The sequence below is a fragment of the Zingiber officinale genome, chromosome 8B, assembly GCF_018446385.1.
Source record: "Zingiber officinale cultivar Zhangliang chromosome 8B, Zo_v1.1, whole genome shotgun sequence".
In the NCBI taxonomy this organism is placed as follows: Eukaryota; Viridiplantae; Streptophyta; class Magnoliopsida; order Zingiberales; family Zingiberaceae; genus Zingiber; species Zingiber officinale.
Genome location: NC_056001.1, coordinates 12,151,894 through 12,214,657, shown reverse-complemented (window position 1 = coordinate 12,214,657; position 62,764 = coordinate 12,151,894). Strand labels below are relative to the sequence as shown.

General features: G+C 42.4%; 3 protein-coding genes across 5 annotated transcripts; 2 read left to right on the top strand and 1 right to left on the bottom strand.

The window, feature by feature from the left end:
• Positions 1 to 31,054: 31,054 nt before the first annotated feature.
• Positions 31,055 to 32,699, bottom strand: LOC122014528 (uncharacterized acetyltransferase At3g50280-like). 2 transcript variants are annotated; one of them, XM_042570768.1, is made up of 3 exons: positions 32,179 to 32,699; positions 31,885 to 32,094; positions 31,055 to 31,778 (listed from the first exon to the last, which is right to left on the bottom strand). In XM_042570768.1, the coding sequence occupies exons 1-3, from the start codon at positions 32,571 to 32,573 to the stop codon at positions 31,109 to 31,111; spliced, it is 1,275 nt and encodes a 424-aa protein (XP_042426702.1). In that variant the 5' UTR covers positions 32,574 to 32,699; the 3' UTR covers positions 31,055 to 31,108. The 2 variants fall into 2 exon arrangements, with proteins under 2 accessions (XP_042426702.1, XP_042426701.1); XM_042570767.1 differs by having other exon boundaries at positions 31,885 to 32,698.
• A 9,688-nt stretch (positions 32,700 to 42,387) lies between these two features.
• LOC122014456 (gibberellin 2-beta-dioxygenase-like) lies at positions 42,388 to 44,619 on the top strand. Of its 2 annotated transcripts, XM_042570688.1 has the most exons (4): positions 42,388 to 42,711; positions 43,219 to 43,624; positions 43,706 to 44,054; positions 44,204 to 44,619. In XM_042570688.1, exons 2-4 carry the CDS (start codon positions 43,221 to 43,223, stop codon positions 44,441 to 44,443), a joined length of 993 nt encoding a protein of 330 aa, XP_042426622.1. In that variant the 5' UTR covers positions 42,388 to 42,711; positions 43,219 to 43,220; the 3' UTR covers positions 44,444 to 44,619. The 2 variants fall into 2 exon arrangements, with proteins under 2 accessions (XP_042426622.1, XP_042426621.1); XM_042570687.1 differs by lacking the exon at positions 42,388 to 42,711 and having other exon boundaries at positions 42,746 to 43,624.
• A 7,902-nt stretch (positions 44,620 to 52,521) lies between these two features.
• On the top strand, positions 52,522 to 58,577 carry LOC122015113 (mitogen-activated protein kinase 1-like). The gene is made up of 6 exons (XM_042571803.1): positions 52,522 to 52,944; positions 53,115 to 53,244; positions 55,697 to 55,834; positions 56,003 to 56,335; positions 57,552 to 57,732; positions 58,090 to 58,577. The coding sequence occupies exons 1-6, from the start codon at positions 52,718 to 52,720 to the stop codon at positions 58,260 to 58,262; spliced, it is 1,182 nt and encodes a 393-aa protein (XP_042427737.1). The 5' UTR covers positions 52,522 to 52,717; the 3' UTR covers positions 58,263 to 58,577.
• The last annotated feature ends 4,187 nt before the right edge of the window (positions 58,578 to 62,764 follow it).

Sequence of the window (62,764 nt, the reverse complement as noted above, 5' to 3'; positions counted from 1 at the left end):
CAGCTGGTCTCCGATCAGGGTATACATATGAACTCTTTTCCTGATCAACTTGGCCTCTTCCGGATCAGCAGGCAGGACACCTTGCTGAAGATAAATGATCATCGGGGCCCTCCAGTCGATCGACTCCTTCATATTGTTTTGCAGATCTATCTGAGCTATTAGGTAGGTTTGGGCTATTGACTTGTACAACACCCAAGTGGTCAAAGAGCTAGCCATTTTAGCTAATTCATTAGCTCTTTGATTATCTGCCTGGGGAATCTTAGTCATCGTGACCTCCTTGGAATCCTTTTCCATCCTCTCATATGCCTCCCGGTATACATGTAGCTTATCACTGTTAACTTCAAAGTTCTGCTACTTGCTGAGCTACAAGTTGAGAGTCTGAATAAACAACCACCTGAGTGGCTCCAACATGCCGAGTTACTTGCAGTCCTGCCAATAATGCTTCGTACTCTGCCTCATTATTCGTGGCTCTGAAATTTAACCTGACAGTCAGCTGCAGGATGTCTTCTTGAGGAGATATTAGAAGGATCTCAACTCCGCTTCCTTGCTGAGTAGATGACCTATCTACATAGATCTTCCAAGTTTTTTCGGAGTCAGGTTAATGAACCTCCGTGAGGAAATCTGCTAGAGCATGTGTTTTAATTGAGGTTCGGGGCTGGTATTGTATTTCATATTCCCCCAACTCAGTAGCTCATTTGATGAGGTGGCCTGCTACTTCCACATTAGTGAGAGCCTTACCCATGGTACTGTTAGTCAAGATTATGATGGGGTGTGCCAGAAAATAGGGTCTTAAGCGGCGAACCATGAGTACCAATTCGTAGACCAATTTTCTAAGGTCGTGTATCGGGACTCTGTTGGGTGCTACTCAGAATTCCGTTCTGTTTCCCCTGTACAAAAATTTGTACAAGTACAGAACTTTTCCTAGCAGCCCATGTGCTCTACAGAAGTTAAACTTGGATTGCAAACGAAACTTAACATTTTTACTCCAAGTTCAATCCATGTGTTCTTCAGAAGTTAAACCATATTACAGAAGTTGATTAAATATATATTTCAAAGATTGACTTCGAGGTTAAACATGGCGAGGCACTGGCCTTTTTGGGTATGGGATCATCCACCACTTCCTAGACAAAGCCTTTCAAAGAAATTGAATATTTAAACTTCTTACAGTAACCTTAGGTTTAACTATAGAGACCACAATAGAAACACAAAATTGAAACACAAAATCGATAGCCTCTTGTGTTGGTATTTCACGATTCATACAAAGAACATAAACTAATTATGTAGCGGAAACAAATAATTAGTTATACCTTTTTTGCAGCTAAAGACCTCTTGATCTTCTGTTGTATTCCTCTCCTCCTCTTGGACATCATGTGGACGATGATCTACCAAGATGAAATTCACCCGAACCTTCTTCTTTGCCTACAAGTTTCAGCCAACCAAGGAATGCCAAAATAGGAAACTTCCTTCTCTTCTTCTTCCCCTCCAAGCAAACCGGCCACAAGAAGATGGAGCTTGATATGCCGCCGGCCTTAAGAGAAGAAAACAAAGGGAGAAGAGAAAGAGAGAAGGGTCGGCCACCAAGGAAAAGAGAAGAGGGAAAGCTTAGGTTTCGGCCCTAAGGGAACAAGAGAAATATGGAGATGTGTTGTTCCCATAAGGCACCCTCTACCTCTCTTTTATAATCTTTGGTCATGACATAAAAGGAAATTTTAATAATAATTAAAATCTTTCTCTTTTTAATTTCCTATTGTGATAGCTACAAAAGGAAAGTTTGAAAAATTAAAATCTCTTCTTTTAAACATTGTAGATGTCTACAAAAAGGAAAGATTTTAAAATTAAATTTCTATTCTAAATCATGTTTACAAAAAAGAAAAGTTTTATCAAAACTAAAATCTCTTTTTTTAAACTATTATAGATGACAACAAAAAAGGAAATATTTTAAAATTTAAAACTCTCTTTTAAAACCATGCAGATGGTTTCAAAAAAGGAAAGATTTTAAAATTAAAATCTCTCTTTTAATCCTTTGTAGATTGCTATAAAAGGAAAGATTTTAAAAAATTAAAATCTCTCTTTTTATTTCTTTAGTGGTCGACCCCTTGCTTGGTCACCAAGCAAGGCTTGGCCGGCCACATCTTGGACACCAAGATGGGCTTGGCGGACCCCTTGCTTGGGCACTAAGCAAGGATATGGTCAGCCCCTAGCTTGGGTAAGAAACTGGACTTTGGGTGGATAAAAAGGCTTTTAATAAGAGACTATAACAGGGACCTAGAGGAGGAATTGGTTTTGGCCTCTTGATGGACTTGAGCTTCCTGTGTTCGACCCAAACACCCAACTCAAGTTCATCAATAATAACTCATACTACTAAAGAGTCATTATTGAACTACCGCACAAATCCCATATTACATTATGTGCTCCTTCTTATCATAAGTGCATTAGTCTCCCTGTATTTAAGATATCGAATGTTCATTAATTAAATGAGTTACTGACAACCCACTTAATAAATATCTAGCTCCAAGAGTAGTACCACTCAACTTCATTATCATGTCGGACTAAGTCCACCTGCAGGGTTTACATGATAATTCTTATGAGCTCCTCAAGGGGACATCATCAACCTAGATAACTAGGACACAGTTTCCTTCTATAATCAACAACACACCATATAAATAATATTATTTCCCAACTTATCGGGTCTATTGATTTAACGAATAAATTTCACCCATTGATAAATTAAAAAAATAAAAACTAAGTATATGTGCTTGTTATTATATCGGGATTAAGAGTACGAACATCCATAATAAAAGAGGTTCTGTTCTTTTATGCAGTCAGTATAAAAAAATAACTTCAAATGGTCCTGCTCAATACACACATAGTGTAATTTTATAGTCAAGATAAACTAATATAAAATTGCACTACAACCATTCCAATGGTTTGCCCTAATCCATCCTGGTTGTAAGCTATAATTTATAATTTATAAGGAACTGATAATATGATCTTCTGTGTGGCACTACACACAATGTTATCTACAATATAAATTAAATGGGCAACTGCATTTAACTAAATGTAGATATTTGACCAATGTGATTCTCATTTCAAAATAAATGTTCATACAAAAAGCTAGGCTTTTAGTATTGATCCTGTCGGGAAGCTGAGAAGACGGACCTGCCGGGGTGACGTGTCTGGAAGGTTGACCGCATCCCCATGACCCGGTGGTGAGCTGTCTTCTGCGTTTGACCAGGTCGTCAGAAGTTTTCTGGTCAATCGTACCTATAGTCAGCGACCAGGTTATCCCGGTCTCTGGTACTTCGATGCTCGAGGCAGATCCCACGAATATACGAGTAGCCGCATAAAATAGAGCAATAAAATAAGTACGATATGAGCACAATGACGTACCCTGTCCCCGGGGGGGGGGGGGGCGCCCTCGGATGGATGGGTGAGTCGATCATGCTGCTAATCGAATCGTCGTAGCCTTGACGAGTGGATGGGTGTGAACTAGCTGAGGAACCAGATCTAGAGGTGATAGCACGGAATCTGGTGTAGCCTAGATCCGGAAAGCGGCATGTAGGCCGGGACATGACAACAGTTCGCAGGCCAATACGCGGCACGCAGGCCGGATAGTACAGATAACTCACACTCATAATAACGATGCGCAAAGTAAAACCTAACGGCTCGATGGCCAGAACCACATCGGCTTACAGGCCGAACATCATCTTGACTCGAAGGTCGGAGTAAACAAACCTGGGCTCGCCAGATGGCGGCTGTCCAGAGAGTAAACAAACCTGGGCTTGCTGGAGGCGACACCCGCTGTAGGCGTCGGCGGCATCGGCGGGAGGCACCGACAGCCGCTGGAAGAAACGTCGATGCCCACTGGGGGCGTTGGCCGTGACATCCGTGGCCACCGGAGGCGGCATGGGGCGACGGCGATGGCCGCCGGAGGCAGTGGCAACGGCTGGCGACTGTTGGAGGCGGCAGCGGTTACGCCCGCTAGAGACACCGGCTCCCCCGTGGCGTCAGCGTCGGCGAAGGGCTAGCATGGCCGATGACGAAGGCGGCACAAGTAGCGTCCTCCTCTACTGGACACGCTCATTTGCTCGTCGTCGCTGCCGTGTGTCCAGAGAAGAAGCAAGAAAAGGGATGGCGAGAGGGGCTGGAGGCCGACGACGCGAGGAGGAGGAGGAGAGGAGAGGCGGTGGTGGCTGACGATGGCGTCGGCGAACAACATGAGATGAAGAGGAAGAAGACCTTCTTTGGCGGCGGCTACAAGAAACGAACCCAGCCCCTGTGTTGGGTGGAGCCGGAGACCCATGACACCCTGGTGTCGGCGGCGGAAAAGCCAGAGCACCCCCCACCTCTTCGAAGACGAACAGTGGCCCCTTTAATGCCTCAAACCCTCAACATGTGCAATGACGGAAATGCCCCTTTCCTTTCTCCTATTTCCTTTTGAGCCCCTCAACATATCCGTATCACAACCCTCCCCTTCAAGTCTAGTCGAAGGAGGCGCAAGTCCGACTGACTGGACCAAGCCCTAAACAGAATCGTTACCGAACGCGAAATCACTGGGCTCATCTTATCATGTTGAACGAGTAGCTATGGCGATGTCGAGCAAATGACTCAAGTAGCATCGAGCGAGCGACGAAAAATAATGTGATCCCCGCAACAGAGATAATGCAGATCAGGTAGAAAGACAGGTGATCGGGCCGAGCGCGCGATCAAAAAGATGCTGATCAAGCGATCGAAAAAATGTGAACAGAGTAATCGAGAGGGCGTCACGCGGGAGATGACAGCGATGTTGAGCGAACTACGAGAAATAATGCCAAGTCGACAGCCTGAACGATGCCGAGAGAGCGATAGAACGTGATGCCGAACTGGCGACAGAATGTCAAGCGAGCGGCGAGTGAAATGATAATCGACCGAGCGACACGCGAGATGACAAACAGATAGATCGGGCGAGCGATGCCGAGCGTGCGACCGCAAAGATGTCGACCGGGCGATCGGAATGTCGATCGGGCGTATAGGCGTCGGGCAGACGATGCCAAGCGCGCGACCGCGAAGATGCCGACCAAGCACTCAGAAGAATGGAAATCAAACCTCGCAAAATATCGCCCAGATGACTATAAAATGTGACGGCGTCCTAAAGAGCGCTGATCATGCGACCTAGTTCAAGTGTGTGTCGAACGGATGGTCAAGTGATAACGGTCGAACGACTATGAGAGTGCTGATTGAGCAGCACCAAGGATAGTCAACGGGCGATCGTAAAATGTTGGCCCGACAATCGAGTAAAGCAGAGTGGCCGATGTCGAACGGGTGTATCGCGCGTGAACCGCACTGGAGTGTAGCCTGTCAGTCGGAGGCGCATGGAAACGAAAATCGCGAGCCGAACAGGCGCAGAGCCTATGAGATATCCTGGTCCGCAACCAGTGGGGACTCTTGTCCGTGACCGTCGGCAATAGTTCGACCCCGAGCAGGGGAGATAAGATGCTCCGATATGTTCCGCAACCCGTGAAAACTGCTCAACCCCGAATAGGAGAAACAGATGCTCTTATAAGCTGGTCCGTGACCAGTGAGAAGCGCTCGACCCCGAATGGGGGAGATGAGATATTTGATAAGCTGGTCCGAGACTAGTGACGACCGCTCGACCCCGAACGGGGGAGATGAAATAACTGATAAGCTGGTCCGAGACCAGTAATAATCACTCGACCCTGAATGAGTGAGATAAAATATCTGATAAGCTCGACCCCAAACGGGGGAGAAAGAATATCCGAAGAACTGGTTCGAGACCAGTGATGATCTCTCGACCCCGAATCGGAGGAGATAGAAGATCCGATAAGCTCGACCCCGAACGGGGGAGATAGCTGCTCTAATAAGCTCGACCCCGAACGGGGGAGAAAGAATACCCGATGAACTGGTCCGTGAAGACCAGGGTTTTTATATTCGCCGGTTTGACTCTAGAGTTTAACGTCGCCGCTCGACGGTCTTCAAGCCGGGGTTTTTATAGTCGCCGGTTCGACTCTGGGATTTAACGTCGTCGCTCGACGGTCTTCAACCCGGGGTTTTTATAGTCGCCGGTTCGACTCTGGAATTTAACGTCGCCGCTCGACGGTCTTCAAATATAACTCAAACCCGGTCGATCGGCGCGAGGTCTTCGTCAACGAGCTCGGGGCTCGGATAATATACACCCGGCCGATCGGCGCAGGGTCTTCGTCAACGAGCTCGGATAATACACGCCCGGTCGGTCTACGCGGGGTCTTCGTCAACGAGCTCGGGGCTCGGATAATATACACCCGGCCGATTGGCGCGGGGGTCTTCGTCAACGCGCTCGGAGCTTGGATAATACACGCCCGGCCGATCGGCACGGGGTCTTCGTCAACGAGCTCGGGGCTTGGATAATATACACCCGGCCGATCGGCGAGGGGTCTTCGTCAACGAGCTCAGAGCTCGGATAATACACACCCGGCCGATCAACACGGGGTCTTCGTCAACGAGCTCGGGGCTCGGATAATATACACTCGGTCGATCGGCATGGGGTCTTCGTCAACGAGCTCGGGGCTCGGATAATATACACCCGGCCGATCGGCGCGGGGTCTTTGTCAACGAACTCGGAGCTCGGATAATACACGCCCGGTCGATCGGCACAGGGTCTTTGTCAACGAGCTCGGGGCTCGGATAATATACACCCGGCCGATCGGCGTGGGGTCTTCGTCAACGAGCTCGGAGCTCGGATAATACACGCCCGGCCGGTCGGCGCAGGGTCTTCGTCAACGAGCTCAGGACTCAGATAATATACACCCGGTCGATCAGTGCGGGGTCTTCGTCAACGAGCTCGGAGCTTGGATAATACACGCTCGGCCGATCGGCACGAGGTCTTCGTCAACGAGCTCGGGGCTCGGATAATATACACTCGGCCGATCGGCGAGGGGTCTTCGTCAACGAGCTCGGAGCTCGAATAATACACGCCCAGCCGATCAGCACGGGGTCTTCATCAATGAGCTCGAGGCTCGGATAATATACACTCGGCCGATCGGCATGGGGTCTTCGTCAACGAGCTCGGGGCTCGGATAATATACACCCGGTCGATCGGCGCGGGGTCTTCGTCAACGAGCTCGGAGCTCGGATAATACACGCCCGGCCGATCGGCACGGGGTCTTTGTCAATGAGCTCGGGGCTCGGATAATATACACCCGGCCGATCGGCGCGGGGTCTTCGTCAACGAGCTCGGAGCTCGGATAATACACAGTCGGCCGATTAACACGGGGTCTTTGTCAACGAGCTCAGGGCTCGGATAATATACACCCGGTCGATCAGCACGGGGTCTTCATCAACGAGCTCGGGGCTCGGATAATATACATCCAGTCGATCGGCGCGGGGTCTTCGTCAACAAGCTCGGAGCTCGAATAATACACGCTCGGTCGATCGGCACGGGGTCTTTGTCAACGAGTTCGGGGCTCAGATAATATACACCCGGCCGATCGACGCGGGGTCTTCGTCAACGAGCTCGGAGCTCGGAGCTCGGATAATACACGCCCGGTCGATCGGCACGGGGTCTATGTCAACGAGCTCGGGGCTCGGATAATATACACCCGGTCGATCAGCGCGGGAGTCCCCGCTCAGGAAACTATGATAAATTCTAGACTGAAATAGAATATAACTGCAAAACTGACCGAGGTCATGAGGATGACAGACTATTCCAGCGTCGTCCATCTTCGCGTTCCAGACCAGGTATGTTCCCACAGACGGTGCCAATTTGATCCTGTCGGGAAGCTGAGAAGACAGACCTGCCGGGGTGACGTGTCTGGAAGGTTGACCGCATCCCCATGACCCGGTGGTGAGCTGTCCTCTGCGTTTGACCAGGTCGTCAGAAGTCCTCTGGTCAATCGTACCTGTAGCCAGTGACCAGGTTACCCCTGTCTCCGGTACCCCGATGCTCGAGGTGGATTCCACGAATATATGAGTAGCCGCATAAAATAGAGCAATAAAATAAGTACAAGATGAGCACAATGACGTACCCTGGCCCCGGGGGGGGGGGGGCGCCCTCGGATGGATGGGTGAGTCGATCATGCTGCTAATCGAATCGTTGCAGCCTTGACGAGTAGATGGGTGTGAACCAGCTGAGGAACCGGATCTGGAGGTGATAGCACGGAATCTGGTGCAGCCTGGATCCGGAAAGCGGCATGTAGGCCAGGACATGACAACGGCTCGCAGGCCGGATAGTACAGATAACTCACACTCATAATAACGATGCGCAAAGTAAAATCCAACGGCTCGATGGTCGGAACTGTTAGGACCAAAAGTAGCTAGAGGGGGGGGTGAATAGCTCGTCGCGTTCGCTCGTTGCTCGACGTTGCTTGGCGTTGTTTGTTTCTTCAAGAATATGCAGCGGAAAATACAGAAACAAAACACTCAACGCTAACACTAGGAGTTTACTTGGTATCCACCTCCAACGGAGATGACTAATCCAAGGATCCACACCACGCACGCACCCTCCACTATGAAAACACTCCTTTTCGGTAACTACCGAGGGCGGAGAAGCCCTACAAGACTCTCAGTACAAGAAGAAGAAAGGGTAGTAAAGAATAAGCAAAAGCTTACAAGAAATGCAGTAAAAACCCTAGCTTCTTCTTCTTCTCGTTGCAACTCGCCTCTTGACTTGGATGAACCTCCAAGAACCTTCAAGAACTGGCGGTGAGGAGCTTAGAGAGTGCTGGGGAGGAGCTGTGTTGAATCTGGAATGAATCGGTGAAGTTCTGCTGAAGAAATCGCACGCCAACAGCTATAAACGACGCCAACGGTCGAATCCCAATCGATTGGATTGCTCCCAATCGATTGGGGAGGCTTTGGATCGATCCACGGATCGATCCAGAGCGCCTCTGTGCTCTGGAATAACGCTGGATCGATCCACGGATCGATCCAGCAGCGACCCAATCGATCCACTGATCGATTGGGACCTCTGGATCGATCCACGGATTGATCCAGAGGGGTTCTGTTCGCGGGGACTCACCGGATCGATCGGCTGATCGATCCAGATCTTCTGGATCGATCCACGGATCGATCCAGATCTGCTGGATCGATCCACGGATCAATCCAAACCTGCTGGATCAATCCACGGATCAATCCAAACCTGCTGGATCAATCCACGGATCAATCCAAACCTTGGTTTTTGCCCAAAACCAAGCCCAAAGCCCCCTAAACCAACATCTAGTCAACCATGACTTGTTGGTACATAAGACCTAGCATCCGGTCACCCTTGGCCAGCTAGGACTCTCTCACCAAGTGTCTGGTCAATCCCTTTGACCCACTTGGACTTTTCTCTTCTTGCCAAGTATCCGGTCACTCCCTAAGACCTACTTGGACTTTTCTTCCTCGTGCCAAGTATCCGGTCAATCCCTTTGACCTACTTGGACTCTCACCAGATGTCTGGTCAACCTTGACCCATCTGGATTTCTCTTGCCTGGCTTCACTCACCAGGACTTTCCCAATTGCCTAGATTCACTCACTAGGTCTTTCACCTGGCTTCACTCACCAGGATTTTTCTCCTGCCTAGCTTCACTCACTAGGACTTCCCAATTGCCTAGCTTCACTCACTAGGTCTTTCACCTGGCTTCACTCACCAGGATTTCCCTCCTGCCTAACATCCCAGTTAGGACTTCCCAGTCAAGTATCCGGTCATCCTTGACCTACTTGACTCTTCTTCAATCAATATCTTATTGTCAAACATCTAAACCCAAACCAAGACTCAGCTTGGTCAACCAGGTCAACCTTGTTGGTGCAACCTTAGGTCAAGGTTGACCTGGTTGACCCGACTCGAGTTGACTTGACTCGAGTTGTATTTTGATGTTTGACTTGGGAAGATTGTTGATGCAACCTTAGGTCAAGGTTGACCTAGTTGAGTTGCATGTTGATGTTTGACACTCGTGAGAGAGTTCTATTCTTGATGTGGGACAAGAATAGATGTTTGGGAGATTATTGGTGCAACCGTAGGTCAAGGTTGACCTGGTTGACCTGATTCGGGAAAAGTCCAAGTATGGAGACTTGGCACGGAAAAGTCCAAGCAGGGAGCTTGGCACTGGAAAAGTCCAAGTATGGGGACTTGGCACGGAAAAGTCCAAGCAGGGAGCTTGGCACGCGAAAAGTCCAAGTATGGAGACTTGGCACGGGGAAAGTCCAAACAGGGAGTTTGGCACGGGGAAAAATCCTAGTGAGTGAAGCTAGGTGAAGGTGAAAGTCCTGGTGAGTGAAGCCGGGCATTGGGAAATCACGGTGAGTGAAGCCAGGTGAAAATCTAGTGAGTGAAGCTAGGTGAGTGAGAAAGTCCTAAGCGGGATGTTAGGCGGTGTGGAAAGTCCCGTGAGTGAAGCCGAGCGGTGGAAAGTCCTAACCGGGATGTTAGGCGGTTGGAAAGTCTGTGAGTGAAACCAGGCAAGGGAAAATCCAGATGGATCGGGGATGATCGGACTTGGTGTTGGAAAGTCCAAGTAGGTCAAGGGAGTGATCGGATACTTGCACGAAGAGGAAAATCCAGATGGATCGGGGATGATCGGACATCCGGTGTGGAAAAATCTAAGTGGGTCAAAGGTTGACGGAACACTTAGGGGGAGTGCTAGCAGTCAAGGGAGTGACCAGATGCTAGGGATGAAGTACCAAGAGGTCAAGGTTGACCGGATATTGGTTTGAAGTCTTGGGACTTGGTTTGGGCAAAATTGCTCGGATCGGTCACCGACCGATCGGATGTCTTGTTTTCTCGATCGGTCGGTGACCGATCGATATCAAGCTCTGTTGATTCTTGTCGATCGGGCCGTGACCGATCGAAGAAAACAGAGGCGAAAGAAGCGGTGATCGGTCCACGCATCGATCAAATATGATCGATGCGTGGACCGATCGGTGACAACGCGAGAAGGAAGGAAGGGGATCGGCGTGGACCGTCTTCCCTCTTCCCCGATCGGTCCATGGACCGATCGGGGAAGCAAAGTTAGGAAATGGATCGGTCCGTGGACCGATCCACATGGAGCCCGATCGGTCCACGCATCGATCAGTACTAACCGCGCCGCAACCGCCAGATTTCTTCGTGTTTTCTTCGCTTTCGCAGGTTATAAAGGAGGCTGCTGCGAGCCTCCTTCTTCCTCTCCTTGATTCTTGCCTCTGATTCTTGCCGCACTTGAGCTTTGCTGAGCTCTCTGATTCGTGAAGCTTCGTGTGAGCTTCCCCGGCTGGTCACCTGCTGCTGTTCTTCCGTGAAGTTGCTGCTTCGTCAACGGAAACCAGTTGAAGGCAAGCAAGGTGTTTTACATTCATATTGTTTGTATTTCTTGCTGTTTTTCTATCTTGTTGTTGCAAGAAATTGTGGAGGTTTCTCCACCCGAAGGAGTATATATATTAGCCGGTTCTCCGGGGACTCATCCACCGACGGATTGGTAGGCTTCGTCCACCTTACGGACACGCCGAGGAGTAGGAGTTCATCTCCGAACCTCGTTACATCGGTTTGTTTTCTTCTCCTTAGTTTCTTCCTTGTATTTCCGCTGCGACTAACCCTAGCTTGTAGAAACGCGAGAATTTGGGGTCGGCTATTCACACCCCTCTCTAGCCTCATAAAGGAGTGGTATCAGAGCAAGGCCGCTCTTCGACGGATCAACACCCGTGGGAGCAAAGCTAGAGAATGGATCTCTATGGAGAAGACATTACCATTCCACCTTTCTACGAATGCGGCGACTTCGCGTATTGGAAGGTAAGGATGAAGTATTTTCTTATGACTAACATAATGAATTGGTTTTGTGTACAAGAAGGTTTTACTCCTCCGGTGGATGAGGAAGGAAAACCACTTGAGAAGAAGGAGTGGACAAGAGAACAAATTCACAAATCCGAAATCAACGAAGAGGTAACGAGAATAATTGAATTTTCATTGCCTACTAACATCTTGTGTAAGATAGGTTACAACAATGCCAAGGAATTATGGGATAACTTGGCCAAGTACCATGAGGAGAGCTCCACTTCAAGCCATGAAGAGGAGCCTAGTGAGCCAAGTAGCTCACATCATGGAGGGAGCGAATTAGAAGTTGAGGGTTACTCAACATCTAAGGACGAAGAGGAGGAAAGTTCTTCTTCAAGTTCGGAGCAAGAAGAAGAAGCTTCTACCTCCGAAAGGGATGAAGAAGAGAGCTCGCATCCACCCTCAACCCTAGGTAACTCAAGCAATTTAAGTTCAATTAAATTACACATTATGTGCTTTGAGTGTAGGGAACATGGACATTACAAGAGTAAGTGTCCAAAGAGGGTAAGAAAGACTCCACCGGCGCCAAAGGTCAAGGAAGCCGGAGTCCCGAAACGCAAGGGCAAGGAGCACATCGTGTGCTTCCAATGCAAGCAAAGGGGACACTATAGGAGCCATTGTCCGAGGGGGAGGCAACCTCACAAGGGCAAGAGACCGGGCACATCGATAGGGGGAGCTAAGGCAAACCCTAAGGTAACCTCTAAGGTTCATTTTTGCAACTCTAATAAAATGCATGCTAGGAATTTTATTGCACTTGTCGATAATAACAAGCATGATAACCTTAGGAATCAATACATGTGCTTAGGTGCAAAACATGTGAGCCTAGATAAGGATAACACTAGGAAAGCCAACCCTAGAATTACCTCATCTAAGGTTAAGGAGAACCTAGGTAGGAATCCCAAATCAACTAGACACATGCCTAGGAATGCCTCAAAGAAAAATGACAAATCAAAAATTGAGGTATTAGAGAAGGAGAATCAAGTCTTGAGGTCAAGACTTGATACTTTGGAAAAGGCTCTTAAAAACATGGAGAAGTCATCTCTAGGGTTTAAGAGTCAAAAACCCAAGTCCAAGGACAAGAAAGGTTTGAGTCACAAACCTAAGTCCCAAATGGTCAAGCCCACTTACCACAATGTTCCATTTGATTATGGAACAAAGCCTAGGGCTAGGAAGACCATTACCAAGGTCACAAGGAGTCACCCTATAGTTGACCTTGATGAGACCCAAATGACCAAGGCTTTAAAGCCTAAGAGGGTCATTAGGAGGGTTGCTAGGGAAGTTATCCCTAGTGAATATTTAGTGAACCCAATGAGCTCAAATAGGTATTGGGTTCCTAGGAGCATCTTCTCTACCCCATAAATGGGTTAGAGAGTGTCAACTCCAATAAGAAGGGTAGTTAACCCAACTTTGAGGAAATTGACACTCAAGGAGCATTTTCAAGGTTTTGAGAACTTTTGAAAATGAAATGGAATTATCATTTACTCCTTGAAGAGCTAAATGTGCCTAATGGTGGAAATATCATTTTTAATCTTAAGTGGCACAATTTGAGGAAAACCTAGAGAAATACCATAATTGGGATTTTGGTTTTCTCTTAGGGATATATGGGCAATCTAGGGTTAGATTTTAAGTTAGCTAAGGCTAAGGATACTTAGATAGAGATTTAGGTATTTTATTTGTGCTAACTTGCCATGATTGGTTGCCATATGCCATGTCATGACATCATATTTAAGTTATGATCACTTGAAATGTCATGATAATGCTTAGGTTATTATATGTCATGCTTTATTTAAGTTTTCAAGCTTTATGCCATGACATCATGACATTGGCACATGTTTTCATATCATTATATGCCATGTCATCATCTCTTGCATTATAATCAATGAAATTGATTTAAGGACAAACATATAATTTGATATTGAGATCAAATTGGTGTTTAGAGAATGCATGAGACCTTAGTCTAAGATACCTAAACCCATATCTCACATCAAAATTGACATGGATGTGTTTGATACACTTTAGATGTGTGTGAGATATTAGGATCATGAGTTAGGATCAAGGTGCATAGTTCTTGTACCTAGATGAGCCTAATTCAAGAAATTGAGGATCATAGGGAAAGCTTGTGTACAAGTCATGTACATCTAGCCCTAAGATTATGGTCCTAAATTCAAATGGTTTTAAAAGCATTTTAAAATTGATTTGAAAAACCTTGATGAAGCTTTCCTAGTGATAGCATTCATCATTGAACTTTGTGATACAAAGTTGAGTTAAAACTTGAACTATTTCAAAGTTTTTGAACTTTGTATCAAGATTTGAAAATGGAAACTATTTTCATAGAAAATTATTTTTCCATGATAGTGTATGATATGAGGAATGTATCCTCAAAATTTCACAATTTTTCGAATTTTCTGAAATTTATTAGGGGTTTCTGAATTTCGGGAGAGGAAAAATCAGAAATCCCTGTGATCAGTGTGTGGATCGGTCGCTGGACCGATCCAGGGAGGGCTGGATCGGTCACTGGACCGATCCAGAGTGCTGTGGATCGGTCTGGTGACCGATCCAGTGAGGTCTGATAGCGTGCCAATGTGCTGAAATTCGACTGCATGTCTGAAATTTCGGCTGACAGTTGGTTTTTAGATTTATAAAGGTTTGAAACTCTCCAAGACATTGTTGGTGCAATGGTCAAGGGGGAGTTGGCCTTTAGGGGGAGTTTTAACTATTAGTCAAGGGGAGTTGACTTTTAGGGGGAGTTTTTACTCCTTAAGGATTAGTGATATGGGATTATCATTAAGTGGATTGTTGAGCTTAGTATCAAAGGGAAAATAAGAGTTTCAATGAAAGGTATGGGACTTTCATTAGGAAGAAACTCTTGACCTTGATACCCTCCTTTTTCTTTTTGATGTGTGTCAAAAAGGGGAGAGTGTTCATTGGAGAATTATTAGAGAACCCAAGTTAGGTTATCGGTTTAACCTAAGCTAGGGAAAGAATGTCAAGGAATGTTCGAGGAAGAACATTGGAATACCTTTTGATGTGTGTCAAAAAGGGGGAGAATTATTGGAGAACCCAAGTTAGGTTATCGGGTTAACCTAAGGGGAGAATGTCCAGAGAATGTTCAAGGAAAGAACATTGGACATTGGAAGATGGTTGGAAAACCTAAGTTAGGTTATCGGGTTAACCTAACTTGATTATAGTTTTGTCAAACATCAAAAAGGGGGAGATTGTTGGTGCAACCTTAGGTCAAGGTTGACCTGGTTGACCCGACTCGAGTTGACTTGACTCGAGTTGTATTTTGATGTTTGACTTGGGAAGATTGTTGATGCAACCTTAGGTCAAGGTTGACCTAGTTGAGTTGCATGTTGATGTTTGACACTCGTGAGAGAGTTCTATTCTTGATGTGGGACAAGAATAGATGTTTGGGAGATTATTGGTGCAACCGTAGGTCAAGGTTGACCTGGTTGACCTGATTCGGGAAAAGTCCAAGTATGGAGACTTGGCACGGAAAAGTCCAAGCATGGAGACTTGGCACTGGAAAAGTCCAAGTATGGGGACTTGGCACGGAAAAGTCCAAGCAGGGAGCTTGGCACGCGAAAAGTCCAAGTATGGAGACTTGGCACGGGGAAAGTCCAAACAGGGAGTTTGGCACGGGGAAAAATCCTAGTGAGTGAAGCTAGGTGAAGGTGAAAGTCCTGGTGAGTGAAGCCAGGCATTCGGGAAATCACGGTGAGTGAAGCCAGGTGAAAATCCTAGTGAGTGAAGCTAGGTGAGTGAGAAAGTCCTAACTGGGATGTTAGGCAGTGTGGAAAGTCCTGGTGAGTGAAGCCAGGCAGTGGGAAAGTCCTAACTGGGATGTTAGGCAGTTGGAAAGTCCTGGTGAGTGAAACCAGGCAAGGGAAAATCCAGATGGATCAGGGATGATCGGACTTCTGGTGTTGGAAAGTCCAAGTAGGTCAAGGGAGTGATCGGATACTTGGCACGAAGAGGAAAATCCAGATGGATCAGGGATGATCGGACATCTGGTGTGGAAAAGTCTAAGTGGGTCAAAGGGATTGACCGGACACTTAGCGGGGAGTGCTAGCAGGTCAAGGGAGTGACCAGATGCTAGGGATGAAGTACCAAGAGGTCAAGGTTGACCGGATATTGGTTTGAAGTCTTGGGACTTGGTTTGGGCAAAATCCACTGGATCGGTCACCGACCGATCCAATGTCTTTTCTCGATCGGTCCGGTGACCGATCGATACAACAAGCTCTGTTATCGATCGTGACCGATCGAAGAAGACAGAGGCGAAAGAAGGCAGTGATCGGTCCACGATCGATGTCCGATCGGTCCGTGGACCGATCGTGACGAGCAACGCGAGAAGGAAAGGAAGGGATCGGTTGGACGATCCACCTTCTGATCGGTCCATGGACCGATCGGGGAGAAGCAAAGTTAGGAAATGGATCGGTCCGTGGACCGATCCATGGAGCCCGATCGGTCCACGCATCGATCAGTACTAGCCGCGCCGCAGCCAGATTTCTTCCGTGTTTTCTTCGCTTTCGCAGTTATAAAAGGAGGGCCGCGAGCCTCCTTCTTCCTCTCCTTGATTCTTGCCTCGATTCTTGCCGCACTTGAGCTTTGCTGAGCTCTCCGATTCGTGAAGCTTCGTGTGAGCTTCCTGCTGCTGTTCTTCCGTGAAGTTGCTGCTTCGTCAACGGAAACCAGTTGAAGGCAAGCAAGGTGTTTTACATTCATATTGTTTGTATTTCTTGCTGTTTTTCTGTACTCCATTCTTGCTGTTGCAAGAAAGATTGTGGCGAGGTTTCTCCACCCAGAAGGAGTATATATATTAGCCGGTTCTCCGGGGACTCATCCACCGACGGATTGGTAGGCTTCGTCCACCTTACGGACACGCCGAGGAGTAGGAGTTCATCTCCGAACCTCGTTACATCGGTTTGTTTTTCTTCTCCTTAGTTTCTTCCTTGTATTTCCGCTGCGACTAACCCTAACTGTAGGAAGAACGCGAGAATTTGGGGTCGGCTATTCACACCCCCCCTCTCTAGCCGTACAAAGGATCCTAACAAACCTTGACCTGAGGGATGTTGCACCAACAATCTCCCCCTTTTTGATGTTTGACAATACCACAATAACACTTACAATGCCACATGTAAGTTAGGCTAATCCCATAGCCTCATTCTTCATGCCACTAGGTAATGAAAGCATAAGTTAAGCTTTTCATTCTCCCCCTAAGAGGGAAAACTCCCTCTTAGATAATGAAAGCCTAACTTACTCCCTTTCACACGTCCTTTCATTCTCCCCCTATTGGCACACATCAACCTATGCCCCCTCTTTGGGCACACTTCAACAAATCCATTTGTTGAAAACTCTCCCCCTGAAGAGTTGCTCATCATTGGTTACAACTTCACTCGTTGAACCAACATGATAATGAAGGTCTCATACCCTTCATTTATCCTTAACTTCTTCCTCAATGTAGACAAATACCCAACCTTGAGCATTTTCTAACATCTTGAGTTCCCACTTGAAATAATGAGGATATCCACTCCCCATTTCAAGTTCAAAAGCTCGTCCATGAGCATTTTCTTTAAAGAAGGTTAACCACCTTCCAAGGTTCATGAAAAATAATTTTCATGCCTTTAAAGAGTCCCTCCCCCTAAAGACATGGTGGTAACTTCTGTCATTGCACCAACAATGACTTGGAATCCCTAAACCTTTAGGATACCCAGATTTAGAAGTTTTGAGGTTCAAATGTTCACAATTTGAAACAAACCTCAACCTAAACTTCAATGAAGTCTTCCTTAACCATTCCATCCTTGTTTTCAACACGAAAACACCCTTTTTATATATACAAATGTATTTTAAGGGTTTGGAATGGTTACATAGACTAACCATGGTTCAAAGATGCTGAAGTCAGGCCTTCCCAGCCAAAATCAGCAACTTGGATCGATTGGAGTTGGGATCCAATCGATTGAACCAACCGAATCGATCCACTGATCGATTTAGTATGTGTGGATCGATCCACTGATCGATCCAGCGAGCTTCTGCTCGCGAGATTTACCTTCTGATCCACGGATCGATTCAGAACTCCAATCGATCCATGGATCGATCGAGTTCGATAGTTGCTGAAATTCCATTTCACTCAACGAAACCCTAGAAAATTCTACAAAATCCAAAAATCATGAAATTTCGTGTAGACATTATTTAGGCATACTTAATCATGGAAAAATAGCTTTCTATGAAAATACTTTATATTTTCAAAGATTGACACAAACTTGAAAACTGGCAAAAACTTTAGCGTTTTCTTCAAGTTTGTGTCTAACTATTCAATGGGGATTACTATCAAAATATAGCCTTCACCAAAGGTTTCCAAAAATATTTGTAAAACATGTTCAAAACCAATATCCCATCATGTTCCTTGGGCATAATGCACATGACTTGTACATTAGCTTTCCCAATGATGGAAAAACACATAACTATGTGTTTTGATGAACTTAAAACTCAAAAGAATGCACTAAATCAACATCTTGAGTTTTGTTCATCATCCTAACATCTCACTTGTATCTAATGTGCCTAAAACACATACAAGTCATCTTATAGGTCTTTGTGAGATGTAAGATTTTGGTTTTGCCCTATTCTAGGGATCATGCATATCTATCTAGGCATTTTGAGAGGTAGACATCCACAAAGGATGTTACTTGTTGATTTACTTGTTAAACAAATGTCACTTGTTTATTCCACTTGTTGTAAACAAATGCCACTTGTTTAACTAATGCCATATGTCCTTAATTTTTAAGGAAATAAACATAATGCATGATAATGTTATGTCATACATCAAAATAAAATAGCTTTCAAAAGAAAGATTCCTATAACTACATGATGTATGTATGGCATGACATGGTATTTTTATATTTTTCATGATAAGTCATGAATGCAAAATACAAATAAGATAAAATATGATGTCATGGCATATTATGAGCAAACAATCATGGCAAGGTTTAGCATAAATAAAATATACCTAGATTACCTATCTAAGTATCGTTAATCTTAGCTAATCCTAAAACTTAAACCCTAGATTGCCCAAAGTGCTTCAAGAGAGTGCCAAAACCTAAATGGGCATTTCTAATTCTCTTGATTAATTTATGCCAATTGAAATTAAGCTTATCCTCAAATGTTGGCATATTCCATTTTTCCTCAAGAGTAATTACATAAATCAAGGCCCGGATTGCCTTAAATTTCCAAGAGAATACCAAAATCCCAACTTGGTATTTCTCAAGGTTTTCCCAATTTGTGTCATTTTAAGATAAAATCAATTTTTCACCATTAGACACATTTTACTCTTTCAATGAGTAATCAATAGGTCCATTTCATTTTCAAAGGTTAACTAAAACCTTGAAAATGCTCCTTGAGTGTCAATTTCCTCAAAGTTGGGTTAACTACCCTTCTAATCGGAGTTGACACTCTCTAACCCATCTATGGGGTAGAGAAGATGCTCCTAGGGACCCAACACCTATTGGTGCTCCTTGGATGCTCTAGGTACTCACTAGGGATAACTTCCCTAGATACCTTCCTAGTGACCTTGTTGGGCTTCTTAGAAGCCTTGGTCACATTTTCTAGGTCAACTCTAGGGATAGCCTCCCTTGTGACCTTGTTAGTGACTTTCTTAGACTTCTTACAAGTCTTAGTCACTTTGGTTGCAAAGATACTTCTAGGGATATCTTCCCTTGTATCTTTGACTTGACCTCTAGACTTAGGGTTTGTTCCATAGCTATATGGAACCCTATGATGACTAGGCACATCCTTTTTAGCTTTGGGTTTGTATCCCAAACCTCTATAGCCATTGGATGACCTTTGTGCTCCTAGCCCTAGATATTGCTCATTTTGCCCTTTAAGGATATTCTCCATCCTTTTTAGGGTCTTTTCTAGTTTGTCAAGTCTTGACCTCAAGACTTGATTTTCTATCATTAAATCCTTAGGTTTTGGTCCATGAGCATTTTTGATCTTGGGCATGTGTCTATTTTCCTTAGTGTTTCCGCCCAAGTGTCTATCTACCTTCCTAACCTTAGGTTGGGTAGTTTTGGCATGTAGGGCCACATGCTTTTCCTTAAAGCCCTCATGCTTCCTATTCTTATGGTAAATCGCATTAAAATGATAAAAATTAGAACTATCATGCTTTTTACCATAATGTAAAGGAGTAGGCTCAATAAATGTTACCTTCTTCTTTACCTTGGAGGCTCCCCCTTGACTAATGCCTCCTTGAGCCTTGACCATCTTCTTCCCCTTGAGGCATTGACTCCGGTAATGCCCCTTTTGATCGCAAGAGAAGCATATGATATGCTCCTTGCTCTTCTTTGTTCCGGGAATGGTCTCCTTGGGCTTCACCTTGCCCTTTTGTGCCACTTGGCCCTTCTTCTTAGCCAAGTTGGGACACTTGCTCTTGTAGTGTCCATTTTCCTTACACTCAAAACATATTATATGATTTTTATTTTTAATTGAAATATTTATACCTTTGTGTGTAGGGGTGACATCTTTTCCTTTGGATCCGGAGGTAGAAGCTTCCTCTTGATCGGACCTTGATTCTCCTCCATTTGATTTTTCTTGACTTGTGGAGGTAGTTGCTTCTTCCTCCTCTTCTTCGGAGGTTGAGCATCTCTCAACCTCGGAGTTCTCCTCTTGGTCTTGCTCCAAAGAGTCACCCTCTCTGGATTCTTCATGATCTTGTACAGTGGAGGGGATCTCTTCATGAAGCTTGGCCAATTTGCTCCATAGCTCCTTTGCATCTTCAAACTCTCCAATTTTGCAAAGGATGGTGCTTGGCAATAAATTGACCAAAAGCTTGGTCACTTTGTCATTTGCCTCGCACCTTTGGACTTGCTCCGGGCTCCATTTGCTTTTCTTTAGAACTTTGCCCTTTGAATTTCTTGGAGCCTTGAAGCCTTCCATTAGAGCAAACCATTGCTCTATCTCCATCATAAGAAAATTTTCGATTCTTGATTTCCAAGAATCGAAACTCGTAGAAGTGTATGGTGGAGCCACCCTTGTGTCAAATCCAAGCCCATCTTGGAATTGCATCTTGAAGTTGAGCTTGATAAAGTCTTGAACTTGAAGAATTTGCTCCAACTTCTTCACCCTCTAGCTTTTCTTGATATGCTTGACCCTTCCGGCGATGATTCCGGTGAAGAGCGGCCTCGCTCTGATACCACTTGTTAGGACCAAAAGTAGCTAGAGGGGGGGGGGGGTGAATAGCTCGTCGCGTTCGCTCGTTGCTCGACGTTGCTTGGCGTTGTTTGTTTCTTCAAGAATATGCAGCGGAAAATACAGAAACAAAACACTCAACGCTAACACTAGGAGTTTACTTGGTATCCACCTCCAACGGAGATGACTAATCCAAGGATCCACACCACGCACGCACCCTCCACTATGAAAACACTCCTTTTCGGTAACTACCGAGGGCGGAGAAGTCCTACAAGACTCTCAGTACAAGAAGAAGAAAGGGTAGTAAAGAATAAGCAAAAGCTTACAAGAAATGCAGTAAAAACCCTAGCTTCTTCTTCTTCTCGTTGCAACTCGCCTCTTGACTTGGATGAACCTCCAAGAACCTTCAAGAACTGGCGGTGAGGAGCTTAGAGAGTGCTGGGGAGGAGCTGTGTTGAATCTGGAATGAATCGGTGAAGTTCTACCGAAGACGCCAACAGCTATAAACGACGCTAACGGTCGAATCCCAATCGATTGGATTGCTCCCAATCGATTGGGAGGCTGGATCGATCCACGGATCAATCCGAGCCTGCTGGTCATATATCGGATCGATCCACGGATCGATCCAAGCTTATCGCGAAGCAGCGGCGTCCCAATCGATCCACCGATCGATTGGGACCTCGGATCGATCCACGGATCGATCCAGAGGTTCTCTGAGGACTCACCGGATCGATCCACGGATCGATCCAGATCTTCCGGATCGATCCACCGATCGATCCAAACTGGATCAATCCACGGATCAATCCAAACCTGCTGGATCAATCCACGGATCAATCCAAACCTGCTGGATCAATCCACGGATCAATCCAAACCTTGGTTTTGCCCCAAAACCAAGCCCAAAGCCCCCTAAACCAACATCTAGTCAACCATGACTTGTTGGTACATAAGACCTAGCATCCGGTCACCCTTGGCCAGCTAGGACTCTCTCACCAAGTGTCTGGTCAATCCCTTTGACCCACTTGGACTTTTCTCTTCTTGCCAAGTATCCGGTCACTCCCTAAGACCTACTTGGACTTTTCTTCCTCGTGCCAAGTATCCGGTCAATCCCTTTGACCTACTTGGACTCTCACCAGATGTCTGGTCAACCTTGACCCATCTGGATTTCTCTTGCCTGGCTTCACTCACCAGGACTTTCCCAATTGCCTAGATTCACTCACTAGGTCTTTCACCTGGCTTCACTCACCAGGATTTTTCTCCTGCCTAGCTTCACTCACTAGGACTTCCCAATTGCCTAGCTTCACTCACTAGGTCTTTCACCTGGCTTCACTCACCAGGATTTCCCTCCTGCCTAACATCCCAGTTAGGACTTCCCAGTCAAGTATCCGGTCATCCTTGACCTACTTGACTCTTCTTCAATCAATATCTTATTGTCAAACATCTAAACCCAAACCAAGACTCAGCTTGGTCAACCAGGTCAACCTTGACCTGAGGGATGTTGCACCAACAGGAACCACATCGGCTTGCAGGTCGAACATCATCTTAACCCGAAGGCCGGAGTAAACAAACCTGGGCTCGCCAGATGGCGGCTGTCCAGAGAGTAAACAAACCTGGGCTCGCTGGAGGCGACACCCGCTGTAGGCGTCGGCAGCAGCGGCGGGAGACTCCGGCAGCCGCTGGAAGAAACGTCGATGCCCACTGGGGGCGTCGGTCGTGACATCCGTGGCCACCGGAGGCGGCATGGGGCGGCGACGATGGCCGCCGGAGGCAGTGGCAATGGTTGGCGGCCGCTGGAGGCAGCAGCGGTTACGCCCGCTGGAGACGCCGGCTCCCCCGTGGCGTCAGCGTCGGCGAAGGGCTAGCATGGCCGGCGACGAAGGCGGCACAAGTAGCGTCCTCCTCTACTGGACACGCTCATTTGCTCGTCGTCATTGTCGTGTGTCCAGAGAAGAAGGAAGAAGAGGGATGGCGAGAGGGGTCGGAGGTCGGCGACGCGAGGAAGAGGAGGACAGGAGAAGCGGTGGTGGCAGACGATGGCGTCGGCGAACATCATGAGATGAACAGGAAGAAGACCTTCTTTGGCGGCGACTACAAGAAACGAACCCAGCCCCTGTGCTGGGTGGCGGCGGAGACCCATGACACCCTGGTGTCGACGGCGTAAAAGCCAGAGCACCCCCACCTCTTCGAAGACGAACATTAGCCCCTTTAATGCCTCAAACCCTCAACATGTGCAATGACGAAAATGCCCCTTTCCTTTCTCCTATTTCCTTTTGAGCCCCTCAACATATCCATATCAAGTATACATCCTAACAATCTTCCACTTATACTAAAAGACTATGCTGCCGTATATGCTGCCATACATCTGATTCTCATCCCCTCAACATGCCCATCAAAAGCTATCGCCGGAAGGGCCTTAGTAAAAAGATCTGCCAGGTTATCTTCTGATGCAATCTTGGGGACAACAACTTCTCCTCGTTTTACGATGTCTCGTATTAGATGGTACTTGCGCTCAATGTGTTTACTTGCCTTATGGGCTCATGGTTCTTTCGAGTTTGCTACTGCACCACTATTATCACAATAAATGATAATTTTGGATAAACCAAGAATCATATCTAAGTCCATCAAGAAGTTTCTGAGCCATACAACTTCTTTGGCTGCCTCAGAGGCTGCCACATACTCAGCTTCCATAGTGGAGTCCGAAATGCATTTCTGCTTAACACTCCTCCATGTTATACCTCCACCTCCCAAAGTAAACACATATCTCGCTCTATTTGATTGGAAGTCAGAATCCATGTAATCCACAGGGAGTAAATCATCTACCTGGTAAATCAGCATATAATCTCTAGTCCTTTCAGGTACTTTAATATATGCTTTACGACAGTCCAATGTCCATGTCCTGGATTACTTTGATATATGTTAACCATGCCCATGGTAAAACAGATATCTGGTCACGTACATAGCATTGCATACATTAGGCTTCCTACAACCGAAGCATAAGGAACTGTCTTCATGTCTTCTATCTCTTTTGATGTTTTAGGACACATCTCTTTAGATAAAGGTACTCCATGCCAAAAAGGTATAAAACCTTTCTTGGAGTTTTGTATGATAAAATGAGCTAGGATAGTATCGATGTATGAAGCTTGGGATAATCACAACATTCTTTTCTTGCGATCCCTTATTACTTTGATCCTAAGAATATGTCCACATTCTCCCAAATCCTTCATATCAAACTGCTTGGACAACCATACCCTTACGTCTGACAACACTTTGATATTGTTATCAATGAGCAAAACATCATCTACGTATAGTACAAGAAATACCATCATATTTTCGTCACTCTTTTTGTATACACAAGATTCATCCGGACACTAAATAAATCCATAAGATTAAACTGGATGTTTCAAGATCTCAAAGCTTGCTTCAGTTTATAGATAGAGCGATGCTGCATCTTTATTTTGGAGTGTTTCATCATATGTCCAAGGATCAGGTTCATGTTCACCAGGGATCAAGTTTGAAGATTCTCCCAAAAACATGAATCTATCAGGTTGTCTAACAACCCTCCCACTATGACGAGACATTGTGCATCATTTGTGACACGTGTTGCAGTTTCTTATGGTATCTCATCTTGTACCATTGGTACTAGAGTAGACGTGTCTTCTCTTATTTCTTCAAGAATAATTTTACTCATGGGCTTGTGGTGCATTACATAGTCCTCTTCTAAAAATCGAGCATTGATGCTAACAATGACCTTCTGATCTTTAGGACTATAAAATAAACCATCTTTCATTCCTTTAGGATAACCCACAAACAAGCGAACTTTTGAACGTGATTCCAACTTATCAGTGTCTCCCTTCAGCACATGTGCTGGACTACCCCAAATCTGAATATGCTTCAGACTAGGCTTACGTTCATTCCACAATTCTGTGGGAGTAGAGGGTACTGACTTAGAAGGTACCAAGTTCAGAATGTACACTGCCGTTTCCAGAGCATATCCCTAAAACGAATTTGGTAATTCTGAATAACACATCATTGATCTAACCATTTCCATAAGAGTCATATTCCTTCATTCTGTCACACTATTTTGTTGGGGTGTACCAGGTGCAGACAGTTGGGATTGAATCTCGACCTCTGATATGTAACTCGTAAACTCTCCTAAGAGGTACTCGCCACCACGATCAGACCGTAGAGTCTTGATACTTTTACCATGACGTTTCTCCACATCACATTGGTCAAATGTCTACATTTTTGCTAAGTGTAGTTGTCCATTTAATTTATATTGAAGATAACATGGTGTGAGGAGACACACAGAAGATCATATTATCTGTTGTTTATAAATTATAAATAGTAGCTCACAACCAAGATGGAATGAGACAAACCATTGGAGTGGTTGTAGTGTAATTTGATATTAGTTTGTCTTGACTATAAAATTACACTATGAGTGTATTAAGTAGGACCATTTGAAGTAGTTTCTTTTATATTGACTATATAAAAAAACAAAAATCTCTGTTATTATGGAAGTGTGTACTCTTAATCATGATATAATAACAAGCACGTATACTTAATATTTATTTCTTTAATTTATCAAAGGGTGCGATTTAACTCGTTAAATCAATATGTCCGATAAGTTGGGAAATGATATTGTTTATATGATGTGTTGTTGATTATAGAATGAAAATGTGTCCTAGTTATCTAGGTTGATGATGTCCCCTTGAGGAGCTCATAAGGATTATCATGTAAACCCTGCAGGTGGACCTAGTCCGGCATGACAATGAAGTTAAGTGGTACTACTCTTAGAGCTAAATATTAATTAAGTGAGTTGTCAGTGACTCATTTAATTAGTGGACATTCAATATCTTAAACATAGGGAGATTAATACACTCATAATAAGAAGGAGCTCATAATGTAATTTGTGATTGGTGCGGTAGTTCAATAATAACTCTTTAGTGGTATGAGTTATTGTTGATGAATTTGAGTAGGGTGTTCGGGGCGATTACAGGAAGCTCATGCTCATCAGGAGACCAAAACCAATTTCTCCTCTCGGTCCCTGTTGTAGCCTCTATAAAATCTTGTATCCACTAAGTCCACTTCTTATCCAAGTAATGGGCCGGACACAACCTTGCTTGGAGCAAAGGGGCCGACCAAGTATAGGCTTGGAGCCCAAAAAGTGGCCGGCCAAATCATGCTTGGTATCCAAGCATGGGGCCAACCACATAGGATTAAAGGAGATTTTAATTTTTGTTAAAATTTTTCCTTTTATAGCCATTCATGAAAGGGATTTAAAAGAGAAATTTTATTTTTAAAAATTTTCTTTTATAGTCATCCTCATGGTTTTAAAAAAGAGATTTTTAGATTTTAAAATCTTTCCTTTTATAGCTAACTACAAAAGATTAAAGAGAGATTTTAATTTTGTTAAAATCTTTCCTTATTTGTAGTTATCTATAATGTTTAAAAGAAATATTTTAATTTTTGATAAAACTTTCCTTTTATGTAACCATGATTTAAAAAGGAGAAGTTTTAATTATTCTTTCCTTTCTTTGTAGTTGTCTACATGTTTTAAAAGAGAGATTAATTTTTAAAACTTTCCTTTATTGCCATGTATAATAGGAAATTTAAAAAGAGAGATTTTAATTGTTATTAAAATTTCCTCTTTTAGAGGGAGGCCACGAATAAGGAAGTTATAATTATGTTTAAAACCTTTTCTTTTGTAAATATCATGGTTTAAAAGGAAGCTTTAATTTTTTGTTGTAATTTTTTTTTTCCTTTTTGGTATACCATGATGTAACCGACCATAAGAAGATTAAAAGGAAGTTTTAATTAAACTTTCCTTTTTTATCAAGACTAAGGATTATAAAAGAGGGGGAGAGGGTGCCTCATGAACTAGACAACCTATTCTTATTCCCTCTCTATTTCCTTGGTGGTCGGCCATGCTCCCTTCCTTTCTTCTTTCTTGTAGCCGACGGCACCGCCTTCATCTTGTCACCTCTTTTGCTTCCTTAGGGCCGGTGACATCGAGAGTTGCTATATCCTTGTGGCTGGTTGCTTGGAGAGGAAGAAGAAGAAGAGGAGAAGCACTTGGTGGCCGGTTGCTTGAAGGAGAAGAAGAAGAAGGAAATTTCCTATTTTGGCATCCTTTGATGGCTCAAGAGTCTTGGAGAAGAAGAAGTGGTCCCGGTGGAATTCATCTTGGTAGATCGTCGCCCACACGACGTCCAAGAGAAGATGAGGAATACAATAGAAGATCAAGAGGTCTTTAGCTACAAAGAAAGGTATAACTAGTTGTCTTATTCCACATCATACTAGTTTTCTTTGTATATATTTTGAAATACCAAATACAAGAGGCTATCAGTTTTAGGCAATCGATTTTATATTTCGATTTTGTGTTTCTTTTATTTTTCGATCTTGTGATTCGATTGTTCTTAGTGGTTAAACTTAGGGTTACTATAAGGAGATTAAATATTATATTTCGTTGAAAGGCTTTGTCTAGGAAGTGGTGGATGATCTCATACCCAAGAAGGCCTAGTGTCTCGCCATGTTTAACCTGGAAGCCGATCTTTGAAATAAATATTTAATCAACTTTGTAACATGGGTGGATTTGGATTAATAATGTTAAGCATCATTTGTGATCCAAGTTTAAACCTCTAAGAACAGATAAGTTGAACTTGGAATCAATAATGTTAAGTTCTGTTTGTGATTTCAAGTTTAATTTCTAAAGAACACAATAGGTTGTTAGGAAAGGTTCAGCACTTGTACAAATTTTTTGTACAATGGAACTAGTACGATATTCTGAGTAGCAACCAACATCGGTGGTGGCAGTATGAAGGCCATGGACGATGTAGCCACAATACCTGGTGGCAGCTCGGCCAAGGAAGGCGTCCGGTCGGATGAGGAAGCCTCCACAATTTCAACGAGCGTGGCCGGAGTCGAGGTTTCGACCCTCTCGATCAGTTGCACCCCCGTGGCAGCAGAACACGGAGATGGCTCCGCTCGGCACCTCTTGCGCCTGGTCAAAGGAACGTCGGAGGAGGCCGACCCCAAAGGTTCTTCAACAGGGATTATGGGTCGTCGAATGTGGCATTTCTGGTCGGCCAACATGGAAGCTGCATGAAGATAGTTCGAGCGGCTCTTATATCACTTCAGGTCGGGCTGAGGCGCCACTTCAAGCTACCAACGGGTCGCAAACTCTGGCTGCTCAGGAAGACACAGGAAAAAGAAATATTCTTTCTAGTGTTTATTAGATGTCGGCATTTTGTCAAAGAAAACTAGGCCGACCCGAGAATGAAAAAGGAAGGTCCCCGACTCAGATTGCTTGAGGTAATAGAAGTAATGGAAGGCCCAAAGAGTAAGGGGGATGTCGTGCAGCCAGAACAAGACAGTGACACCATACAGCAGACGGAAAGAGTTTGGTACGAATTGAGGGAGAGAAATGTAGAAGTATTTACAAATAGAGATGATAAAAGGATGGATGGGGAATCGCAGACCGACGACAAAGTGGTCTCTGAACAGACAAATGGTGTCGGTCGGAGGATTATTGGGTCGATTGGACAGAGAGGGTAAAATAATTTCGTACTCGAGAGGGAATTCAAAGGTGTTTCTCAGAGCCTCCGCATCACCCGCATCGAACCGGGACTCCATGGTGTGTACCAGAGTCCGAGAATAGCGGCCGATGGTTGCGAGGAGCTCGCTATCTCGATAGAAAGCAAAAACAGCGAGGGAAATGCAAACGAAGGAGTGAAGAGATCACAGGGAGGACACCAGGAACAAGGAGGGGCCAGAAACTGAGAGCGAATAAGAGAACGAAGCTTACGGGACGAGGATCGTCGGAGCAGAAAAGGAGAAATGGTCGACAACACGCAGAAGGTCGCCAGAGAACATGCGCAGAAGGCCGACGGAGAACCGCACAGAATCGCCGGAGAGCACGAGTGCAGGAGCACGAAGGTGGAGAAGGCGATGATGCGGCGAGCTCATATACCCCGGGCTCGGCCGACCGGAGCCGTCCGATCCGTTTCGTGAAACCCTATGCGAAGATCCGACCATTGAATTTAAATCGTCAAACATCACCATCAATACCTATCACGCCAGGCGTGCAGCGGCTGCAGGCGTGACACGTGGCATGCCACCACAGGTCGACAATTAAGGTCGGCATGGGAACCTGTTCCACCTTAATGAAAAATGATTTGTGCGCTTCTCGAGAAATCAGAGTGACGTCAGGCTAGTTGGCGTTCACCCGGGACAGACGGACGAAAAAGTCTCCCAAGTGTAGCCCTTTGATTGTCTGAATCAAAGGAGCATATTCATGGCTGAGCGACCACCTTTAAAAGGCCGATCGGCAAGGGTCAGGCCTGACTTGACCAAGCCGTGCAGAAAGGAAGACCAATCAGGACGGAACCTGAGCGCTGCAATCCAGTCAGTCGGACCACTGCCTCCTTCGACTAGACTTTAAGGGGGGCATGTGATGCGGTGATGAGAGGCCCACCTTGGGAAAGGTCTTCGCCACAATGGAGGTCCAACTCAAGGCGGTCAACGCTCCCTATCACAGGTCGGGCAGGCGAGTGGTTCACTCGGCCAAGATGTGAAAGGCCCAATCCGACATCATCACTAGCTCGACTATCGGTTGAGCTGAGACGACCAAGACAGGAATAAACGCCGAAGTGTCTGCGGGAGCATGCCAAGCGGCCACCCCGCTTGGCTCTACATCAATGACTAGATCAGCAACGTAGGGTCATGGCCGAGCGGAGATACATGCGGACAACGCTGCTACAGCTGAACGACTATCCCGCTCGATCCAGACACGTACAGCAATCACAGTGGAAGTATCGGCCAAGCGACTAACCTGCTCGACCAAGTAGCAGATTCATCAACCAAACAACGAAGACTCCAACGGAACAACCGTCCCGTTCGGCAGAGCAACAGCCACCAAGGGATATCTTTCAATATTCTTTTGGGAGTTAGTGTCACCGACTAGAGCTGTCAGACGGGTCAACCCGTGGCGGGGCGGGTCGGCCCATGGCAGACTAACTATTTGGCTGGGCGGGGCGGGCCAACCCGCCAACTTGACGGGTTGGGAAATTTCCAACCCAACCCATTCTAAGGCGGGTTGCGGGTTTGACGGGCCAACCCGCGGGCCCATCAAAAAATTTTAAAAAAATTAAAAAATATTTCATTTCTTCAACATTTTACTTCGAAAAAGTTTTCTACAATTAAATGTATACATAAACATGTATTTTAAATATAAATGAACACAAACAGTACTTATGTTGGATGAAAAGTACTATTTTTATTTCAAAATTATAATAAAGAAAGATAATAAATTGACCTAAAACTTAACTTACATGTATTTTTCAACCCGCGGGCCAACCCAAGCCCGAGCGGGCCGACCCGCGCGGGTCGCGGCCTAGGCGGGTCGGCCCACGGTGGACTTGGGTTGATAAAATTCCAACCCAACCCGCTTAAATTGTTTGGCGAGGTAGGCCAACCCGACGGACTCAACCCAAATTGACGGCTCTATCGCCGACGGGCAGCATGGTTAGACAGAAGATCATACGGCGAAAGCTTCCACTATCACTTCAAAGATATTGTCGGCTCGTTAAGGTATTGTGTCAGGGACACTTTACTGACATGACTATTCACGGAAAGCTTGGGATGACATGTCCGCTTTAAGAAGTGTGCATACACGCTATAGGAGCCCTATATAAAGGGGGGTACAGGTATCGGCGGAGGTATGCTTTTCTCGTGATCTATACAGTCGCGTTACAGTTTTCGTTGCTTCTTACTTCGCCGAAGATTGACTTGAACGTCGAAGGGCCATCACCATATATCTCTGACTCGGCATTGACGCTGTTTGTATTACAGACAGGAGCAAAATCCCTCGAAAATTAACATGAACGTCTCTTCTCCAATATCCATTTCCTTGATTTTCGGAAAAGATCATATATTAAGCGATCATGCCTCTTCCATTTTTGTTTTGTTTGTTATGTGTTGTGTAGTTTTGTAATGTCGTCGCAATCTTTAGAGGAGTATTTATTAGAACAGAGCCACTTTGCATTGGGTAGGAATTTAATTAAGCGCATGAGGAACTGTTATTTGTTCTTAATTGTGATATTATCTGATTTTTGGATATGATGCTGATAGTCGAATTGAATAGCTGAATAATAGTTTGAAAAGCTGCAGGGATTGTGATCAGGCTGGGAAATTTACGACACTCATGAACTCTTCGTCATGCAGCAATGCCTCCATGGTTTCCGGCTTCAAGCAGATCTCCAAATCCATGCTGCCTCCGCCCTCCCTCCCCGGGTGGAACGTCACCTTCCCGTCGTGCTTGTTCGCCGCGCCGCTCCTCACTGCTACCGGCTGCCCCCACCCGAAGTCGCACCCGTACACGTTGAACCTCGCGGAGCTTCCCATCTTCACGCCGTATCGGTCGTACAAGCTCAGCGGATACATGAACGGTTCCTCCGCCCACCCTTTTACTGATCGCCGCACGGCGCCGTCCGTGCGCCCCGTCACAGCCTCATGAACTAGCATGGCGCCACACCCGAGCCCGCGTTCCAGCAGCTCCCCCACCTCTGCCGTGGCCCGGACGACCCACACAACACCGCCGAAGTACTCGGTCGGCAGAGGGGGCTGGAGCCGTGTGCGGTCGTTGATGACCGCGGCGCAGCCTGTTGTTCGCTCTGCCGGCAGGCCGCGGGCGCGCGTGACGGACCGCCACACGAGGGCGGCGACAGATTGGAAGGAGGAGATGGTGACGGTGGAGTTGGATTCTTGGTTGGCTTTGGCTTTCAGGTGCGCGATGGATTCGGAAGAGAAGTGGAAGACCCGCTCGCGCGGCGGCCCTGGCGGCGCAAATCTTTCGGTCGAATTGAGGCGATAGAGCGAAAATCATGGGGGGAAAAAAAATCAATTTTTCCTCAAATCGAACAAGACGACATCGATGAAACTGATGCGTCACGTACCTTTCGATGAATTGGTTGGGGTGGGTGAAAGGAAGCTGCAGATGACGGCCACTACCACCCTCGAAGGACCAGCGATCGAGCACCGGAGGCTGCGAGATGAGGCTTCCGTCTCCGCCGCCATTTCTTGTTATTTCCGCCCACACATTAAAGAAATGCCAGTAGGCAGTGCCGTCGCCGACAGAGTGATTAAAGGAGCAAGCGAGGAAGAAGCCGTCTGCCAGCTCGGTGAGCTGCGTGGAGAGGAGCGGCAGCGAATGCCCGTCATAGCTGACGGCTCCATTAAGAGGGAAGAAGGAAGGGTGGAGAAAACAGGGGACGTCAGGGGATGCCACGTCGGCTGCGGAGACGTGCGGTGCGGAGGCATGGATGAACTCGGCCCCTTGGTCGTTCCAGTCGACGTAGACTTGGATGCCTCCTCCGGAAGCGTCGCAAGTTGGCTCGGAGACGAGGCGGCCAGCGAGGGGGCGGAAATGGTGGAGGGTGAGGGAGAGGGCTGTTTTGAGACCGGCGATGAGGTCGAGAGTAACGGGGTGACAGAAGAGTAGGCCGTTCTGAATGTAATGCATGGAGAGAGTGAAGAGGTCGTAGGGAGTGAGGTAGGAGACGCGTCTTGAATCAAGAGAAGAAGGTGGTGGTTTGATGATGGAGGTGGAGATACGGTGAAGGGTAACCGACGAAGGGGAGATCATGTCGAAGCAGGGGAGCCGCTTGCAGTTGCAGAGCCTGGTCACCCTAAATCTCAACGTCAAATTCGCTCACTGAGCGAGCTAGATTGCTGCATCAGCTTCTTAACAGAGAAAAGTGCCGTCATGCTGTTTTCTGACAAACTAACGGCAGCTTCACGACCAAAAATATCTACACCAAATTATGTGACGTTTTCAAATTAAAGCTTGTCGCCGCACACAAGAATCCGTAAAGAAGACCACTTTAGCGGTGCCCCCACACAAGACAGCACACCTCTGGTCCATAAAAAAAAACATAGTTTAGTAGATAGACTACTACTTTTTAAGTAGGGGTATAAATAAATCAAGTCATTCATGAGTTATTCGAAACTCGATTCGATAAAAGTTCGTTTGAACTTGTTTAATGAGACTCGTTAAGATAAGCAAACTAAGTTCAAGCCTCGCAATATTTGGCTCGTTAGCTCGTGAACACGTTCATTAAGCTCATTAAGAAACTTTTAAATAAAAGGGTGAATTATATTTTACCCCCTGAGGTTTGACTAAAGTACGAAACGACCCTCGTGGTTTCAAAAATAACAAAAAAGCCACCTAACCGGTAACATTATAACCATTTGACGTTGGGAATACACATTAAAATACTGATGTCATCGTAAATTCCTTTTTGTTGGACAATAATACCCTTATTATGTTGTGAATTTAAATCCGAGACAATACTATCCTTCAACAAAAAAAAGGTAATTGCAAAACAACCTGATGATTTAAACAACAGCTCATGCAAAGACATTAAAAACTCACAGATGCTTTTATTCCACCAAAATGAGTACTTAAATTTTCAGCTGTACAAGAAGGCAGTATATATGTCTCCAGGGCCGGCCCTGGAGGAGGGCGGCACTGGGCGATGGCCCTGGGCCCATAATTTGAGAGGGCCCAAATTTTTTTTTTTTTTAGTATTATGTATTATAGGTATGTAATTGGGGTCTTGGATAATTGGACCCCAATTAGTGGAAAACTAAAGATAAACGTAGTTGATTAATTTAGTTGATGTTAGTTGGGCCCAACTTTTATTTTTTTAGGTATGTAATTAGGGTCTTGGATAGTTGAGGCCCAAATTTATTTTGGACCCTTTTTTTTTCGCCCCGGGCCTCCTCTGTAGAAGGACCGGAGCTGTATGTCTCCATCGACATTAAGTAAAGACATTAAATTTTTTTGGTTTCATGGATACAATATTTGTTAAATCAACTCTCATCAACAGAATCATGGTTATTTTCATCATCACTTATCACAAATATATCATCCTCTTCACTTAATTCAACATCAACAGACATATATTACATTCAGTATAAAAAAAATTCAGCTATTTCAGTTAATTTTTTATTTTTTCCCCGCTGAAACATAATGATTTATATGTCTTTTTCTTATCTTTACCGATTGACTACTATTGCCGACCAGTCAAGGGATTTTTTTGTTACTTTTGAAACCACGAGGGTTGTTTTGTACTTTAACCAAACCTCAGGGGGTAAAATGTAATTCAGCCTAAATAAAAAAATAATAATTTTGATATTAAATTTATAGATTTTACACTCTACTTATGAAAAATATAGACAAATATATTAAATTTATTTATTAGAATAAAATTATAAATTTTAATAATAATATTATAATTTTATCTAAATATATAATTTAATTTTTAATGAATATTTAAATTTATGATTTATATTTATTAATCTCGTTTAGGCTCGATAAAAGCTCGAATAAATTCGTGAGCCATGAATATATTCGCTAAATAAAGTTCGAGCTCGGCTCGATTATAAACAAGTCAAGCTCAAACATTCAAGAGTTCGGCTCGGCTCGGTTCGATTACACCCCTACTTCTAAGTATAATCAGGATCGTGATCTTGATTATAATTTGCTACGATTTCTCTTTATATTTATAGCAGTTAGTGGTGGGTAAATGACTAGGTAGCCTGATCAGGATCGGCCTGATCAAACTATAATATGGGAGATAGACCTGACCACGGTTCGGAACCGACGGTTCGACGGTTCGGAACCGCCGGTTCGACGGTTCCAGGCAGGTCGACCCTTAACCTTAACCGCCCAAGACGGTTACGGTTCACGGTTCAGAACCGCCGGTTCACGGTTCGGTTCACGGTTCGTCACGGTTCGTCACGGTTCAAGATTAATATGTTAATAAAAATTAAAAATTAAACATTAAACATTAAAAATTAGAAATTAAAATTTATTAAAAAAAGGGCTTGCACTTATTTAAGTTGCCTACGTATCCCTTTAGGGGAATCAAAGCCCACGTAGTTCTTTTACATTTTTATCCTTTTACATTTTCATTCACTTCCATTTCCTGTTCCTGTCGTATTTGTTCCTTCAGTATCAAAATCTTCAACTTCGTCATCTGAAAGTTGCATTCCTTGGATTCTTTTCTCCGCTCTGGTCCAATCGTCCAGTAATGCTTGGGCTTCCAATGAGTCGGGAGACAAAGTTGATAGTCGTTCATCTAATATGTTGCCGCCGACACTGAACGTCTGCTCTACAGCAACAGTTGACACTGGACAAGCTAAAATTTCTTTTGCGATCACGAAGAGAACGGGAAAGCTTTGAGCCTTCTGTGACCACCACTTTAAGATATCGAAGTTTTCGCTAGCTGCTTCATTAAAATCAAAAGAAGTCGTAAAATAATTCTCAAGTTCCTGTGTGGAACTTGAGGATCCTCGTGGACGTTTTGTCCGTTCTTTTAATAAGAGTTGTGCTTTTGTAAGTTTTAAATTACTACTAGTAGTTTGTTGAATTTCAGAAATATTAATTTGTGTTCCATATTTTGCATAATATTGATTATAAATATCATATAAATAAATTCTAACATTATATATAATATTAACTGGATCAGGGGAAGAAGAATCTTTAATTGGAATTAAAGCATCATAATATAAAGTTAACATTTCTTGTAAAACTTCTAATTTAAATCTAGGATCTAAAGCAAATGCAATTAAATAAATTTCAGGAATTAAATAAAAATATTTTTCCCATTTAGTTTTCATAGCTAAGATGCAAGGAGATAAAGATTCATTATTAATATGTTCATTTAAAACTAATAATATATTAGAGATATTTTCTAAAACTAATTGAGCAGTGGGATAATAAATATCGAAAAGTTGTTCGATTGCATCATTAAATACTTTTAAAATTCCATAAATACTATTACAAATATTCCATTTTTGTGAATATATAAAGTATTAGTATTTTATGTAAAAATGGACATAATAATTCTTTATATTGAAATGAATCTTGTAATAATTGGAATATTGAATTCCAATGTATTAGTACATTATGTGGAAATATTTTAGGTCTCGTTCTATTAGTTTTATAAAACCTACCTCATTATTTCATTATAGATGGATGAGACTATAAATAATAAATTACAATTCTAATTGACTTAATATAATTTTCTAAAAATTTTAATCCATCTTGAACACATAAATTTAAAACATGGCATATACAACGAATATAAAATAATAAACCACCAATAATAGGCTGACAAACAAATTTTAGATCATCTATACAAGCGGTATTAGAACTAGCGTTATCTAATGATATTGTAAATATTTATGAGTTAATCTATATTCTTCTAAAATTAAACATAATAGCTATGTGATATTATGAGCATTATATGATTTATCAAAAACTCTATAAGCTAACAATCTTTTTTGGAGGTTCCAAGAGTTATCGATCCAATGACAAGTCACCCACATATACGAATATGTTTACCAATGATCACTCCAAATATCGAAACATAAAGAAACTTTATTATTTAATTTACTAAATTCATCAATTAAATTCTTTTTTTCTTATTTTACTAATTTTTTAATTGTAAGAGTAAATGCAATCCTAGAAACACGTTTAGCATATGGATTAAGAGATTATTTACAAAGATCTTCAAATGTGCATTTAGATCCAAAACAAAATAAAGTTGTTCTATGAAAATAAATTTAGCTAATGATTTTCTTAATTTATTATCCAAATATAAAAATAAACCGGAATCAATACTACCGCTAGTTGAAGAAAATTTTGATAATTGTATTCGAGAACTGTTGAGTCCATATTCCATTAGGTGCTTTGTTTATACATATTGTTTCAATGACTCGTAGCCACTGTTGGCTTGAAATTTGTAAAAAGCATTGCAGTGCTTACATTTTGCACGCATTTCTCCCGACGGAAGAGTGACCTTCTCAAAATGTTTAGTAAAAATAGAAGATTTTAGAGGAGGAAGTTCCCGAACCTTAGAAGTAATTGCATCGGTACTTCCTTGTGTGTCGGGTGTCGGATTCGGAAGATGCTCGATCTCATCATCGGTGGATTGAATGTTGGGGTCCTCCTCCCGCGGATTCATTATTTGCTTTCCCTTCCGAGCTCGAGATGATGCACCTCCGCGGCCTCCTTCCATTGTAATTGAAAACGAAAGCGTGTAGAGATTAGAGAATACGAAAATGAGATTAAGAGTAGAGAAGATGTGTGTGAAAAATGATGAAATAAGCTCTCTATTTATAGAGTTTTGATAGTAACGGACACTAAATCATAGCCATTGATCAAAAAACGGTCAAATGATCCTAACCGTTGAAAAAAAATACCTAAAAAACCCTCCCAACGGCTACGAACCGCCGGTTAACCGGCGGTTCCAACGGCTATGAACCGCCGTTTAAAAAAAAAAAAAAAAAAAAATTCTGCGGCTGAACCGCCGGTTCAACCCGCCGGTTAACCGGCGGTTCGCCGGTTTTACATCCAATGAACCGGAACCGGCCCGGCAACTTGCCGGGCCGGTTCCGGTTCGACCCGGCGAACCGGGTCAACGGGCAACCGGCCCGTTGACCCGGTTACGGGCCCGGGCCGGGTCCGGGCCAGACCCGGCCCGGGGTCGGGTCTAATGGGAGACGATAAATCTATAAAGAAATCGTAATTAATTGTAGGCCACTATCCAATAATAATTATAAAATTTCTTGATCTATTTTTTCTTTAACCAAGAGATCTAAGCTCCTTACAAGATAGATGTTTTATTACCCGCAGTTGAGATCAAATCTGTATTAATTGAATGGCTAAAAGGGAGCTTTCTGCTCCATAAAATTTGTTTGAATAGCCTAGCTATGTGTAACACATTTAATAAAGTAGTCATGTACAACTAGGGATAACAATTGATTGGGTTTAAATTTGATTCGTATTAAATCCGTTTCATTTAGTGTAGATTTAAATCCGGTTAAATAGATTACAGGATGAGTCTAAATACGTTGATCGGATTTAAAAATTGATTCTGATTATGGATTTAAAACAATAATATTTATATTATATAATATAAAATATATAATAATAATAATAATAATCTATTATTCACTTGTATTTTTATTTTTTTAAGTTTAGTGGATGAATTTAAATTCGGATCATTTTTTTTAAGTAAGGATAAATTTTGAAATTAGCCAAATTCGGCCCAAACTCATGTCGTTGCTATCCCTATGTGCAACGCACTGAACAAATCGCTTTGCGGCTAACTTAGCTTCGGATTAAAAACAATAATTAGGTGAAATAATTAAAGCCTTTGATTATTTTTATTAGGAAAACAAACGTTGGTGGGACTAGCCGACTAGGCAAAATTCGTGTTGTAATGGACCAGACTGTCATGGGATTTATGAAGTATTAGGTGGGAAAATTAATTAATTAATTGGTCCAGACAGAAATTTAAATTTTGATGGATCTGTCCAACCCATTTTAATAATGTTTAAATATTAATAATTAAAATAACATGGGTATGTTTCTGATTTATTTAGATGATCGATGAAATATTTTTATAACGATCATCTGAAGTTCGACGCTACCTGACTTTATTAATTATTTGTTTAGAAGTATAAATTGATTGAAGACATACTACGAGAGGATAAATACTCTGATCCATAAAAATTAAAAAATAGATCAAGAGATGCACCACTTGTAATTACGGTTGGATCATGACTGGGATCTGACAGCGATTGGTTACGTTCTCTCCCTAGGTTTATCGTCCTCCCATGTTATAGTTTAAGTCGGGACGGATGATCGAAGGCCGCTTAGAGGCAGTTGACAGTGGGTCAGTGGTCAGACAGCCTGGCAGAGAGGGGGGGCCTCCGACCACCCACCCCAATCCAAACAATGAACCTAGGGAGAAATCGTAAATAATTATGACCGAATCGTGATCACGATTCGCCCATAATTATAAGTGGTCCATTCCCTTGTCCACTTTGTTTTTGTGAACTAGGAGATTTGGGCTCGGATTACGAGGGGTGTATGGGGTGAATGTAATCATTTTTTACTATAATAGAAAGTAGAAATTGATAATTTAACGGTTAACCATAAGTTGATCCCGTGATTTACCTCCCTTTACATACTTTTGGGGACTGACTGTGAGGGGCATCTGGGGCAAGCATAATCTCCTTTTGCCACAATAGAAAGTAGAAATTGGCATCTGTGCCTTCGGAGCTATGGTGCAACCCTAGGCACCCATTGTTCGATTCTCAGTTATAGCGCACATTTGTAGCGCGAAACCACGTGATACTGCACCTTTAGACTGCCTACCACGAGAGTTTCCCGATTTATCCTGACGACTAGTGGAAAATAGGTCGAGTCAGTCATTCCAAATTTGGTGTTACCTAATTCATCATTTTTACTTTCGGGGCTATAGTGCAACAAAACAATGGTGTAGCCAGGATCATCACTCACCCTGGGCTAAATCTTAGTTCAATAGTTCCATCGCTAACCATTGACTAAATCTTAGTTCAATTGCTCCATCATTGGTGTTCATATAGGACCTATTCCATATTGACATAAAATAATATTGTCAAAAATGGTTGTTATATAAAAATTGGCTGGGCTAAACTGGGCTGGAGCCCAGTTTAGCCTTGAAATAATATTGCAAGGAGTGATGAATACATGGAGGTTATCTGGGTTGCACTGGGCTGGAACCCAGTGTACCCCAGCCTTGGCTACGCCCTTGCAACAAAAGGACGTCAAGTTATCACACAGGTATCCGCAATTCGATCCCAAGTTACAACGCATTTGCAGGGATTTTCCTTCAAATAAGCTGCACAACCACATGATACTGGTTTTCTGAAGTCACCAGTGCGAGTACTTTCCAATTTACTCTGCCGGTCAGTTGGAAATTTCCATGAGGTCAGACCGGTCACCTTAAGCCTGGTATGCAAAATCACAATCCAAATTATAGGATCACACGATCCTATGATCGATGCAATAAATCAATCTGGGATAGAATTAGATCGGATTTTGCAATGGAATCGAAACTGAATCAGTGAAATTGTACAGAATCGGTGAAATCGATACGATCTTTAAGTTACAAACGATCTCACCGGTAGCTAGCAACGACGGGTGAGGAGAGCAGCGCCAGTATGATCTCACCAGCGGTTGGCAGCAACGGATGAGGGGAGCACCGATGACGATCATGCGGGTGAGAGGAGCGGTGCCGGTACAATCTCATCGGCTGATCGACGGTTGGCAGCGCGCAAGTGAGGGGGCAGTGCCGGTAGAATCTCATAGGAGGCGGGTAGCTGTGGGGGTGAGGAGAGCAATGACACAGATTGTGAGGGTGAGGGGAGTCGCATGCAAGTGCAACACATAAGGCGGGAGTCTAGTGAGCAACCGGTACCGTGAACTTTATGAAGTTAGTTTTTAATTGATGTATTGTTTAATTGATTCAATCAATTCTTAATTTAAATATATATTTTTTAAATCTTAAAAAAAATTATCTAAGATATATATATATTTATCTTAAAATTTAAAAATTATAAATAAATTATATTTATTTATTATACATATTTTTAATTATTAATACCATTAATATTATTAATTTAATTTAATTTATTATAAAGTTAATTTTAATTAAATATCAAATTGATTTAATATTTATGGATGAATTTGATTATCTTATCCAATACTAAATTAAATTTTAAAGTTTTTTGTTAGGATATTTTAAGATTTGATATGACCAATTCGATTTTGACTCTAAATTGATTATGTGATTATGATCCTACAAACTATGACCCCAGATTTAGTATTACATGGTTTAACATTTTTAAAAAATTGGTATGCTTAGTTTATCCCTAATTACGGTCAATTTTTAAATATTTTTTTTTTAAATTGGATGCGTAATTACGAAAAACTAAACTTCTAGAATATATATTGTAAGTAATTCTTGATTTATCCGAGTAAGGTCGAATTGATCACCCATATTATCTGGTCCAATATATATATATATATATATATTTTTGAGAGAGTAGAAACTGGTTATGGTTCTGTTCGATGCAAAACAATCAATTTAGCATATATAAAAAATAAATTAACAACCATCATCTCTTCAAAATAATAATAAAAAAAAGAATCTACTACAGTTATTGTGACAACAGCCCGCCACTTTGGTGGGCTAGTAAATTGGTGTTGGTGTTGCACGAGCCCAAGCCCAACAAAAGGGTAGGAAATTGATAAGATACCAACTAAACTCCTTTGTTCAATAATAACTGTGAGGTGATTTATCCTTTTTCGACTGTAGAGCGAAGTGCCACTTTACCACCTTTTACTATCAAATAATAATTGTGAGACTAAAACAACAACGTGAGCAAGCATCATCCATGAAGAACAGAGCTGTGGGGTCTCTTGGGCCTCGTCTTGTTGATCCAAAACATTTTAATTACTCATTTGAACTTCAGGCATTTTATTCAAGGATGCGAGTTTGGCACCTGGCGGTTGACAGTTGGCGGAGGAATATCAATTCCCACGCCGTCCTTTAGTTTTCAAATCCATCCTCACAGGTAAACAGGACAGTAGTGGCAGGCAAGCTTCCACATTTTCGATTCTTCTCGTTTTATAATGAACGCGCAAGAAGCACAGATCGCATTTATAATATATATTATTTCCTAAAGCTGCGACCCATGCATCTTATCCACGACACATTGAGGTTCCAGTGTCTCCAAATCCTCCATTCACTCGCCAAGCTTTACCAATGACAACAAAGGAATCATTAATTCTTGACAATTTAATCTGCACGCATACTTTAATATCTCGTGAAATTAAAGCTATCAGTCATCCATCTTACTCGCATCAATCCCTATCTCACAGCCATGAAATAGTAGATCTAAGTCACATTACAGGTCACTTCTTCCGTTTCTGAACTATTCCGAAGTACACTGGCACTGCTTATTTCCCAACAAAAAGGTTGGTTAAGAAACTCAGTAAGAGATTGAAAGCCTGCCTGCTGCTGTGACTGATGACGAGAACAACAAGTGCAGTATAACTTACCCCTCCTGGATAGGATAAGCTGAGTGGGTGTGAAACATATCGCATCACCTGGAATCAAAAGGGTGGTCCTGTGGGAACAGCAAGTATTTTCAATGATCAAGGGTTCTCAATCCCATCCCATTTACCACCCTCGAAGACTGCAAATAATTGGCCAACTTTAATAAGGACATGAATCGATCCTTATCGGGACATAGAAATATAGAATGGTACCCACACTGACAATTGTATCATCCTCCAATCATAATCCCGCTCAGACTCAGTCACGGAGGGCATCTAGCTGCCCACGTCGGCCTTCCATACGGACCTCAAGATCTCTAACTCCTATTTAGATGAAAATCAAAATTGGAAAAAAAAAATCCCTTTTTTTTAATGTTTATTTCATAAAAAGTAGCAGACTATTCACCCTTTTCATCAGTTGTCTATTTCAAAATAATAAAGCACGAAACTAAATTTTGTTTATGCAAATATTTTTGTATCCGAATCGAACTCTTCTCCTCCCTTACTTTTTTTTTCTCATGCGGCGTAAGGCGGCCTCTCACGACCTTGCGCCGCCGCCTGACGACCAAGTGTGGGCGGTCACCCTACGTGACCGCCTCGCGTGGTCCTGCGCTGTTGCTTCGTAGATCCTTGCGTCCGTGGGAGCGCGACACGTTCCAATGCCATGGTGGAACCAGGAGTGGTGCGCCAAGACGATCACGACGCTGTCAGTCAATTCAGTTTTTCCAACTGTACAAGTTACTGGTGGCATAAGTAAGCGTAATATCACTCAGACGGAGATTGCGATTGTATTTCTGATGCCTGATTTGGACATAAAATGGTGCGTCTTTCACTCTGAAATGCTCCTACTTCCCATTCCTTGCCAGTGTCTGTCTCATTGATTAATTGTTCAATTCACAAAGATTCCTTAGATTAGGCAGAAAAGATGCTTATAGGTGTCCAAAGTAATCTTTTAGTGTTTCAATGACACAAATTTTGTGGAACAAGGAGATTGATGCTCTTGTAGTTTTGCTTCTTATTTTTCTGACGTTTAGCATTTAAGATGCTAATTAAGTTTGATGGAAATCATGTTGGAGTGTAATTAGCATTTGAGATGTTGATTAAGGCGTGAAGTTGAACTTGTGACTCATGTTTTCACTCGTGGATGCGGGGCCATGGCGGTGATGGATTTAACTTTTCATATGCCGACCATGACATTTCAGCATCATAAGTGTCATAGTTAATGATGATTCGACGTCTATATAAGTAGGTAGTAAAGCAAGGGTGCTTGCAAAACGTTGCTCTGTTTTCATCCCCTGAAACAAAAACCTGCTCTGTTTACTCTAAGCCATGGTGGTATTGACAAAGCCATCCCTGGAGCAAGTCTCTCTCCCAACGCCGCACAAACCAAGGAGCTGCTTCTCCGGCATTCCGGTCATCGACATGCTGGAGCCGGGCGCGGAGGCCCTCCTCGTGAAGGCCTGCGAGGAGTTTGGGCTCTTCAAGGTCACCAATCATGGAGTCCCCATGGAGCTCGTTGCCAGGCTAGAAGATGAAGCTGTCAAATTCTTCAGCTTGTCTCAGATGGAGAAGGAGCGTTCCGGCCCCGCAAATCCTTTTGGTTATGGAAACAGGAAAATTGGCGGCAATGGTGATGTGGGTTGGCTGGAGTATCTCCTTTTGGAGGTCACCTCCAAATCCATTTCGCATGCTTCCCTTGCCTTCCTCAAAGAAACTTGTGCGAGATCTTTTTGGTATATTGTCAGATTCTTTTCTTTTATAGTTTGCGATCTGTACGGAAAATGAAATCCGATATGTTATTGGTTATTATGCAGCTCTGTTTTGAATGAGTACATACAGGCAATGAGGAGGCTGGCAAGTGAGGTTTTGGAGTTGATGGCTCAAGGCTTGATGATTGAGCCAAGGAACATCTTCAGCAAGGTGGTCATGGACGAGGAGAGTGATTCAGTGCTGAGGCTGAACCATTACCCTCCATGCCCACTGCTGCTGCAAGGGCTCAACGGCACCATGACAGGGTTCGGAGAGCACACTGACCCACAGCTCATCTCAGTGCTGAGGTCAAACAACACCTCGGGGCTGGAAATCTCCTTGAGAGATGGCACCTGGGTCTCCGTCCTCCCTGATACAGAATCCTTCTTCATCAATGTCGGTGATTCCTTGCAGGTAATATCTACATGTCAGTTATAGTCACAAACTGTGCAATATGAGACAGGAAGTAAGGTTTCGCATGGATTTCCTCAAGCTGGCCTTTGAGATTGTATTATATTGCATTCATTGGATGCCAGATGGATCAAAATAATTCTGCCATGCAGGTTCTGACAAATGGGAGATTCAGGAGTGTGAGGCACAGAGTGGTGGCCAATGGATACAAGTCCAGAGTGTCCATGGTCTACTTCGGGGGCCCCCCTTCCAGGGAGAGGTTGGCTCCTCTGCCTCTGCTGATGGGCGAGGGAGAGCAGAGTCTGTACAGGGAGTTCACATGGTGCGAGTACAAGAGGTGTGCCTACAGGAGCAGGCTGGCAGACAATCGGCTAGAGCAATTTGAGAGCTGAGAAGAAAGCCATGCATGCGATATCGATCGATCGATCGATATGGCCTTGCTTTCAGGATTAACCAAACATATTTTCTTCTACCTGTGAAAATTGTTCTTAATGATGCCGAGATGATAAGATGTGTGTATATATTCATATTATGCACCAAAATGAAATGACATATGGACTTTCTTTTCTATCCTGCACGGTTCGTATAGTTTAGGAGATGCAAAATGACAACCGAAATAAAGGCCTGGAGCTAGGTGCTAATCACAGACACTGTCTTAAAATAATGAATGTTAGGTTGCATGTCTATTTGTGTTTGTTCAGTGCGAACCAGTCGTATGCTGTAAGTGTTAGAAAAATTGAATGAAAACGTGGCATGTGGGTTGTAGTCCCACAACGATTGAAAGCAAGATTTTTCGACTGATTCAGAACAAAGGGGATGAAAATTCAGGGCCCGGATGACATCAACCCGAAAGGTCATTTTATGAACCCCATTATTTGTAACATCAGTCAGACAACTTATTGGCCAGCATACAAGATGAGGAAAGTCGTCAACTTACCTGCACGCCACGTGGCAGCTTGCTTGCTCGCCACGTGGCAAGCTTGCAATTTGTGGCAAGCATGTAAGCCACGTTAACGTGGCTTGCTGGCATTTTTTTGCAAGCATGCAAGCCACGTTGTGGCTTGCTGGCAAGCATGCAAGCCACAACGTGGCTTGCTCCTTGGGCTTGCTCATTGGACTTGCAACGAGAAGAGGCAGAGGTCTATATAAGACCATTGAAGCTTGAAGCAAGAGCAGAGAAAAAAAAACTCGAGCTTTATATGTGAGCTTTGTGTGAGAGAAGTGTGTGAGAAGAGCACATGAGCACTTGCTTCCCTTCCTCTTTGAATCCCCATGTTTTCTTCCCTTCTGTTGTGTATTTATTTTGCTCAATAGAAATAGTGATAGTTTTCGGATCTAGTTCAGATCGTCACGACAATCAGTGCTCGGTTGTGCTCGTGATCCTGCCGTTTTATCCTGGGAAACAGACATCCACCTAATCCTCTGAGCACCACGGAGGGGCCGAATCTGTTTTAAGGAGACAGCGCTCTGCTGGACTCGGCATCCACTCTGAGTTCGTGTTGCAGCTCTTGACATCCTGTCAGCAACTCTCAACAGCAACGTGGCGCCGCTCGACAACTAACGATGTCCGCGACTCATCTACTCGGTGCGTGGTTCGGCTCGCTAGAGTCGACAGTTTGAGATTATCTGCTCAAACCTACTTGATTGTAAGTTCTTGTGACTCTGGTACGCACTCAGAATTGTAACGGGTTTACACCCAACAAAACTTAAAACAGATTCGTTCTGTTACGATGGCGGCAGAAAATGTTGAGATGCAACAGGCTCAACATGTGCCGGCCTCCTCCGCCCCGATTGGGAATGTGCCAATCAATCACGAGGAAAAGCCAGAAAAATTCACAGGAGTGAATTTTAAGTGGTAGCAGTAGAAGATGTTCTTCTACTTAACCATGCTAGGTCTGGCACGTATCTTGACCGAGGAAATTCCCAAGGTTGTTAAGGGTGTAGATGAGGTGAACACCCTCCTTCTGCTCGACAAATGGAACGAGTCTGAGTTCCTTTGTCGAAACTACATCCTTAACAATCTTGCCGACTCACTCTATCTTGTGTATTGTGAGATAAAAACGGCAAAAGAACTGTGGGAATCTCTGGACAAGAAATATAAATCGGAGGATGCCGGGGCCAAAAAGTTTATTGTTGGTCGTTTCCTGGACTATAAGATGAGTGACTCGAAGTCTGTAATCAGTCAAGTCCAGGAGCTTCAAGTACTCTTACAAGAAATTCACTCAGAAGGTATGACTCTGAGCGAAACCTTCCAAGTGGCAGCTATCATTGAAAATCTACCAACTGGCTGGAAGGACTTTAAGAATTATCTGAAGCACAAGCGGAAGGAAATGAACCTGGAGGAACTTGTTGTTCGCCTTCGTATAGAAGAAGACAACAAGAATTCGGAGAGAAAACTGTTCTCTCAGGCTACTGTAAAAGCCAATGTTGTTGAGCACGGACAAAGCTCAAAACGGAAGCATCCAAAATCTTCCACGACGTAACCCAAAGGACAAAACATGAAAAAGAAGTTCTTAGGGAAATGCTACAATTGTGATCGTATGGGTCACAAGGCTTCAGACTGTAAAAGGCCAAAGAAGAAAAAGCCAGAGGCCAACTTGGCAGGAGAACAGGATATGGATCTCTGCGCCGTGATTTCTGAAGTGAACCTAATAGGTTCCAATCCTCGACAATGGTGGATTGATACTGGAGCCACCAGACATGTGTGCTGCAACAAAGAGCTGCTCCACAACTTCGAAGAAGTTACTGGAGATAAACTATTCATGGGGAACTTAGCAACCTCGGACGTCATAGGCCAAGGAAAGGTGGTGCTGAAGATGACCTCGGGCAAGGACCTCACTCTGAACAATGTGTTGTACGTTCCGGAGATTCGGAAGAATCTAGTGTCCGGATCACTTCTGAGCAAGCATGGCTTTCGCATTGTTTTTGAGTCGGACAGAGTTGTATTGTCCAAAAATGGAGTGTTTATAGGAAGAGGCTATGTATCTGATGGGCTGTTTAAGCTTAATGTAATGGCCATTAGGCCCAAGATAAATAAAAATGAAAGCTCTTCCACTTATATGCTTGAGTCTTCGTGTTTGTGGCATGGTAGACTAGGACATGTTAACTACGATGTGTTGCGTAGATTAATAAACATGCAAAGCATACCTACATTTCACCTTGACCTAAAACACAAGTGTGAGATTTGTGTTGAAGCAAAAATGACAAGGTCATCCTTTCAACATATTGAAAGAAGTAATGAACCACTTGACCTAATCCACACTGATGTGTGCAACCTAAAAGGTACGCCAACACGTGGTGGTAATAAATATTTCATCACTTTTGTAGATGATAACACAAAATACTGTTATGTGTATCTTCTCAAAAGTAAGGATGAAGCTATAGAGAAATTTGCTCTCTATAAGAATAAGGTTGAAAACCAGCTTAATAGAAAGATTAAGGTGGTTCGAAGTGACCGAGGCGGTGAATATGTGTCACCGTTCGCTGAGTTGTGTGCTGAATATGGGATCAGACACGAAACAACAGCTCCTTATACTCCTCAGCAAAATGGAGTTGCTCAGCGAAAGAACCGAACTCTTAAGGAGATGATGAATGCTCTTCTCTTAAGCTCTGGATTGCCAGAGTCCATGTGGGGGGAAGCAGTGTTAACAGCTAATTACCTTTTAAATAAGGTGCCCCGGAAGAAAATAGATAAGAGCCCTTATGAGTTGTGGAATGGAAGACAACCGTCCTACAAATATTTACGAATGTGGGGGTGTCTTGCCAAAGTGTTGGTGCCTGATCCGAAAAGGATTAAGATAGGACCAAAGACTATTGATTGCATATTTATTGGATATGCACAAAACAACGCTGCGTATAGATTTTGTGTGTATGAATCACACATACCGGAGATACACAAGAACTCGATAATCGAATCGAGAAATGTCTCGTTCTTTGAGCATGTATTTCCTTTTAAGACCCGAGAGGATGCTAGCTCCTCAAAACGGGCATATGAAACACAAGACGAAGAAAAAGATGAGGAACCAGTTGAGGTTGAGCTTAGACGGAGTAAACGAGCTCGAGTAGAAAAATCCTACGGATCGGATTTTATCACTTTCATACTGGAAAGTGAGCCCCGGAGTTACTCAGAAGCAGTAAGCTCGTCTGATGGCCCTCACTGGAAAGAGGCAATTGCATCTGAGATAGAATCTATCTTGCAAAATCACACTTGGGAACTCGTGGATCTTCCTCCGGGAAGTAAACCATTAGGTTACAAATGGATCTTCAAGAAGAAAATGAAATCAGATGGCACGATCGATAAATACAAGGCCAGATTGGTAATCAAATGATATCGACAACGAGAAGGCCTTGATTACTTCGATACATATTCTCCGGTATCGAGAATAACTTCCATTAGAGTATTGTTAGCTATCGGCGCTCTATGGAATCTCGAAATACATCAAATGGATGTAAAGACAGCCTTTCTAAACGGGAATTTAGAAGAGGAAATCTATATGGACCAACCTGAAGGATTTTCTGTACCAGGACAGAAAAATAAGGTCTGTAGATTAGTGAAGTCATTATATGGCTTGAAACAAGCACCAAAGCAGTGGCATGAAAAATTTGATAATGCCATGAAGGAATGTGGATTCAAGATCAATGAATGTGATAAATGTGTCTACATGAGAGCCACAGAGAATGCCTATGTCATCTTGTGCCTCTATGTAGATGACATACTTATCATTGGAAGTAATGATAAGATAATCAAATCCACTAAACACATGTTGAACTCAAGATTTGACATGAAAGACATGGGCCTAGCTGATGTGATTCTTGGAATCAAAATTCTTAGAACGACAGAAGGACTTGTTCTTAATCAGTCACATTACGTGGACAAGATTCTTGAGAAATTCACTAAGGGTGATACTGCGTTGGCACGAACGCCGATAGATACGAGTCAACATCTATCGAAAAATCGAGGTGAAAGTATCTCGCAGATAGAATACTCTCAAGTGATTGGCAGTCTGATGTACTTGATGAGTTGTACTCGACCAGACTTGGCCTACGCAGTAAGCAAACTGAGTAGATACACGAGTAATCCCAGTGTCGAGCACTGGAAAGGGATAACGAGAGTACTGAGGTACTTAAGGTATACTCGTGACTATGGACTGCACTATACAAGATATCCTGCTGTAATAGAAGGATACAGCGATGCAAGTTGGATATCTGATATAAAAGACTCTAAGTCTACTAGTGGATATGTCTTCACTCTAGCTGGTGCAGCCATTTCCTGGAAATCTTCTAAGCAAACCGTAATAACCAGATCCACGATGGAATCTGAGTTTGTAGCTCTTGACAAATGTGGTGAAGAGGCTGAATGGCTACGACAATTCTTAGAAGATATTCCACGATGGCCAAAACTTGTGCCGGCGATTTGCATACATTGCGATAGTCAATCAACAATTAGTCGGGCACAGAGCCATCTGTATAATGGTAAGTCTAGACATATACGTCGTAGACATAATACCATTAGACAACTACTCTCAACTGGAGTTATCACTATTGACTATGTGAAGTCAAAAGATAACCTAGCGGATCCGCTAACCAAGGGGTTAAATCGAGAGCTAGTTGCAAGCTCATCACAGGGAATGGGCTTGATGCCGTTGTCAGCAATCAGTGCAGAGGACACCCAACCTATGCTGACTGGAGATCCCAAGAACTAGGTTCAACGGGCCAACTAATCTGCACTGACTAGACACACTGTGGGTAGCCCAATAAAACAGTGACCAGACCAGGGTAAGCCGATAGGCTTTTAATGATCAAGAAGAGTAAAGTGTAACTCTTGAGGGATCACCTATGTGCGAAAGAAGTGAGACCGCTTCGAAAAGAATTGAAGGCACAATTCTTAGAACTTCTCACAGAATCAGGCGTGTTCATGGCCAAGAACGAACACACTCATGAGACCTAAACTATATCAGGGAGAGTCTTGGGTAAGATCTGTCCATGCTTACACCAACGGCCAAACAGTTCAAAGACATCACGTCTACTAATCAGCCAGTGAGCAAACAGAGTTTACAAGGGAAGGTTCAAAGGGTAACACCTACCTATCCTATACTCGACTCAATTGTCGAAAACTATCACAAATCCTTGTTTCATTCATGTGGGGGATTGTTGGAAAAATTGAATGAAAACGCGGCATATGGGTTGTAGTCCCACAACGATTGAAAGCAAGGCTTTCCGACTGATTCAGAATAAAGGGGATGAAAATCCAGGGCCCGGATGACATCAACCCGAAGGGTCATTTTGTGAACCCCATTATTTGTAACATCAGTCAGACAACTTATTGGCCAGCATACAAGACGAGGAAAGTCGCCAACTTACCTGCACGCCACGTGGTAGCTTGCTTGCTCGCCACATGGCAAGCTTGCAATTTGTGGCAAGCATGTAAGCCACGTTAACGTGGCTTGCTGGCATTTTTTTGCAAGCATGCAAGCCACAACGTGGCTTGCTCATTGGGCTTGCTCATTGGACTTGCAACGAGAAGAGGCAGAGGTCTATATAAGACCATTGAAGCTTGAAGCAAGAGCAGAGAAAAAAAAAACTCGAGCTTTATATGTGAGCTTTGTGTGAGAGAAGCATGTGGGTGAGAAGAGCACATGAGCACTTGCTTCCCTTCCTCTTTGAATCCCCATGTTTTCTTCCCTTCTGTTGTGTATTTATTTTGCTCAACAGAAATAGTGATAGTTTTCGGATCTAGTTCAGATCGTCACGACAATCAGTGCTCGGTTGTGCTCGTGATCCTACCATTTTATCCTGGGAAACAGACGTCCACCTAATCCTCTGAGCACCACGGAGGGGCCGAATCTGTTTTAAGGAGACAGCGCTCTGCTGGACTCGGCATCCACTCTGAGTTCGTGTTGCAGCTCTTGACATCCTGTCAGCAACTCTCAACAGCAACGTGGCGCCGCTCGACAACTAACGATGTCCGCGACTCATCTACTCGGTGCGTGGTTCGGCTCGCTAGAGTCGACAGTTTGAGATTATCTGCTCAAACCTACTTGATTGTAAGTTCTTGTGACTCTAGTACGCACTCAGAATTGTAATGGGTTTACATCCAACAGTAAGATCAGGTGGTCAAATCTTAAATGTACTGTAAAATCACGCAACTCCCTTTTATATAATTATATATTGTTTTTTTACTTCCGTTTAGTGTATAAACCAACATAAGACAGGATTCAATCTGAAATTTCTTATTTTTAATTCTTTAAACAGAATAATTTTAAAAATGAGAGTCGAAATTACCTTTACATATTGATGTAATTAATCCACATAAATGTGCTCGATCGTAATAGATTAATTTTATTGTACATTAAGTTTACAGATTGATGATTGACCTATGGGATCTTCAACTTGTTCCCTCGATTTATTTAATTCTCATAAAATCATTGTGGGGGACAGCAACTTTATATATATATTTATATAAATAATTAATTCCCCTCCAATCCACTTTTTAAAAATAATTTTTTTTTTGCCAAAACAAAAAGTTAAATAGCTAACGTTTTGTCGCGAACTGGAAGCACACATTCACTGTCTATTCAATAAAACATTAAAAAAAAAACTGATTACTAGTGCGCCCTTTATATTTAATTTGTCTTTAAACTGATTTTATTGGGCCGTCGTCAGTGGACTATGGGCCGTGAGTAACCCGGATATGAACACCCTCTCTCTTCACGAGCGATCCGAATGCTGAAGCAGCACAGGTCAGATAATTGTTGGTTTGATTTATTTGTTTGGTTTGATGCTTTGATTCCTTCCAGGCTCCAGCTGTTATTTGGTTAGGATTCAACTTACGCGCTTGGTCAGCTTTTGCCTTTTTTTATAGCATGGAGTGCTTTCTGCAGAGCTACTCGATTCTCAGGCATTCCAAATTGACATTGCCATTTTGCCAACCAACGCCACAAAACAAAATCTTCCTTTAGCACTGTTAATTATATGCCTGCAAAGTGCAGACTGTTGCAGTGATGTCCAGCTCATACACTGCAAATGGTTCTTTCTCTCTTCCTTCAAATAAAAAAGCATCCATTATGAATCTCTCCAGCAAATTATTATATATATATTTTAAAAAAAAGTCTACACACACCCACACAAAAAAAACACTAAGTGGATTAACGAATTAATGAAACAAAAATAATGAGTCAACTTGCAAAGTATGGTTGTTGGTAGTGCACTTGTTGTATACTCAGTCTCCAGTCGTGGTGGGAATTTTTTTTGACCTCAAGAGTGTATTTTTTGGAAGTCAATAAATAGCCAGCTAATTACACATGTTTTTCATGGTATCACAATCCCAATTCCGGCGTTGCTGAAACAATTATGAATATTCGATTCTTAGCTCTTTGTTTCCGGTATGGTTTCTTCGTCTAGGGCTTTAAAAGAGCATAAATTGTCAAATAAGAAAGACTATTCTTATATGTTTATATTTTAATGAAAATATTATCAAATCGCGATCTATTAATGTTTTGACCGGATGCTGTTATTAATTTAGTTATATAATAATTGTGCGTAAATAAATCTATCGGAGCGAGGAAATCGAAGATCGGGTTAAAAAGCTAAGCTTGGAGAGCGAAAGCAGGCGAAGGGAAAGGGGAGATCGGAACGAGAAGGGTCTCTAGGGCTAGCGAAGGAGCACGATGGAGGACGGAGCTCAGCCGACGGACACCGAGATGATGGAGGCGGGAGCGCAACCTCAGCCGGCTGCCGCGCCCGCCGGGCAGGGTGGCCTCGACAACATCCAGGAGACCCTCAGCCACGGCGGCCGGTTCATCCAGTACAACATATTTGGAAACATCTTCGAGGTTACCTCCAAGTACAAACCCCCAATCATGCCCATCGGCAAGGGAGCCTACGGGATCGTATGGTGAGTTGCGCCCTTCTCCTTTGGGTTTTCCCCTTCGAGATGGCGATACATCGGAATTGGTCTGCGTGAGGGCGATCCTGATTCTGCTTTTCGGGAAAGATATTTTTTTTTCTCTTTTACAGAGTTTGCCTGTCTGAATCCTTGTTGCCTTTTCTTTTTATGCGTTATAGCTCGGCTTTGAATTCGGAGACGGGCGAGCAGGTTGCGATAAAGAAGATAGCAAACGCGTTTGATAACAAGATTGATGGGAAGAGGACTTTGCGGGAGATAAAGCTTCTCAGGCACATGGATCATGAAAATGTTAGTTTTTTTACTATGCTTCCTTCGTATCTTTCCTCCGCCTCTGCCCAATTTGCGGGTTCTTTTATATTTTGGCAACTTCCATTTGTGAACTTCGGAGATTAATTGTTAAATTGGAAAATGGCCAGTTGGATGCAAGATGCCAATATTTCTTGTCTCTTTTGGTTTCCATTATTAGTTTAATACTTAATTTAGTTGTTGTTGAGCAAGAAAATCTAGCTATTAGTTTCTGGCGTTAGTTCATATTGTTAGTTAAATAAGTAACTGAATGATCTAAGATAGACAAGTTCTAACAGAACCACGAACCCATTAGTTATGATGACTCTGGTAGTGTTTAAGGGTTCACCGATTTACATTTATTTTCGCCTTTTTGATTTGCTTGATAAAGGAATGACCAGATTTTTTGAATGAAAAAGCAACTGTTCTTGTAAAAGTAAGAATTGTGAACTTTTGACCACGTTTGAACAGCCTAGCCTACAATGCCTATCAACCCCTTTTACTGTTCTGGCGTACATAAAAAGGACGCACTCAGTGTGTATGTTTTAAAAAAAAATGCAATTTCTGTTGATATCACCATGTTCGATTATTAAATAATAAATGGTAGGGGAATTTTGGTCAAACACATAATAGATGGTATAGAATATTCAGACTCAAGAATTAATAGCTAGGAGATATTTGAAGGAGTTCCTTTTTTAGTAACTTTTCAATATTGTAAAGAGCAGGGAGACGGCTATGGGAGTTATAATCGAGTAGATTGAAACTGAACTAAGTTTATAGTTATTTTGTTAAAAAGGAACCCAGTGAGATTTGTGTGCTATTAGGATCTTTTTTGTTAGGAACCCAGTGAGATTTGTTGTGCTATTAGGATCTTTTTTGTAAATTTCTAATACTAGTCTCCTATAACATAATTTATCATAAAAGTTAAAAAGGAAAGCTGGAGGTTAGCCTCTATCCTGTTTCTCCATCTCTTTTCTAGAGTTTAGGATTGTACAATTTGAACCTGTGAACAATGAGCTGGCATTTTGTACTGAGGTATTAATCAATAATAATTTACTTCAATTGTTTGCAAGTTGTGTCTGAAAGACATTTTTGCACCAACTTGAGGGACACTACTGTAATGAAAATGAGTTGAGTGAAATTTGTTATTTATCAGGGACACTTTTTTTTTTAATATTAGTAGATAATCTAGGGTGAATTTGTCTTCTGCTACACCATATTGGGGGGTAGTATTGTAATAAAGAGAATAACCTGAGTGAATCTGTTATTTGATTAGTTACCTTTTTAATTTTTTAATATTAATATTTGATAAGATAATTTAGGGTGGAATATGGGATTTTAACTAAGCTGTTTTTTCCCTTCTCCATCTATTCTGTTGTTCTGTTTCTTATCTCAACTTTGAATTTCAATTATCGAAATGCCAGTTGTATTTCTTACGAAAGCTAATAGATTTATTTAATTGTTTTTTCTTTTAAATGTTAAATATAGGTCATAATTAGGTGTCATGGTTGATGTACAGAAGTACTAACTTTGCTCTTGTTTGCTGGTATTACATGTTAAGGCAAAAGAAAAATTAGAAAATTAATTTGAAGTAGTTTCTTGACTCTGGAAATAGCCTCTTGTAAAAAGTAGGGTAAGGTTGCGTACAATGGATCCTTCCCTGGGACCCTGCATAGCGGGAGCTTCATGCACCGGACTGCCCTTTTTTTTTTTAGTTTCTTAAATGACTGTGATTTTAGCTAAGGTACACTTAGTTTGAAAATCCACTTAGACAGGCTATATAATGGTCCTTTTATTGGCATTCAATGTTGATAAGTTGTTCATGGAAGAGGGCTAGTAACATAATTGGAATCAGTACATGGTTCAGATTGGTAAATCAGACTTTATGAAGGAATTCAAATTATTGTTATAATAAACTATGCAATAATTTATTAGGTAATATTGGTTTGTGCTAATTTTTTAACAGAAAATTTTCAAAATATTTTTATGATAACTGTAGCTATATGGGTTGGTGAAACAATGATATTTGCAAATTTTCAGAAGATCTTATTTTCATTACATGGACATACATTCTTGTTTCTACAGATTAATGTGTCATCTTTGTAGTATAATATGTTACCAACTTCAAATGCTATGTCAATGCTTTACAGCCAACTGCTTTAATTCTGTCAAATTGAATGGGATGATTCTTCCCTGTATTGCCAATAGTATTAGCTTTGGGAAGTAAATATATGTGCTCAGGAGGAAGTAAATATATGTGCTTAGGAAATCACTTTGTTTTGTTAGACAACACAAAAATCATACAACTGCATCCAGGAAAACCTGATGGTTCTTTTATTTAGAATCCTATTTTATTTTTTAAATGACATGTTGCATCAGCTCTAATAAGAATCAGCAATTAGTTCACAAAAAGTTGGATCTTTTCATCAGGGTAATATTTTTATGTAAATTACAGATTGTTGCAATCAGAGATATAATACCACCTCCTGCACGGAACACATTCAATGATGTCTACATTGCTTATGAGTTGATGGACACAGATCTGCATCAAATTATTCGCTCAAATCAGGCTCTTTCTGAGGAGCATTGCCAGGTTCTGGTTTCTAATTATGTAATTGGAATATGCATATTTACTGTCCACAATTTGTAAAACTAATTGTCTAACAACCTACCTGTTTTCTCAATATTAAAACTCAGATACAGTATTCATTGTTGACTGCTTAAATTGTCCAATGGTTTGTTCTGTTTTCTTTCCCTACAGTATTTCCTTTATCAGATTCTTCGGGGGCTAAAGTACATACATTCAGCAAATGTTCTTCACAGAGATTTGAAACCAAGCAATCTCCTCTTAAATGCCAACTGTGATCTGAAAATTTGTGACTTTGGGCTTGCTCGGACTACCTCGGAAACTGATTTTATGACAGAATATGTTGTTACAAGATGGTATCGAGCTCCAGAGCTGTTGTTGAATTCTTCAGAATATACTGCAGCAATTGATGTCTGGTCTGTTGGTTGTATCTTCATGGAACTGATGGACCGGAAGCCTCTATTTCCTGGAAGGGATCATGTGCATCAACTAAGGTTATTGATGGAGGTACAATCTTTGAACCTAAAATTTGTTTGTAATCCACCTTCTAAATAATTTCTAGCATTTGTAGTTAACTCATGCTTGTTTACATTGAAAAGAGTAACATTGCATTTATTTGTCATATTAACGATTCATCCTTACACAGTTCAATGGTACGCTAAGATCGATATAGCTTCCTAGCTGAGCTCAAGTAGTTTGCTGGCCCTTTACAGTTTGAAATCATGGTTTTTTGTTTTGTTTGTTTTTCATTTTGTATATGTATGTATGCCAGTGGCCAATACTTGAAATTGAAAATATCAGGCTTTTAGTTTTTATTAATTTCTCCCACAATTGATTTGATTCATGATTTTGTTAGCTTTTTGATGGTAGCCGACGGGTATTTATCTTACTAAATCATCTGTTTGATCATTATCAAAAGCTAATAGAAGCTATAGGACAAAAAGAACGGTGCCTATTTTTTCCCCGAGTTTCTTGAATTCACTCTTACATGAACTATATTAAGTACTTGAGATCTGGAAAATTAGTTATTGTTGAGTATACTCTATTAAGCACTTGCCATTTCAGCTTCAGTTAGTTATCTGTTTTCCAAATTTTTTACATCTTTGATTGCTGCAAAGTCTCTCCACATCTTCAATTGGATTTACTAGTGTTCTAGTGTTGGCAATGTCTCAATCTGTCTATGTATGGAAGCCCAGTCATTTGTGGCATGCAAGTGGAAAGCCAAACCTACTCAAATCCTAATCTACATGAAGTTTTGATTTTTTTTTTTTTTTTCAGTTTCTATGGCTTTTTCTTTCTCTTATGATCTTTTTGGTCTCATCTTTTTATGATTTGTTATATATAGGGTTTTAATGAAATTAGATATAACCAAGTTCAATTACTGTAAATGAACTTTTTGAGTTATTTTGATCTGATATGTATTGCTACGTTTGCATCATTAACATGGTTTTGTTGGCATGAAACTTAATCCAACAAAATCCTACTCAAATTAGATCCTTTTCATAAGCTTTGATTGGATTTTGGGTTTAGATTGAAAAATTATGGCCTTCGGGATTTAGGATTGATTCCCCAAAGCCAGACCTAACCCTTGACAATCCTAAAATTTACTGTCACTTTAATGTTCATTACCTTCATTTTGGAGGAATATTTTGCTGCATTGCATGTTATTTGCTGGTTTACATCGACATTTGATCTTTGTTTTGAATTTCCTCACTCGATGCAGCTTATTGGCACTCCAGATGAGACCGAATTGGATTTCCTGAATGAGAATGCAAGAAGATACATAAGTCAACTTCCTCGTCATCCAAAACAGTCCTTGCCTGAAAAATTTCCACATGTTAATCGTACAGCTATTGATCTCGTCGAAAAGATGCTAACATTTGATCCTAGGAAGAGAATAACCGGTACCTTTTATATTTTACCTGTTTTCTTTCACTAAAAAAATTTTTAGTTTAGTCATTCATGATTTCAAAACTTTTCCATTTATGATGAGTTTTGTATTTTGACACTTTTTATTGTTAAAACAATGATTCGTTTAATGAGGACGCTAACAGATATTTAGATTATCTAGATACAACTCTGAATGGGAACTCATGTTAGTTTGTATGTGGGAAACTAAAAGAAATGCAAGGGAATACATTGGAAGTTTAATACAGAATGCGGTTTGAACATATGTTTGACTACACCTCAGTTAGAGAAATTTCACAATCTATTGTTTGAACATTGAAAGTTGATTGTTGACTTTTATTTACTATTGGCAGTTGAAGAAGCTCTATCACACCCTTACCTAGCATCTTTGCACGACAGCAGCGATGAACCAGTGTGCATGATGCCCTTCAGTTTCGACTTTGAGCAGCATGCACTTTCTGAAGAACAGATGAAAGAGCTCATCTACCGTGAGGCCCTTGCATTCAACCCCGAGTATCAGCAATGAATACGATCTTAGTCCTCTTTATTAGCGCATTGAACTTTTAGTCTGTGTAAACGAAGTTATTTGTATTGTATGGCACTATCTCTGATTTCTCAGTGTATATACCTATGTGCCAGGTAGTGCTACTTGCCATCTGTATCTCCATAACGCTGGAACTTGTTGATTCTCAGGGTGGTGGTAATACGGAAGCTTCTGATTAATTGAATTCACTTGTCAGTTGTCACATGGTTTGCCAGTAAGTTCGTTGACAAAAATAAACAAAGTGGTGTATTTTTTGGTTTCTAATTCCAATGAAAAAAACTTGTCTGGTGTTTGTTACTTATGGCTTGATAATTCTACGCATGGGCAGTTAAGTTGCTGATTGCAGCCTCTTCACTTCACACTTGGTGTTATTTCTTGTGCTCATTTTGCTCGCGGTTGCCATAGTCTACGTGACCTAGCGGTCGGCGGTGGCCATAGTCTGACGTGGAGCACTTCTTGTTCGATCTGATTTGTTTACACGGGGTCCACCGAGATTGCGACATCGGTGGATACCGGAACCATGGAGATTGTGACAGAGCGCGTGTAAGCCCACGTTAATGGAACTGGTAGATGCTACTATTCTCCAAATGTTTATAGTCTCCGGTTTCATATCACTTTTGGATATTTTATTATTCAAATATTTTAAATTTTATAATAAAATATTTTACAAATTAAATATTTATAAATTTCATTTATTAAATATTTCTCAAATATCTTAAGTTTACAATTAAATATTCCACCAATCAAATATGTATGGATCTCAAAATTATTTTATTAATTTACATCTAATTTTATATTTAAATAAAATTAATATATAATTTTAATATATTTCGTCTATTATTTATCCATAAATAGTTTTTACTTAATATTTATTATTCAATATAATTATTTTAATATTAATATTTTATTTAAACGGAAACAATACAACATCAGACATGTACACATTTAAAAAAAACTACAACATACAAGTTCAATATTTCACAAATTCAAAATTAAATAACTAAACATTTCAAAGATGATAAATTAGTTATTTACTCATCACGATGACATGTTTCCAAGATGTGTTCAACCAAATCATGACGAAGTTGATGATGCACCTGAATATCACGTAACTCGGAATGTCTTCGAAGGTATTCATCAAATTCACTAATTGAGCCATGATTCGCTGTGATAGTATATTGTTCTTCGCGATCCCAAATCGATATTGCATGACCTTCATCCTCCATAATCATGTTGTGCAAAATAATACACGTATACATGACTTTTTTTACATTTATCTATAAACTAATGTCACCCTGGACCTCTTATAATTGCCCAACGAGCTTGGAGTACCCCAAATGCCCACTCGACATCTTTTCATGCAGCCTCTTGTCTTTCCTTAAATTTCATTCTTTTTGGATCCTGAGGGCAGAAAAAACTCTTAATGAAAGTGGCTCATTCCAGATATATACCATCTGTTAGGTAGTACTCTTTTGTATATTGTGTGTCATTCACAATAAAGTTAACTTCCGGTGCATTTTCTTTCAAAATGTCATTAAAAATAGATGATTCATTAAGCACATTGATGCCATTGCGAGATCCAGCAACTCTAAAAAATGCATGCCATATTCATAAATCGACAAATGCGACTGCCTCAAGCACAATTGTTGGATAGCTATGATCGCTTCATGTATATTGTGCCCTCCATGCGATCGAACAATTTTTCCAAGCCCAATGCATGCAATCAAGACTTCCTAACATCCCAGGGAAACCATGCTTTTGTTCATGCATTTCAAGCAAACGAGTGATATCAGTTGCATTGAGTTTTCTTAAGTACTCGCCTCCATATATTTGTATCACACATTAGCAAAAGTTGGACAAGCATTCGAGGGCAATTATTTCACCCATTCGTAGGTACTCGTTAAATTGATTGGTGGAACCTCCATAAGCCACTTGACAGATAGCCGCCGTGCATTTCTAAAGCGGCAACATACCTTTTCTCCTTGCTGCATCTTCCCTCCATTTAAAATATTCACTAGGATGATTTTCTCAATCAATGACTATGCACAAAAATAACTCTTTTCTCATTTGGAATCGTTGTCGGAACATGTCATCGGTATACACCGACTCAATAGAGAAATAGTCATTGACAAATTGAGTGTGTTCGGCTACACATTCTCTGTTAATTGCCCTTCTTCTTTATGTACTCCCATAATAATCTTGCACGAATTTAGTCACTCTAAATTGATTGCATACTACCATCATGAATAATGCTTCACTAAGATATGATATTATAGGATTCGTTGTGTTTTCGGGAATATTTGGACGAACTTGAGAACTTTCTTCACTAGAATTTTCGTCGATATTTGGAGAGTTGAATAAATCTTTAAAATAATGAGCGAAATTTTTATCCATTTCTCTCTAAATTTTTGGTATGTAATGAGTATGGAGTTTGATACGGTGCATAATAGTAGGGCCCGGTCGTCGGGAGTTAAGGAGACGTGACAGTCAGAAGTCAAGGAGACGTAGCAGTCAGAAGTCAAGGGGATGTGGCAGTCAACAGTCAGGAGGGCGTGACAGTCAACAGCTAAGGAAAGAAGAGGTAGGACCTGTAGGAGGATCGGTGGCCGGCTTGAAGGGGGGTTGGATAGACGTGCCCCCCAAATCGAATGCTTCCTACGTATTTGTTAGTTGCGCAAGCGGAAATACAATAATACAAACACAAATACAAAAGCTAAATACTAAAGGAAAGAATGCAAACCAATACACGTCGATGTAACGTGGTTCGGAGATAACTTGCTCCTACTTCACGGCTGTCTGTAAGGTGGACGATCCCTCAATTCGTCAGTGGATTAATCCCCGGAAACCCCGGCTAGCTCAAACCTCCTTGTGGGTGGAGAAACCTCACCACAACACTCACCAAATACACTTAGACACAAGGGAAACCTTGAGCACTTAGTGACTACTAATTAGACTTTAACCAAGTCTAATTTTGTCACCTTGGACGGCCATCCCAAACTCCTTCTTATAGAGCTTGGAAGAAAATAGCCCTGCTGTTTTACCGTTACCAGTCAACTGGTGCCAACCCAACGACACTCCAACGGCTCTTTACCAGTCGACTGGTCCTTGTACCAGTCGACTGGTGCCTGGTCGTTCGGGCACAGAAGCTCTCTGTGCTCACCACCAGTCGACTGGTCCCAGTATCAGTCGACTGGTACAACCCTAAACTTAGGGTTTCCCATCCCGAGTACATTTCTCTCGCACTCGGACCCTCACGACTCACTTGACTCTTCTTTGCAGCCTTGACCTCTTGCCTTCAAGTCTACTTTCTTTCGCTCTCGTCTCTCGGATGCATCCAAGCCCGCGGCTCGCCCCCAATGCCATTCTTCTCGTATGCCTCGAAGTCGCTTCCCTCGGCCCTTGTCCTTGCTGCCTTGTCCACGGTCCCTCAGATGCATACAAGTCCACGACTCGTCCCCAATGTCATCCTTCACCGGACCCGAAGCCATTAACCTGAGTCACATGTGTATCCTGCAGTCCTGCACAACTCAAGTACACATATCAAATATAAGGGTGAACCTAACTTAAACTCTTTGTCCAAACACCAAAACACATGGTCGCACAGACCATTGGGATTGCTCCAACAATCTCCCCCTTTTTTATATTTGACAATACGTTTAAGTTAGGGAAAACATAATAGCAAATAAACATGCTAAAAATAAACAATGGACTTACGTTGCCAAGGCTATACACTTGGACTTACACCGCCGAATGGACTTACGTTGCCAAGGCTACACACTTGGACTTACACCGCCGAAACAAAATGCAACATGCATTGGAACCTACCCCAAGGCTCCCCCTACACCTAGGCTCCCCAATGAGCTAGGATTTTGCCACAATGATATTTAAGAACCTATCACAAGACTCTCCCTACGCAAAGACATTTAAGGTTTTTCCAACTAAACTTTACTTCTCCCCCTTTGCCTAACATTCAAAAAGCTCTTCAACAATATCCCAATTGTTGAAAACTTATCATCCAAACTGACCCTTAACTCATGTATTCATCCCCCCATGGATCTCATACATCTAAATGAGTTAACATGGTCAAGAACAGCGTTGAAAAACAAGTTCAGGCTGGTATCAGTCGACTGCCCCTTGGCACCAGTCGACTGCTCCCCTCAATCCAACCTTACAGAAGCATTCTGTGGTCAAAATCCACTGTTATCAGTCGACTGGTATCTGCACCAGTCGATTGGTACCCTATTTATGTAAAAATCAACTTTTTCAGGCCAACTTTAGAAATGCACTAGAAATTTCATAGACCTCCAAAAATCCTCAAATTTTGTGGAGAGGTCTATTGTACCTTTATCTACTTGGAAAAAAATACATTACAAAATGTATCTATTACCAATCCCAAGATTGACACAAAATTCAAAACTAGCTAAATGGTTCAATTGAACCTTGACCTAAAGTCCTAGTTTTGACTTCCTTTTTATGTATTTGCC

Coding starts and splice junctions, on each gene's coding strand:
- LOC122015113 (XM_042571803.1), top strand. CDS start 52,718: ATGGAGGACGGAGCTCAGCCGACGGACACCGAGATGATGGAGGCGGGA. Junction 52,945..53,114: donor GGAGCCTACGGGATCGTATG/GTGAGTTGCGCC, acceptor TATGCGTTATAG/CTCGGCTTTGAATTCGGAGA. Junction 56,336..57,551: donor AACTAAGGTTATTGATGGAG/GTACAATCTTTG, acceptor CACTCGATGCAG/CTTATTGGCACTCCAGATGA.
- LOC122014456 (XM_042570688.1), top strand. CDS start 43,221: ATGGTGGTATTGACAAAGCCATCCCTGGAGCAAGTCTCTCTCCCAACG. Junction 43,625..43,705: donor ACTTGTGCGAGATCTTTTTG/GTATATTGTCAG, acceptor GTTATTATGCAG/CTCTGTTTTGAATGAGTACA. Junction 44,055..44,203: donor ATGTCGGTGATTCCTTGCAG/GTAATATCTACA, acceptor TCTGCCATGCAG/GTTCTGACAAATGGGAGATT.
- LOC122014528 (XM_042570767.1), bottom strand. CDS start 32,573: ATGATCTCCCCTTCGTCGGTTACCCTTCACCGTATCTCCACCTCCATC. Junction 31,779..31,884: donor CCCAACCAATTCATCGAAAG/GTACGTGACGCA, acceptor TTCGACCGAAAG/ATTTGCGCCGCCAGGGCCGC.